The sequence below is a fragment of the Globicephala melas genome, chromosome 15, assembly GCF_963455315.2.
Source record: "Globicephala melas chromosome 15, mGloMel1.2, whole genome shotgun sequence".
NCBI classification, from domain to species: domain Eukaryota; kingdom Metazoa; phylum Chordata; class Mammalia; order Artiodactyla; family Delphinidae; genus Globicephala; species Globicephala melas.
Window position 1 is genome coordinate 49,098,102 of NC_083328.1, and position 72,089 is coordinate 49,170,190.

Here is a 72,089-nt window from a genome sequence, read left to right on the forward strand (position 1 = left end):
AGAATTGGCCAGGTACACTCATGAATTGGACATGAGACTTAGGAGAAAGTGACAAATTAAGGATGATTCCTACATTTCATGCTTGAGGAATTCAGTACACTTCCTAAAATAGAGAAGACTGTGAGAGAAAGAATAGGTACATTGAATTAAGATATCAGATTCGGATTTAGCTCCAGGCAAAAATGGATTAAGTACTTTTGACCCATTTCTACATCCTTGAAAACAACAGGAAGAGCTGAACAAGCTAGTTTCAAATCTATTTAAAGGCATTGGAGAGTTATTTAGAGGGTTCATAATCCATAAAACAGAGGACAGTCCAGAGACATGATCCAGGCATGTGGTTTCCACTTTTCCCCTCAAGGCTTTTGTTCATTTTGAAAGTGGAAGAAGAGGAGCTGAAAAGCTACAGCTTTCAGAGATTTTGCTAGATTTATATTGTTAGGAGGACAAAAACGGGAGTACCTTGCACACCAAGGAAGAAGATCCTTGGTAAACACCCTGTCTTCTGGTTGGTACCTCAAAGACAACACCTAAGGGAGAAGATGAAGTGGAAGTAGCCCAAACCTCACAGAGACTGAATCCAGATTCAAACCATCTCAATTCCTAATTAGATTAAAGTGATATAGGATTGTCCCTATCAAACTACCACTGGCATTTTTCACAGAACAAGAACAAAAAATTAAAAATGTGTATGGAAACACAAAAGACCCCGAAGAGCAAAAGCAATCTTGAGAAAGAAAAACGGAGCTGGAGGAATCAGGCTCCCTGACTTCAGACTATACTACAAAGCTATGGTCATCAAGACAGTAGGGTACTGGCACAAAAACAGAAATATAGATCAATGTAACAGGATAGAAACCCCAGAGATAAACCCAAACACATATGGTCACCTTATCTTTGATACAGGAGGCAAGAATATACACTGGAGAAAAGATAGCCTCTTCAATAAGTGGTGCTGGGAAAACTGGAAAGCTACATGTAAAAGAATGAAATTAGAACACTCCCTAACACCATACACAAAAATAAACTCAAAATGGATTAAAGACCTAAATGTAAGGCCAGACACTATCAAACTCTTAGAGGAAAAAATAGGCAGAACACTCTATGACATAAATCACAGCAAGATCCTTTTTGACTCACCTCCTAGAGAAATGGAAATAAAAACAAGAATAAACAAATGGAACCTAATGAAACTTAAAAGCTTTTGCACAGAAAAGGAAACCATAAACAAGACAAAAAGACAACCCTCAGAATGGGAGAAAATATTTGCAAATGAAGCAACTGACAAAGGATTAATCTCCAAAATTTACAAGCACCTCCTGCAGCTCAATGTCAAAAAAACAAACAATCCAATCCAAAAAATGGGCAGAAGACCTAAATAGATATTTCTCCAAAGAAGATATACAGATTGCCAACAAACACATGAAAGAATGCTCAACATCAATAATCATTAGAGAAATGCAAATCAAAACTACAATGAGATATTATCTCACACTGGTCAGAATGGCCATCATCAAAAAATCTAGAAACAATAAATGCTGGAGAGGGTGTGGAGAAAAGGGGACTCTTTTGCCCTGTTGGTGGGAATGTAAATTGATACAGCCACTATGGAGAACAGTATGGAGATTCCTTAAAAAACTACAAATAGAATGACCATATGACCCAGCAATCCCACTACTGGGCATATATCCTGAGAAAACCATAATTCAAAAAGAAACATGTACCACAATGTTCATTGCAGCACTATTTACAATAGCCAGGATATGGAAGCAACCTAAGTGTCCATCAACAGATGAATGCATAAAGAAGATGTGGCACATATATACAATGGAATATTACTCAGCCATAAAAAGAAACGAAATTTAATTATTTGTAGTGAGGTGGATGGACCTAGATTCTGTCATACAAAGCGAAGTAAATCAGAAAGGGAAAACAAATACCATATGCTAACACATATATATGGAATCTAAAAAAAAAAAAAAAATTGTCATGAAGAACCTAGGGGCAAGATGGGAATAAAGACACAGACCTACTAGAGGATGGACTTGAGGACACGGGGAGGGGGAAAGGTAAGCTGAGACAAAGTGAGAAAGTGGCATGGACATATATACACTACCAAACGTAAAATAGATAGCTAGTGGGAAGCAGCCGCATAGCACAGGGAGATCAGCTTGGTGCTTTGTGACCAGCTAGAGGGGTGGGATAGGGAGGGTGGGAGGGAGGGAGATGCAAGAGGGAAGAGATATGGAGACATATGTATATGTATAACTAATTAACTTTGTTATAAAGCAGAAACTAACACACCATTGTAAAGCAATTATACTCCAGTAAAGATGTTAAAAAAAAAAAAAAGTGATATAGGAATTGTTTGTGACTAATTTAGCTGTGTACCAGAAACAAAGAGAAATCCTCTCTAGAGAAAGACAAAAATCAGCCAGGACGCCAAAACAGCTCTAAAAATTATCAAACACAATATCTTGCATTCAGAAACAAAAACAAAAGCTAAGCAAGGATACCAAAGATAAGATGACCAAAAAAAAAAAAGATGACCAAAAAATGCGAGGAAATAGATAACAGAAACAGACCCACAGGATATCTTGAATCTGAAGATGTCGGACATGAAATTAATTATTAGTGAAATACTCAAGAAATTTTTTTAAAAGACAGGAAGAAAAATTTTGGAATAGAACAGGATATTTTTAAATTAATTAATTTATTTTTTTAACATCTTTATTGGAGTATAACTGCTTTACAATTGTGTGTTACTTTCTGCTTTGTAACAAAGTGAATCAGCTATACATGTACGTATATACACATATCTCCACCCTCTTGCGTCTCCCTCCCACCCTCCCTATCCCACTCCTCTAGGTGGTCACAAAGCACCGAGCTGATCTCCCTGTGCTATGTGGCTGCTTCCCACTAGCTATCTATTTTACATTTGGTAGTGTATATATGTCCATGCCACTCTCTCACTTTGTCCCAGCTTCCCCTTCCCCTTCCCCGTGTCCTCAAATCCATTCTCTACATCTGCGTCTTTATACCTGTCCTGCCCTTAGGCTCTTCAGAACTTTTTTTTTTTTTTTTTTTTAGATTCCATATATATGTGTTAGCATATGGTATTTGTTTTTCTCTTTCTGACTTACTTCACTCTATATGACAATCTCTAGGTCCATCCACCTCACTACAAACAAACTATAGAACTTAAAATATACAATAACAGATATTAAGAACATAATGCTTTTAGTAATATTGTTAAAAGTTGAAGAGAGAATTAATGAAATTGAACATAGATCAGGAAGAAACACACATAATGACACTTGAAAAATTAATGAAATGTAGAGTAAAGAAAGTAAAAATCATATGAGTTATTAAAAGGTTCTAACATACAAGTATTTGGAATCCCAAAAGAAAAGGAGAGAATGTGACAGAACAGTATTTGAAAGATAATAGCTAGGAGTTTTCCAAAGTGACAAAAGACCTCAAGCCATAAATTCAAGAGGCACAAAATACGAGTAAATAAATTCAGAGACACAGTTTTTAAAGAAAGACAAATCATCAATACTAAAATGTAAAGTTAATTTGACATTTAAAAATCAATATATATAATTTACCACATTAATGGAAAAGACGAGAAAGTAATATAACATTTCAATAGATGTACAAATAGTATTTGATGTAAATGGCAGAAGTTTATAATAAAAACTCTTAGTTGACAAGCGGACCAAAAAATTAGAGTGTAGAGAGCACACATATACAACATGATTAGCAAGACTGACCTCACTTTTAGAACACTGCACTCCCAAACTGCATAAATCACATCTTTCTCAAATATTTACAGGCATTTCCAAAATGATATATGTTGGGATATATAAGAAATCTCATCAAATTTCAAAGAATTGAAATAATATAGAGGATATACTCTAATCACGGTGGAATTAAGCTAGAGATCATAAAAAGATAAGTAGAAAGTCTCTATTTTGAAAGTAAGCAGTACACCTCTAAGTAACCCATAGGTCAAAAAGAAACAATGAAAATTAGAAAATATTTTGAAGGGAGGCTCAAGAGGGAAGGGATATGGGAACATGTGCATGCATACGGCTGATTTGCTTTGTTGTGCAACAGAAACTAGCACAGTATTGTGAAGCAATTATACTCCAATAAATATCTATTAAAAAAAGGAAAAGAAAAAGAAAATATTTTGAACTGAATTAAAATGAAAATATTGTATATAAAAACTTATAAGCTGTAACTAAAATTGTGCTTAAAGGGAAATTCATAGCCTTAAATGTATATATTAGAAAAGAAGAATGGCTAGAAGTCAATAATCTAAGTGTCCATGTCAAGAAGTTGGAAGAAAAAACAACATAGTGAACACAAAGAAATTAGAAAAAGGAAATAATAAGCATAAATATATAAATTAATTAAAACAATGGAAATACAGAGCTAAGTGGTGACTCTTTAAAAAGAGTAATAAAATATCCTCCTGAAGAGACTGATGGAGAGAGAGAGAGCAAGAGAGAGAGAACCAGAAAGGGACAGAGGAAAGGAAGGCGAGAAAAGGCAAATAATTTAATTAAAATTAAATTTTAATATCAAATAATTAATGTCAGTAATGAAAAGAGAACTTCACTAAAGATCCTAAGACATTAATAAAATAATAAGGGTATAATAATGTCATGCTAGTAAATTTTTTTTTTTAATTCTTAATATAGCCAATTTTTTTTTTTTTTGGCTGCGTTGGGTCTTTGTTGCTGTGTGGCTTTCTCTGGTCGCGGCGAGCGGGGGCTACTCTTTTTTGCAGTGTGCGGGCATCTCATTGCAGTGGCTTCTGTTGTTGTGGAGTAAGGGCTCTAGGCATGCGGGCTTCAGTAGTTGTGGCTCGCGGCCTCTAGAGTGCAGGCTCAGTAGTTGTGGTGCATGGGCTTAGTTGCTCCGTGGCATGTGGGATCTTTCCAGACCAGGGATCGAACCCGTGTCCCCTGCACTGACAGACAGATTATTAACGACTGCACCACCAGGGAAGTCCCTCATGCTAGTAAATTTTAAAATTGATGGGAAGTGAATATATATCCAGAGGTATACAACTTATTAAAATGAACAAAAGGAAAAATAGAAAATGTTTGTAAATGAATTATTTAGGTTTATAAGAATTTGACCTAGCTTTCCTTAAAGTGTGGTGTTCCTGATCTCCTGATCGCCTACAAACAGGATCCAAGAACCTTCCATGAACTGCAAACTCTGAGTGATTCCACCTAGATCTAATTTGCTGTTGTTTTTGTTTTCCTCAAAATTGCCTCTTCTTTAATCATAGGTGAAAAGCCTTTGAAACCATGACTCTTAAGACTCATGAAAAGATTTGAATGCTAGATTCATTAGCAAATATCAATACTGGGTTCCTAGAACATTCCAGGGGACCTCGCTTAATTTTCAAAATGTGGGATGGACCTATGTATGCCAAGAATTGAGTTCTCTCTCTGCATATAATAGTGAAGTCATCAGAATGGCCTTCAAAGATAACCTCAGAGGTTAATTGTTATCTGGAAACCACCAGAAATTTAGTAACATCTAAACTCTATATAACTCCCAGAATTCCAGTCAATTTTGAGCTATATTTATTTTCCTGACATCTGCAAAGTGCCTGGCACATAGTAGGCCCTCATTAATTTCCCGTTGATTGAATATCACATACCAGTGAATGGGGAATGTAAGCTAAGTAGTTTTATGCTTCAACTTATAATATCATAACATTTTTACCAAGTTGTGAACAAAATACAACTAGTCATATTTTCACTGCCAGGGGTAATAAGTCTTTTGCCCCATAAAGAACTAACTTGTCTTCAATTCATGTCCTGTCACTTCATGAGATTCAGGTTAGCATAGTTTCACTTAAACCGCTGAATACTTAATTTAGCTCAGAATTCTTTCAAACCCCACTTTCCCAGACCCCAGAACACATTTCAGACTCAAGGCTGACTGTCATCGTTTCTTCCTCCACCCAAACTAATGAGCCAATCTTTTCCATAGCAACGAAAAAAAAAAAAAGGGGGAATGGAAAATAGAAAGGAGTAAAAAAAGTCCATAAAAGTTAACACAACTAGATAGATATGTAGACATGAATAAAATTGGCAGTGGGGTGATTAGTATAAATTTTAATACCACAACTTTTGGAGGAATTGCACAACTTTGTCACAGCCTCACCACTTGTGAACGATGTAGTCATTGCTGGTCTGTGGCAGGGAATAAGCTTCATAGCACCCAAACACCATCAGAGGTTCTATATTTACCTTACATCTGCCAAAAACCCATGTTCTCGCATTTTCTGTATAAAAGAGCTCCATGTGGGCCAGATTTAATTTGATGCAGAAATACTATATGTCACTTCCAATAAAAGCAAAAAGGAAAGAGAGATTCACACACTAACTTATCAAGGATGGCAGCTCATGCTGGTGTTTGGAATAGTTTGGAGGTATTGTTTTGTTTACTGAGCTGTCAAGTTCAAAGGAAGGTGCACAAGCCTGATTAGAATGGCCTCCCCAGATCTGTTTTCCAAATAGAAAACATATGCGCCTGTGGAGTGAGCTCTTCATTCCCAGCTCCAAGTGAATTTGAAAACAGTTTGATTCTGGGGAAGGAGAACATAGTGTAGCGTCTTTCCTTGCAAAGTACTGTTCTGAGGTAAGACCAGGGCAAACTTCTGATGGCCAAGGTAAAATGCATACCAAGTCTGACCAAAGGCCTTTACTTAATGTAGAAACCAAGGGGAGCCTTAGGCACTGTTATATTCAATCCCCCGTAGATTCCTTCAGGTGCAGGTACTGACACCTAAAGAGATCACCTGATTAGGCTTAAAACTACACAGCAAATCTGTGGCCAAGTTAGAGTCCCAGTGCTGGTCTCTTGATTTGTTTTTTAACTGAAGTACAGTTGATTTACAGTGTTGTGTTAGTTTCAGGTGTACAACAAAGTGATTCAGTTATACACGTATATATATATATATACTCATTTTCAGATTCTTTTCCATTATAGGTTATTATAAGATATTGAATATAGTTCACTGTGCCATACAGTAGGTCCTTGTTTATCTATTTTATATTTAGTAGTGTTATCTATTAATCCTATTAATTTATCCCTCCCTACCCTTCCCCTTTGGTAACCATAAAATTATTTTCCATGTCTGTGAGTATATTTCAGTTTTGTAAATAAGTTCATTTGTATCATTTTTTTAGATTTCACATACAAGTGATATCATATGATATTTGTCTTTCTCTCTCTGATTTACTTCACTTAATATGATAATTTCTAGTTCCATCCATGTTGATGCAAACGGCATGATTTCATTCATTTTTATGGATGAGTAATATTCCATTGTATATATATACTACATCTTCTTTATCCATTCATCTGTTAAGGGACACTAAGGTTACTTCTATGTCTTGGCTATTATAAATAGTCCTGCTATGAACATTAGGGTGTATGTATCTTTCTAATTAGAATTTTTGTCTTTTATGGATATATGCCCAGGAGTGGGATTGCAGGATCATAAGGTAATTCTATTTGTAGTTTTTTAAGGAACCTCCATACTGCTCTCCATAGTGGCTGCTGGTCTTTTAGTTTATAATTCAGCACTCAGTGTTACATCATGCTGGGCATCAGAATAAATTTTTAAAACTTCACTTAGATTTAAAAAAATATAGGAAAAGTAACTATAATACTTGAAATGGTGATAGGACTGAAAAGATATAGAGATAAGTCATTTAATACAGAGGAAATGCTTACATATAAGTCAAATTAACATTTTTTTCTTTTATTCATATCAGATTCCAGGTGTAAGAAGAATTGTCTCTTATTTTGCAGTACAGCATTTTCATTCTTTTCCATTTAAACATATGGTAAGTTATATTCAAAATTTACTCAATTAATTTGTTCTGGATAAATGAAAGGTTGTCATGTTATATAAATATGTATTATAAAAAAACAAATAAAATAATAATGATAAAATAGCGAGTCATGAGCTCTTTTATGAATGTAATCAACTTACACACATGTAACAAATGTACTCTTGTTTATAAAATGTGATTTCTTTGACTGAAAAACAATGATTTGAAGTTGTTTAAATGCTCCAACTCTGAAAGGAATGCACTTTCCATGGCTGTTTCACGCATCAGAAAAGCAAGTCCATTGTTTACAACCCATCTTTTTGTAAGGCACCTTCAAGCTCTAAGAAATCTGAATTTCTCTCTAGATCTGTAAGTCCATATAGTCTGCTGATAAATATCCTAAGATTTTTTTATTGTATTGTTACATGCACACACACATACACACAAACAAAACAACAACAAGATTTGGAGCAGGGCTTCCCTGGTGGCGCAGTGGTTGGGAATCTGCCTGCTAATGCAGGGGACAAGGGTTTGGGCCCTGGTCTGGGAGGATTCCGCATGCCGCGGAGCGACTGGGCCCGTGAGCCACAACTACTGAGCCCGTGCGTCTGGAGGCTGTGCTCCGCAACGGGAGAGGCCGCGGTGGTGAGAGGCCCGCACACCGCGATGAAGAGTGGCCCCCGCTTGCCACAACAAGAGATAGCCCTCACACAGAAGCGAAGATCCAACACAGCAAAAATAAATAAATTAATTAATAAAACTCTTAAAAAAAAAAAAGATTTGGAGCAAAGTAGACGTAAAATAAAGATTTTTTACTGGAAGACAATCTCTCTCCTAATTCTGAGTAATGTCTGTCCCTATTCCATTCAAAAGCCTACCAAGAAAGTAATAGACAAAGACATGCCAGGTGAAAAACATCATACTCCAAAACCATACCTGAAGAAACCCAGAAATCACTTCATCCAAACATTGACTTATGACAATATGTTGGGCAATGCAATATATTTTATTTCATTAAACTTGTTTTTCTCCATTTAAAATTTACATAGAAGTCCATTAATTTAATAAAGATTTTACTTTCATAAAAATTCTATTTGTTTGGCTTTGGCCATGGAGACATTCTGGGCTTTCTCCAGTTTAGCTCCTGTAGACATGAATGTTGACTCAAAAGTCAACTTTCTTTGTCTCTTGCTCTACTGGATTCAGTCTTTCTCTTTGCCAGTACTCCCCTGGCCTACACTGATGATATCACTCTGAGTCACTAAGAGGCATGCACCCACATGGTCAGACACAATAATGATGTTGCTGATGACAGCACCACTGTTAATAATCTGACCACACAGTGATAGGAAGCATTACCAGGCTCTGCATTTTAACAATTAAAACATTCTTCCTAAGCACAGACCATCTAGGATTAGACCACACCTGCTTTTGCTTTCTTAACCTTATCTCTATCTTTGTTGTACATTCTTGGCCAAGATATAAGAAGGAAACCTGTTGGACATTTCATAGCCTTTGACCTCTTCTGACTAAATGAACATGTCTAGGACAAACATGGCTTACATTTGACACCATTTCCCCTTGAGGTATGAAGTTGTACCTGAATGACAAAAGATAAAAACTAACCTTCACGAGTCTTCTCTTGGAAATGTACCAAATTGTTCTGAAAGTTATGTTTAATTTTGTTTAATATTGATATGGCTACAATATTTTCTTGAGAAGTTTCAGAGGAAAAACTATGCTTTACAGATGTTATTTCTGCATAATTTGTATTCCCATGTATTTCCAAAAGGGAAATAGCACTGGCATTTTCCAAAAGTTCATAGGAGTGAATGCATAAGAGGTACGTGGATGATGACTACATACAGTGTTTGCCAAGATTTTAATGCAAGATTATTGCATCTAATAAATGCAAATATAAGATATTAATCTTAAACTAATATTTAAACATAGGCATCAACTGAAGAGAAGTAAGCATTACAGTGGACTCTACAGACAGCCCCAAGACTTAAGCCAATGGTCATATCAGTTAAGCTAAGAAATCAGTTTGTTGAGTTGTAGAGAGTCAGGGGCTAACACAGGGAAAGTCACAGGCTTGATCCCTTTGAGAATCCCCTGGTTCTGTGTAGGCAAAACTCTGTTGCTTGGCCTCAGATTATGGTCTTCTCTACTGGACAGAGCTAACTATTAATCTACCAAGTATAATTGCAAGTCAATAGATAACGTCTACAATCAATACACTAACACATTTCAGTATATGCATATTTTTAAGAATGTCTACCTAAAAAGCAGAAGGAAAAGTCAAAAGAGTTGAAAATAGGAAAATGACTAAGGAGTGAGGAACTGGTATTTTCTTCATTAAACGTTTAAAAAATGTTTTTATCTGTGTCCATATATTGCTCTGATACAAATATAAATTAAAAAATTAAATTATGAATTGAAAACAAACACGTGCTTACTATTGCCAGCTGAAGGAAGTAGATGGGACACTGCAAAGCATTCAGTATAAGCAATTCCCCAGCACAATTAGATGAGAGAAACCGTTCATTCTTTCATACATTCATCAAACAATCAAGGAGCCATTACTATGTATAACTCATGGACCAGACGCTGTGGGAATATGCAGGTGAGTTTGTCACAGTCTCTCTTCTCAAAGACCTCACAATCAAGTATGAAGAGAAAGATATGCAAATAGCTAATCATAATAAAAAAATGAAAGCTATATGGAGACTTATTCATGAGTATAGAGTACAGAGGGAAGACCCATGGATATTCATTGGTAACATCAAGACAAATGTCACAGAGAAAATAATCATTTGAATTCAGCCTTTAACAATAACAAAACTATCTAATATGTTATAATAATATTTCCTCTTTAACAGGGATTACAGACAGAGTTTAGGTTAGTAGAGAAGAGAGGAAGGTTTTTTTTTTTTTTTTTTTTTTTTTGGCCGTGCTACACAGCTTGTGGGATCTTAGTTCTCTGACCAGGGACTGAAACCATGCCCCGCAGTAAAAGCGCCAAGTCCTAACCATTGGACCACCAGGGAATTCCCGAGGAAAGTATTTCAGATTGGGGGAGAAGCAGGAAGAAAGGTGGGAAGATGTGCAAACTCATAATACTGTGTGTGTGGATGGGATGGGGAGGGAAGACAGAAGAGTTAGGAGGGGAACCAATGGAAGAGGATTTAAATGCCATACACTGATGCTTATTCTTTATTCTTAATGGTTTTTTAAGAAGTGAAATGGCACTTGCAAAGATTAACTCCAGTGACCCTCTGAAGGACAGTTTGGAGAGTGAGAACCAGAGGTATCAAGAAGCTGGTACAATAGGAACTGGGAGCACAAGGACGTGAACCATGGCATTGCCAGTGTCAGTGGAAAGAAAGGAATACAAGAAGAGGCAGTGTGCCAGGGGAGAGATCAACTAAACTTAGCAACCAATTAAATGTGAGAGGTACAAATAATAAGGGATCAAATATGGGAGGTTTTTGGTTTGGACAGTTGAATTAATGATGGTATTAGTAACTGGGACAGAAAACATAGAAAGAGATATAGGCTCATGGAGGGACTATAATTAATTCCATTCAGGACATCTGGGCTTCAGACACTTTCAAAACAAGCCAAGTGAAGGCTGACATTGACAAGTGGTAAATATTCCTGTTTACTTAGAACAAAAACTTGAATCATGGACAGACATTATTAAATTTGTACTAAAGGCAAAGTATTGAAAAAGGTCCTATGAGTGAACAAAGCAGCTTATACTACAGTCTCTGACCATAGGGGCTTGATAATGTGGGTAAAAAGACATCGTAAGGGCGTGGAAATATAAGAGCTATTCCTAGGAAATTTAATGGGAGAGATAGAAAAGAAACCAGGCTTGGAAGATGGATAGAAGTGGAGGAAAGGGGAAGGGAGGGATGAGTTTCCAGTGAAAGCACGGAGGGGATGCTGAGAAAGAGGAACAGCTGGACTGGAGAAAACTTGAGAGAAAGGAGGGGGAAGGGCACGGCTGGGAAGTTGGAGTTAGCTTCTGTGCATTTTTAATATCAAGCAAAGTTGCTTGAATTTGATAGAGATAACAAAATGGAACTTTGTGAAGATTTTCTAACAAGTGAGTAAAATGAACACAATATTGCTGCCTCCCGTTTTGAGATATGCTTGCATTGTTTACTCCTTTCTCCATTCTTTAAACAAATGTTTTTTAACATCTTTATTGGAGTATAATTGCTTTACAATGGTGTGCTAGCTTCTGCTTTATAACAAAGTGAATCAGCTATGAGCAGCTATCACGTATGAGATGCTATGGACGAGGTCAAAACTGGATCAGAACTGAACAATTCTCCCAGGACTTAACCTTTGAACGAGACATAGGGTGTATACTCATGGAAATAGACATGAGTTTGGAGTCAGAACTAGTCTTTCCGTTCAGGCTTTGTCCCTGAATAACTGCATAACTTCGGGCAAGTCGCCAAATGGTCCTAAATGTTTTTCCCGCTGTTTTTCATTTGTTTTTATTTGGATGTTAGGCAGTCTTCTTGAGACTCTTCTTTTTTCTGGTCTCTTTGCCTTTTCCCTTCTCTCTCTCTCTTTCTCTTGCTTACTTATCACCAATTCATAATTTTTATTATTGCTTAACAAAATTGGATCATATTGACAGATTTCTACAACTTGCTTTCCTCCATGGAAAAATTTGTTGAAAGCTCTTCTAATGTACAACTAATTCATATTTTAAGACTTTTCCCCTAATATTGGATATATTTATTCAATATTCTGTTATGTCTTCAACGTGTTTTGGGATTTGGCCTTTGTGACAAAGCTGCAATAAATATCCTTGCCCGTATATTTATATTTCCTAGTACTTCTTTCTATGGGAAAGATCATCAGACTTAGGGGTGCTGGGTATATGTATTTGTAATTTCATTAGGTTTTGTCAACTTGCTTTCCAAAATGCCTGCAACAATTTGTAGGTCTACACAAGAGCCCTGGTTCTCAAAGATTCACGTGCATTATAATCACCTGGAAAGTTTGTTGAAACATGGTTTCTTAGGCCTCCCCTCTAGAGATATGACTACTTGTATTCAGTGATAATGTTATTTTTAACTGCTGGCAGTAGAACAGATATGAAGTACATAATACCTTATTTTACTTGTTTGCACTGTATTGGCTACTAATAAGTGTGAGCATCTTTTCAGACATTTGTAGGCCACTTGGATACACTCTTCCATGTATTGTTTCTAATGTCATTTGTCCGCTTTTTTCTATCAAGTTGCTTGTTTTTTTCCTGAAATAATCTCTCGCAGAGCATCAGCTGTTTCTTCAGTCTCTGCATGTTCTTCCCAGGCTCGATCATTTTGAGGGGCTTAACTGCCTTTCTCCCTTCCTTCTAACCCAACTATTGAGGAAGATGCAGATTCAAAGCTCCTTTCCACGAGGGGAATGAGCAAGCTTCACTTGAAACCAGAAATTCGGCATTCTTAATTAAATATTATGGCTGAGGTATCTTTCCCCATCTGTCTTGTCACCTCCCCAAAGGAAAACAGTAAGCTAAGATCTATCTGTATATCTTCCTTCTTAGATTAAAAATTAAGTGATGAAATAAGTCATTTCTCTATTTACTAGATTCAGTTAAAATATTTGTGACAGGAGAAAACTTATTATAATTTTCCTGAGTCATATGAATAGAAATTCTTTCATAAGGACTCAGAGTTTGAATAGCTCTTATCACAGACTGACTTTTGTCCCTTTGAGAGAAGGAACATATTTTATATGTATTTCCAGTCATTACAGTATCCAGGACAATATTCTGAACTTAGTACATGGCCAATTAATGAATGTATATCATATTATCTATTTATCTTGATAAATTTACTTACATACATAGAGCTTACAACTGAGCCTGAGGAGGGCAAGTCTGTTTTTTATAAAGTGAGGTTTACTATCTGTGTATTTCAGAACTGGACAGTCTTTCCTTCATTTCACACTGTGCATGAAAGACAGTTAGTCATCTCTCTACTCTAAAGGAAATTTCCCTATATCATCATTTCAAACTAAGAGTATTCTGGGAAACAGTCAAAGCCGGGGGTCTGGAAACTGAGTTCCAACCCCCTTAAGTGATTCAGATTGTGTTCTGTCTGCAGGGACATGCAGGGACACAGTGGAGGCTTTCCTTTTTCCAGTCAGAATTCCCACCCCTGAGGCTGACCACCATTGAACTGCAGCTCTCTATTATGACGAGGGCATAACCCAAGTTCAGAAGCTGCCAGAAGCTTCTGGCACAAATGTCTGGTCACCAAGGGCAGAGATCCCCAACCATCTGGGGACTTGTGGTTCAACGGGCAACGTACTTTCCAATACTGCTCTAAAGTGATTTATATTTGAACATCTTGTCGAGCAATGAGTATGCTCCTGCTATAGAGGTAGGAGTGTCCAGTTAGTTTGTTTTGGTTGTTATTTGCTTTGGTTTAAGTCTGGGTATGAATTCAAGGCCATGCAGTCCACAGTTTGCAAGATTACATGCTTACGGGAAGGTTGTACTTGATTGCAAAAATGACCAAAATTACTTTGCAGTCCCTTCCTTGGGGAGATGGAGCCTATTTCCCCACTCTTTGGATCCAAGTTGGTCTGTGACCTGCTTTAGTTAACAGAACACAACAGAAGTGATGTTGGGAGAGTTCCAAACCTAGGCCACAATAGGCCCTGTAGCTTCCGTTTTTGTGGCCTTGGAACCCAGAGGCTGCATGGGAAAAATCTCAAGTGAGCCTGCTGGATGAGGAGCTGTCTCAGAAATATGTACTGCCCCAGGTGACAGCCAGCCAGAAAGAGAGCCACCTTGCTAAATGGCAGTTGACCATAGACGAGTAAGTGAGCCCAGGCGAAACCAACAGAACTAACTGCCCAAATAAGCTCACTAAATGACCGACCCTAGAATATTGAACTAAGTAAACAGTTGTGCTTTTAAGCCGTTACGTTTGGGGGTTTTTGTTACATGACAAAAGCTAACTAATACATAGGTACACATATACAGACAAACAGGGTAATAAAGAATGGTGAGGGCTGTGGTGCTGTGGTAATGCATGTCTATCCAAAGGAATTCAAATATAGATTAAAAAAAAACTTTGCTTGCCATGGGAAACACATCTGGAAGCTGCCTGCTGGCCAAGCGTGCTTTGCCTTTTGATCTAGCCAGATCCCCCCTTCTTACAAATGAGAAAATTGGTCCAGAAAGTGACTCAGTCAGATTGCTATGGCTAGTTGGTGCCAGAACAAAAATAGAGTCTAGGTCTTCTAGTATCTTATGCCGGACCTTTTCTTTAACAACGGCTGGCTTTTTCTATCTGAAACAGGTATGAGTTGAAGATAAGAAATGACAGCATAGAACTAAGATTGCTCAACTCTTTGCGAGGGGATCTTTTAATTTTCTTTTATGGAAATCGTTTCAATGGAAAAGAACAGATCCTGTGATTTAATTTTAAGAAAAAATATTCTAAGAAATGTTTATTGAGCTTAACATTTTCTGTCCAATGAACACATCACTCTCACTCATTAATTATATTTTTGTACGTTCTGGAAACCAGGGAGAATAACAACGTTCTCAAATCTTAAAATGGAGGGAAAAATAGTCTGGTTACATAACTCTTTGAGAAACTAACCCGTTAGGCTATGTAAGGAATGATAAAACCCATATTTCAGGTCCTCTGAACATATAATGCCACCTTTTTGTAGATTGCAAATCACTACCCTTAAAATGAATTTCATCATTGATGATATACATCATATCATAAAGGATAAACAGATGTTTTGACAGGTATCTGGCATTTGACTGCAAAAAAAAGAGTTCCAGAGTCCATTTTCATCCTTTTCCCTTTCTGTGAAGTTAACATAAACCAAATGATTTCTCACAGAGTATGTTTATTTCTGCATGGAGGTTTACTCTTTACCCGTGATAAAAGCCTCTCTTGCACAAAGTCTCCAAATCAGGGTTAGGATATGGAGAAGTTTAATCTAAATTGACCCTTCCCCATCTGGGTTTTGCCCATCCTGACATGGTCATGCTGTTATTCCCAATGCAGCCTAAGAGTCAAAAAATCAAAATTAAATTTTTAAAAATTCAGTGTGGTGTTGGCATCCTTCTATATGTTTTACATCTGTGCATTGCAAAGACCTTTTAAAATGCCATTTGGAACATATATGGAAACAGGTACACCTAAGTTCATGATGGCGACATGGGAAGCACTGTGAAGAAAAATGGGCTGGGAGGCGTGAAACAGAGAAAAAGGGCACAACCCAATTCCCATTACTTAATACAACACATTGTGAGGCCAGAGCCTTGTGGGAGCCAATCACCAGCTGACAAAATTAGATTCTGAATCATGTTTTGTAATTCTTTCGAATGCCAGCCAGGGATGAGAGCCTTCCCTGGGAACGGGTTCCTCCCCGGACCTACCCCCTCCCAGCATTCCTTATCAGCGTCCAGCCAGCTGCCAGTTCTTAAGGTTGTTGGACAGGGAATTTAATTCTCAAGGTTGTGCATTAATATTCAAATTCCTTCTTATCCATAGACTGTGACTTAAGTATGAACTTTTTTTTTTCCATCTCCACCCTCTTTCCTGCATGAATTTCCTTCCATAGATTTACCCAGAAATCTTTGAATTGAATGGATATAGAAAGGAGAGCCATTTACAAACCTTGTACTGACTCAGTTCTTCTGCAGTACAGGCATTACCCCCCAGAGCAATGCTTCTTATTTCCCAATTACAAAAAAAACTAATCTTATTCAATATCCTTTGAAATACGTCCCCACCCCCTGAAGCTGCTTTTCCCCTCCAGCAAGGGTTCAGTTGATGTCTGAAGTTGTTGGCAAGTAAATTGGAATTAGTTACAGTGGAAAATAGAGTTATCAGAATGTAGCCAGATATCTCATATTGCTTAGGGTGGTCCTCGTGTTCACATGGATGCCTTAGAGAATCTGAAGATTAGGCAACACTTCTCAAATGATCTCAAAATCAAAAATATACCTGCAGGATTATTAGGAATCACACAGCAACAAAAAAGAAATATGTACTGTGAAAGACATAAAGGCATGTGCTGTTTTGTGTCAGAAAGCATTTTGGCCTCAACTACCAGACTAACTAAAAGAAAACATGATGGGATTTTAGTTTGGTCTTAATTAATGCAGTGTCAATTACCTGTGCAAAGCATCTTAATGTTCCACTTTACTTTGCATTTGTGGGACAATTCACAGCATAATGTAGGGGAGTCCCCTTCACTGAATGAATAAACATTTGTCAGTGGCAAACTGTACACAAGGCACTTAACAGATACCAGGGGGATGTCTGCTCTCATGAATTGTTTTATTATAAGGAGTCAGATAGATCTTTTCCAAAATCTTGTCTAGACCCTCTACTAATCTTATGACTTTGGGCAAGTTATTTAAACTAAGCTTCGATTTTCTCATCTCTAAAACAATAACCTCAGTTGTTATTGTTAGGCTTAAAAAAACCCAACACATGTACACTAGATTTAAATGTTTTTTATTTACTGTCCAAAACACAGTAAGCAGTAATTAAATGTTATCCTTTTAGCTGTTCTAAGAGAGAAGATAAACTTATCTTTAAATACTAACAATTTTAGGGCTTCCCTGGTGGCGCAGTGGTTGAGAGTCCGCCTGCCGATTCAGGGGACATGGGTTTGTGCCCCGGTCTGGGAAGATCCCACATGCCGCGGAGCAGCTGGGCCCGTGAGCCATGGCCACTGAGCCTGCGCGTCCGGAGCCCGTGCTCTGCAACGGGAGAGGCCACAACAGTAAGAGGCCCGTGTAATGCAAAAAAAAAAAAAAAAAAAAACTAACAATTTTACATCAGAGCATTTTGGGGGTCAATCTTCAGTCACTCTCAACTCCCTACTTTGATCAAAACTCACCTTATATGTGTGTCATAGACTCCAGGCTCCACTTTCTTTCGTGTTAATATGATAAAATAAACCAAGCAAGAATGATGATTAGGTCAAATGGGTTTTGTATAGTCCCTCATGAATAATAGATGAAATTTTAAATATCCTCCAGGAGGTTATGGTTCAATTCTAAGTACAGAATAATGGCAGGAAATTTAGGTACTGATATGATCTCTAAGGTAAGGATTTTAGAATAAGGGAAGGATTGGGTACCCCTAAAACCACACTGAAGGGCAGACCTCCGTTCATTCATTCCACTGTATAATGTAGAACTGACATCTCATTTTAAAAAATAGAAACTAATACAAACCTAAAAGTCAAAAACCAGAATGAATAGAACCATCTCACTTCTCTTAAGCATAATCTTTCCCTAATTTGGGGGGAAATGACAAATAAAGATCACCCTATAGCTAATACAAAATCAAAGCAACATTTGAGAAAATTAACTAACTTTACTTTTATATAATGACATGATAAAATGTGCCTAGATTCAGTCTTCTGATTTCTTAACAATAGTAGTATACAAAAATTTTAATTGAATTTTAATCTTTGATTACAGAAGCTATCAGATTAGACCTCCCTAAGTTCTCATCACTGCAACTCCTCTCCTACCTTCCCATGAGCCCATATAGTCTATTTTCTCTCCTGCTGCAACAGTAAACTGTCATGTATCTAGCTAAGACCAACTCTTTCATTCTCACCCACTAGAGGACATTTCTCCAGCAATTCACCCCTCTTTCTGCTAAATTGAACATCGATTGTTCCTCTTTTATGGATCATTCCTTTCATCCCAGAATCAGGCACTTGATATCTCCCATCATTACAACAACAATAACAATGACAACAAAAACTAATAACCCCACCTTCCCCTCCAGAAAACACCCCATTTGTTTTCTGCCCTTCAGAGCAAATTTTCTTTTAAAAAAGTTATCTGTATGCCCACTGACCAGTTTTTTTTTGTTGCTCCATTCTCTCCTGAACCCACTCTACTCAAGCTCTTATCCCAGCTAGTCTACTAAACATGAAGGTTATCAATGACTTAAAGTTTTCTAAATACAATAGTTAATTCTCATCAAATTCAGTCAGTATCATTTGATAACTTATCTTTCTGAACTACATTGTCTGTTCAGTCAGCTTTACTGGTTCTTCTTCTTTTTTTTTTTTTTTCCGGTACGTGGGCCTCTCACTGTTGTGGCCTCTCCCGTTGCGGAGCACAGGCTCCGGACGCACAGGCTCAGCGGCCATGGCTCATGGGGCCAGCCGCTCTGCGGCATGTGGGATCCTCCCGGACTGGGGCATGAACCCGTGTCCCCTGCATTGGTAGGTGGACTCTCAACCACTGCGCCACCAGGGAAGCCCTACTGGTTCTTCTTAATCGTCCTAAACTCTAATCACTGCAGTGTTTGGCCTAAGCCCTTAAGACTTCTATTATATGCCCTTTTTTTTTGGTGATCTCATCAAGACTCAGAGCTTTAAGTATTTCTAAGCTGGACCTCTCCCAAGAACTCTAGGGTCATATATCAAACATCCTACTAAACTTCTCCACTGGATGTCTAATAGGCATCAGAATTGAATATATCCCCAAATTAAGCATCTACATTTTAATCCACCTAAACCTTCCCTTTTCTCATTCTTCTCCATCTCAGTAAATGTCAGTTTCACCTTTCAGATGAAAGGTGTTATTCACCTTAGTTATTCAGATAATTTTTTTAACTGCAGTCACCCTTGATTTCTCTCTCTCATACCCCATATTTAATCTGTCAGCAAATTCTATCTGCTCTACCTTCAAATTAAGAGAATCCAAACTCTTCTCATCACTGCCACACATCCAGATGTCTTCCATTTTCCCCTCCACCCTTCTCCACCCAACTCTCTAAATCTGCTCTCTTACCTCCTACCTGCCAGTTAGGTTCAATCCTGGGGAAGCATTGACAACAGTTTGAGAGAATGGAGAGAGGCTGAGTTCCAGGGATTATGTTCCTGGCTTCCATCACGCAATCCCCTCAGGCTGGCATGCCTCTATTGAAGGTACCTATTCTTCTCAAGGAGGACCTCCTTGAGTGTACCTCCTTCACACATTTTTCTCCTTCTGGGTTCAGGTTCTTCTGGCCTAGCAGTAACAAATCCTCTGATCATAACAGTAGGTCATCACACTCTCCACTGTAGTTTCCCTATATTCCACCTATACTTCTGTAAATAGTCACTTTGTAAATAAGCCTTCCTTAAATTATCCTAATTTGAATAGGGCACTTGTTTCCTGATTGAGAACCCAAATGACAGTAATTGCTACCAAAAGTAACTCAAGAAATAGATCTTTGAAGTGAGGTTCTGTAATTGCATTGCACATATACCAAAGGAAGAAATGGAACAAGAGATATCTGGAGCAAGTGGTGGCATCATACTTACTTCACTTAGCATGTGCAAGTGTAAGGCAATAGCCTGGTAAATTGGGTGCAATGCTATAGATGGAATATATGCCTTAAATATAAGGGCAATACATATTCCTTCATTTCTGTAACTTATCCTAAATGTATACATCCAGGAACAAAGTGGTAGCATGACCCCTCTCATTATTTTACCAATCAACTACTTGACAAAATATTTTCTTCCCACCTCCACAACTTAAGGTTCACTGTGTTTTGAGGCCCTGGTGTCCACCTCAAATGCTTCCACCAAGAAATAATATCATTGATTCAATGATTGGAAACCAAGACTTCACCCTTGTCATTTTTGTTCCTTGTGCCACTGAGCCAACAGTGAGAGAAGAGGGCCCTTGTTCTAACGAACATAATTCATCTTGATTGACCCTGATCACTAGGGGGAAAATGAGTCACTGCTACATAATGGGGGAAGAGGATTATTTTAGGAACCCATGCATTTGGTGGGGTACCTATTAGTACTCCTTTGGCCAAAAGTCCTTGACCAGTGGAAAAGTGTGGGAAGACCAAAGAAGATAAGCCATCAAGGGCTCATATATCATATGAATGAAGTTTTTTGTCATTCTACCAGGTAAAGAGCCTGATTATATGGTGCTGGCCAAGGAGAGAAAAATATGCAATTGATTTGTAGAAGATAATCATGATTACCAGTTTTGGCTCATGATCAAGTACAGTAGCAAAGACTGTGTAAGCTCTGTTTCATGTCATTTCTTTCTTTCTTCTAGTTTTCTACCACTTTATATGAATAACACAAGTGGTGCTTATCATGATATATGGTAGTTAGGAGGATTACTGAACAGACAACAACCACAGTGTTATGGTATCTGATGGGATTTCATGCTTTCCCTAGTTTGAAGACATAAACTTTTTAGCCAGAAGAAAGGAGAAAAAGCTGAGGGCAAGGGGAGTAGATAGTGGTGGGTAACTTATACTTGTCTCTCCAGATCTACCTTTCATTATGCTCCAGTTTGCTTTCTGCCCCAGGAGTCTGAACTTGTAAGGACATGGATGGTTTCCTTGCCCTCTGGCCCCTGACTGGGTTTAGTCAATGGGGAGCCTTTGAGGAAGATTGGATGGATGGAGGAGAGTGAGATCATGGTATCTATTGCACTGGCTCACTCTGTGAGGTCATTTGGGATGGCCGTGTCTCTGCCCCTCTCAAGAGGACCTCCTCTACACAACTTTCCTCTTTTGTCAGATTCTGGAACTCTTTTCTTCCCATATTCTTTTTGGCCCAGGCACAGTAAGAATTACTCATCCTGGGTTACCACACCATCCCATCTGTTTCCCCTATATGCCACCCACACTTTATAATTAATGCCTTTGGAAAACAAACTAACAAAATTCACTCTTTGAATTATCAAAATTTAAGTGTGCCACCTGTTTCCTCTTTGGGCCGTGACCAGTAACTCTCACTAATCTGATCCACCATCATCTCTACCAGGATTACTGTAGTAGCTTCATAACTGGTCTTGCTTCTTTAGCCTTTGTCTGCCTCTAGTTTATTCTCAACAGAGCAGCCACAGTGATCTTTTTAAAACGTGAGATCAAGACACTTGGCTATTAAAAATCTTCTAATGGCTTCCCAACTCACTCAAAGTCTTGTTGTCGACCCACAGGCCCTACACAATCTGCTCCCTACTTACTGCCTCTTTTTACTCTGCCCTGCCAGCAGGAGCTCTGCCCACAGCTCGTACCATGGACCAGTTGTTTCCACCTGGAATGCTCATCCACCCAGATATCTGCACGGCCCCATCCCTCACTTCCTTTATGCCCTCGCTCAAAGAGCATCTTTTCAGAGTGACTTTCCTGAACCACAATATCTAAAATTGCAATCCTCCTCCAAGAAGAGCTTTTCTCCCTCCCTACTTTATCTTTCTCCTAACCTACTCTTAAGCTTATTTATTTTTTTCCTCTTTCTCTCCCTCTAAGTTGTAAATACCTGGAGTGCAAATATTTTTTGTACAGAACTGTTACCAAACATATGGAAGTGTACCTGTTACATATTAAGTATTTAATCAATATTTAGTGAATTCAGTTATTCATTCATTCTTAGTTCACTCAGAGTAAAAGCCAATGTTTTTTGGCTCACATGCTGACTGAGTTCCTAACCAATCTGAATTAACTTGTCTTAATTCAGTTTGTATCTCAACTTGTGATGCATCTCAGTTTGTGAGCTATGGAAAAACAGAGAGACATTCGCCTCTTTACAAAAAAAAAAAAAAAAATTGCATTTCCCCCATTTGATCATCAGACTTTTCATAATCACCTATTTTCCAAAGGTCAAATCTTCCTTTCAGGAGATGATTTGCTTTACTGTCTAGGCATGATAAAGTGATCATGCCCAAGACAAAATATAATTTTATAAAAGGAAGTCACAATTGTTGTAAATGATGGCCACATTCTTTAAATCTGTATAAAGTTCCTAAACTGACAACTTGAAATGACAATACGAATTTAGAAATGAAATGGAAAAATAAGCTTCATTACTTTACTATCACAGAGTTATAAATATCCAGATCTTATAATTAAATTTGAAGTGGACATCCTTAATTTATGCTTGAACAGAATTTGAAGATTTTGAAGGGAGGGAGCAAATCTTCTACAATCATGAAGCTTTCTCCTGTCCTACAAAAAAAGTTCAAGAAATGCCCACAAAAGTAAACAATTGTCAGAAGGTGTGTAGACTACAAATATCCCAAACTGGGATATTTTAATTTAAAAACACCCTTTTTAGTCTACTTATGTTTTTTCTCATTACCAAAAGTCCTATCATTACTGAGAAATAACTCTGTATCACCTCTGTTTACTAATGGCAACACAGGGTTATGGCACCAGCGTTGCTTAAGTATTTCGAGTTTGGAATTGACTAGGTGCAGAAGGGTGAAGATGCTTCTGTAGAGAGAACTAGATAGTTGGGTAATTGACCCTGATTTCAAGCAAAGGTCACAACTTCTATAAAGTGAAAGCTGAAACTCTACCCATAACTTTCTCCCTCTTTGAGTTCACATCATTGGTAACTTTTTTTAATTAAAAAAAGAGTAACTTTTATTTATACTTACCAAAAAAAACAAAAAACAAAAAAAGAAGTGAAATATATTAGTTCACCAAACGCTTCCTGGAAATGTAATACATCAAGAATAATGAGTATTTTAAATACTGACCTCATGACATTTACTCTATTATGTAGGCCATATCCTTTTGCTATTTAGTGTTTTCCCTACCTTATCAGAGAGTTATGTGTATTTTCAATGGCCTTTTCAACTAAATAGCTTTATTTACAAGGTGACATTTAGAATAGGGAAATGACCACACTGTATATTGAACTATTCACATGTCACAGACACTCAGTGAGCCTGGGAGACGCCAGAGTTCTCTTTGGGCTCCAAGGATGGATTTCAATCCAACAAGTGAAATGTATTTTCCAAAATCCATCACAGCACGTACTAGGAATTTCATCAGTATAATATGGGAAGTACAAATGTCTGAGATATATATAATATTGTGTGTGTGTGTGTGTGTGTGTGTGTGTGTGTATATATAATTTAATTATAAATAATAGCAAATTGCTAGTTTAAAAATGTACCAGTAACCCATGAAGTATTTGTTAATAGGGGAAAATTTTGATTTTGTGATTCAGAACTAATAAGATGATTTTATGTGGAGTGAATTGTGTAAGTCCCTGATGCATTAGTTCAATACTTTCAACACAACATCCCTATTACCAAGGCATACATTTCTGATATACCTACAAAGAGGAAATAGACATATGAAAGGGCTCCATTGATGAAGGAACATTGGATTTGCAAGTTGATATAATAGTGTGATTATCGTAGACTTTAGAGTTCGTTATACTATTTGCCAAGTGTAACACTATGGAATGATGGATCAGGTACTAGAAGTCTTTCAATTTCCATTGAAACGTCCTACTAGTTGAACCACACATCACTAGTCATTATTGGAGCCACTCTAATGACAAAGTTTATGGGCAAACACTTTGGAAATCTGTGCTACCTTAGAAACATAAAATATTTCTCTGCTTTTTGCATCTTCTTCCTCAATGATAATGTGAATGCACAGATTTTGGATTTCCCTTTTTGGGTAATTTTTTCTGATACCTGACCCACCCCTTTATGTCTATCTCCTGGTGGTGGGTTAGGCTTTAGGTAGGAGGGCTAGGAGGTCTGGGGAGAGGTATGACTTCTCAAAAGATCCTATTGTGGAATTCAGCCAAAAAAAGGTGGGGAAAAGGAAGAAATGCTTTCTTTGAAAAACTAAAGATAAGAAAAGAAACTTAATGTTGTGACTGGGCAGAGCTCTGTTTTAAAATATCTACTGTCGATACTTTATACAAAGATGAAACAATACTTAGGCGTTCTCAGGAAGCTGGATGAAGGGGTTTTCCCTGCTCCTCCCCCATGTCCCCACCCTGTGTTTATATGTTAGCAATACCTTGGTCTCCAAGATCCAAACTACAGCCTTTAATGCTTTATTTACTATCAATCTTTGGTTCAAAGGTCTTTTTAACTTTCTCATAAAAAAATTAAAATTCTCAAAGGATTTCACGGCCATTAAATAATTCTTTAAAATGGTAATTTTACTAGTTTATTGTGAAGAAATCAGAAAGAGATGAATTAATTTTGCTTCAAAATATATTTGGTTTAAAAGTACCTAAAGAAAAAATAATACATTTGGTCAAATGTGTTGAAGTTTTGCTAAAAGGCTTATATTTGAGACATAGTTGAAGGTGTTAGCCAATCTGAAAATCCAGTGTATTTCTATAGCAGATAATTTCCCCCCATGAAATATAAGTTTTAATGGAAAATAAAGAGAATGTTGATCTATAGCAAAGAATAAAAATATGATTTTAAATCAAATATATCCGCCACATGTTGTACAGTAAATATTGGCACCTATCCATGGTGAACACAGGTTTAAGGAACATCCTAATACAGCATTGTAAATCGACTATACTTCAATTAAAATATGTATATATACATATGTGTGTGTGTGTATATGTATGCGATAAGAACAGTGCTACTCATTAGAATATCAATATGGCCAGAACTCAATCTTATCTTTAAGGCAATTTTTTTTTTTTTAACTGCGTTGGGTCTTCGTTGCTGCACATGAGCTTTCTCTAGTTGTGGCGAGCGGGGACTACCTTTCGTTGCAGTTTGTGGGCTTCTCATTCCGGTGGCTTCTGTTGTTGCAGAGCACAGGTTCCAGGTGCGCGGGCTTCAGTAGTTGCAGCACGTGGGCTCTAGAGTGCAGGCTCGGTAGTTGTGGCACACGGGCTTAGTTGCTCCACGGCATGTGGGATCTTCCTGGACCTGTGTCCCCTGCATTGGCAGGCGATTCTTAACCACTGTGCCACCAAGGAAGCCCAAAGCAATTTTAATTTAAAGGATTTTTAAAATACAGAACCATGTCCAAATGGTATACATCTTTCAACAGCTATTCATCAGAACAACGGTAAGCCAGTTGCTCCAAAATGTTGATCTGATCATGAATGTTAATTATTTCAAACTGGAAAAAACACTAGAATTATACTCTGGGCAGCTACTGCTGTGGGGAGGTAAAGAATGGATGCCCTCTCCAGATAACTTAGTCCAAGAATTAGCTCTCTGTGCAAATATGGTTGTCTCTGCTTGAGTGTGTCTGGGTCTTAAGTGATTTGAATACTAGCTTCACTAGTGCAACTCCAGGTGTGTATAAGAATAAAAGATAAATTAAAATCGAGAAGCATCTGGAGCAGTGGTTCTCAAACTTCAGTGTGGAATAGACCCACCGGAAGAACTAATACAGGACACCGAGGCCCAGGCTCCTTGAAGTCGGATGGGAGCTGGGACTTAGTCTGAGAATCACTGATCTAGAGTTGCTCTCTATTCTTAGCTTGAAATTGGGTTAGGATATTTTATATTTATATCCACATCTCTACTGATGTACATATAAGAATTGAATAAGGGAGACCTGACTTGAGAGAATTAATTTGAAGACAATCTGAGGATTTAACTGATCCTAAAATTACCAGGAGGTAATACCGGGGTGCTTCTGCTCAGAAGAAGTCATAATGTGGGGGGCTGCTTCATCAAATGTGTGTGTCAGAACTTAATATCTGATAAAGGAAGAAAATCGTTACTCGGAGTTAAGGATAGAACAATCAACAACCTTGAGGAAACTGACTTATGGGGGAAGAACATATCACCTGAGAGCCATTCAACCCAGTATTCGCTGAAATAAACTCTGACATATTTTTCAAAATGTAAAATGGAAGAAAGAAAATCATGTTAAGGTAATAGAAAATATGGAAATATATGTGAATAAGTTTGCAATGTAAAGTAATCACAAAATTCAAAAGATTTGACTATTTAAAAACTTAAAACTCTGGTGAATTTATAAAAAAAAGTCATTGGGAAAAGTAAAAGCTATTAATAAGTGAAATACATGATGGATTATTATGCTTCCTTAATCCTACCTACCTCCTCTCCAAAAACACCATCTTTTTTCTTTTCCCTCTTTTTTTTCCAACAAACTTCTAAAAAGGCAGTTTATTTTTCTGCCCTTACTTCTTTCTACCTCCAAGCCACAAAAAGCCTTCTTTCCTAGGCACACTCCAGCAGCGATTCTCAAACTTCAGCTTGCAACAGAATCCCCGGACTGATGGGTCCTCTTCCTTGAGTTTCTGATTCAGTAAGTGTGGATCAGGCTCTAGATTCTGCATATCTAACAAATTTCTAAATGATGTTGATGCTACTGATGCTACACTTTGAAAACCACTGTCTTACAGAATATTCTCTTACTGTTGTAGCAGAGCTTTAGTAACTGAAATCCAGTGGTCTAATTTCAGTCCTCATGCTACTTAATCGCTCATACTTTGCCACTCCTACCTTTTTGAAAGTCTCTTCTCCCTGGGTTTCCATGACATGGATTTTGAATTCTGTTGTTTGCAACTCAGAACTTTCATTTATATACCTGGCATAACATAAATGTCTTCTTTAATCTAAGCCTTATTTATCATATAACTTTAGTTGTATTACTTTCCCTCCCCCATCCATTCTGCACCCACACTGGCTCTTCCCTTCAAGCCTCGACAATGAATGTCGTATTAGACTTCTGTGCATTTTCATAGGTTTTTTCCTCCCCCTTTTTTCCCTGACAAATTCCCTATTTACATTTCAAGATTCAGCCCAAATGACTTATGCTTTGAGAAGGATTCTGCCAGATGGAGTTATGTTTCATGGACTTTTCTCAGCATTTTATAGATAACTTATTATAGTTCCTAAGGTATTTAAGCCTAACTATTTGTTTATAAATTAATCCCATTAAAATATGAACTCATCACAGGACTGTTTGTTATGCAAGAGCCTCACACAGTGTTGATTCAAGGAGGCTGCCAGTGTTTCATGAATGAATCAATGGGCCCAAATCACCAAGCAGTAGTGGCAAGCACTGTTTGATCCAATGTTTAGGTCAGAACTGTTTTCAAACCCATCCTGTTTCCAGGCTGCAGAACACATTTCTATCAGCTGATTACAGGATCTGATCAGGCCATGAATAATTAACTTATTTTGCCAAGTACCTGGCACAGCAGTACCCACAAGAAGGTATTTAATAAATTCATATGAGATGAGAATGATAAAACAGATAATCTTTTCCTCTTAACTTGTTAGAGTATACACACTATTAATTTCGTATCAATGTTGACTTCTAGTAGACCAAAATGAGAAAGTAGGAGGGTAAAATTGAGATATTTGTAATTCAGATATATTGCACATTTTGAAAATATATATTAATCTGAGGAATTTCCCACAGGAGCAATACAAGTTAATTTTATGAAAGGTTCAAACAGTTTTTCCACAACCTTGGGAGCACTTAAACACACTTCATCATTCTGCAGAAGTATATATTAACAAAATAAATCTCAAAAGTTTCCATCATTGTTCTGTCTTAAAACAAACAAACAAGCAAAAGTTTCTGGAAGTATCTGATTAAAATACATGATACTTATTAATAAGAGATTGGTTAATATCCAAACTATACCAAGTACTCATACAACTCAGGATCAAAAAAACAAACAACCTGATTAAAAAATGGGCAGAGGACCTGAATAGACATTTTTCCAAAGAAGACGTACAGACAGCAAACAGACACATGAAAAGATGCTCAATATCATTAATCATCAGGGAAAAGCACTCAAAACCACAGTGAGATATCACTTCACACCTGTCAGAATTGCTATTATCAAAAAGACAACAAATAACAAGTGTTGTCAAGGATGTGGAGAAAAGGGAACCCTTGCGCACTTTGGGTGGGAAAATAAATTGGTGTAACCACTAAGGAAAACAGTATGAAGATTCCTCATAAAATTAAAAATAGAACTACGATGTAATCCAGCAATTCCACTTATGGGTATTTTCCAAAGAAAACAAAAACACTAATTTGAAAAGATATATGCACCCCTACATTCACTGCAGCATTATTCACAATAGCCAAGATATGGAAGCAACCTAAGTGCCCATTGATGGATGAATGGATAAAGAAGATGTGTAATGTTAGTCATAAAAGAGAATGAAATCTTGCCATTTGGACAACATGGATGGATCTAGAAGGTATTATGTTAAGTGAAATAAATCAGACAGGGAAAGACAAATACCATATGGTTTCAATTATATGTGGCATCTAAAAAACAAAACAAATGAACAAACATACCAAAACAGAAACAGTCTTAGATACAGAGAACAAACAGGTAGTTGCCAGAGTGGAGGAGGGTGGTGAGATGAATGAAATAGATGAGGGAAATTAAGAGGTACAAACTTCCAGTTACAAAATAAATGACTCATGGGAATGAAATGTACAGCATGGGGGATACAGTCAGTAATAATGTAACATCTTTGTATGGTGACAAATGGTAACTAGACTTATCATGGGGATCATTTTGAAATGTATAAAAATATCAAACCACTATGTTGTGCATCAAGAACTGACATAATGTTGTAGGTCAATCATACTTCAAACAAGCAAACAAACAAATGCCTAGAAAAAATGATCAGATTTGTGGCTACCAGCGGCAGGGGTGGGAGGAGGGGGAATTTGATGAAGGAAGTTAAAAGGTACCAACTCCAGTTATAAGATAAATACGCATGAGGAACGTAATGTACAACATGATTAATATAATGAACACTGCTGTATGTTATATATGAAGGTTGTTAAGAGAATAAATCTTGAATCCTCATCACAAGAAAAAAAATGGGCTTTTTTCTTTTATTTTATATCTATGTGAGGTGATGGATGATCACAAAACTTAGTGTGGTCATCATTTCATGAAATATGTAAGTCAAATTATTTTGCTGTGTACCTTAAACCATACAGCGCTGTATGTTAATTATATCTCAATAAAACTGGAAGAAAAATACATGACACTTATTAAGAGAAATTAATGATAAGTGCCACAATAAAAAGAAATCACAGTTTACCAAAAAAAAAAAAAAAGACAGAATTTTGTTATTCTGCACACATAAAAAATGAATGATTATTTGTTTTTTGATATGTGGAGAAAAAATATTTTCAAATTTTAGTTAGAAAGACATTATCAGAAATTATCATTATTTAAAATACTTTTATGTTTACTGTGTTTTTTAATGACTTCCTATACATATTAAGTTAAAATGTTAATTTAAAAGTTCTTGTCTACACTGACAGAATGCCACTATATATAAAGTAGACAATAAGGATTTATTGTATAGCACAGAGAACTATATTCAATATCTTGTAGTAACCTATAATGAAAAAGAATCCAAAAAATACATATATATTATATATGTATAATTGAATCACTTTGCTGTATCAACTATATATCAATTAAAAAATACATTAAAAATTTAAAAAATAAAAGTTCTTGTCCAAAGCTGTGTTAGTTATGATTGAATACATAGTATTTTTTTCTTTTGACATCCATTATTTATGAGATTTAAAAAGTTTTCAGCATAGATGAGTAAGAAAATACTTTCAGACAAATATGCATGTATGTAAGGGCACAGTTTGCTTGGGGGACTTCTGCTATTCATATTTTCACAGGAGCATATTCCTGCATGCAGAACAAGGATTTGAAAGAAATCCATCAGATAACATGCAAAGGATTCTTACACATGACAAAGGACATAACGGCAATAACTGTTTACTTTTCTAAGTAGCCGGGCATCTTCAATGTTTAATTCAAATATTTTGAGTAGCAAGCCCCACATTGACTTTTCATACTATGCATGAAATATTTTGCTGTGGTTACTTGGGTATAAATTGGGAATTCTTTAGTCTCTGTTCTAAATTCTTCATTTCAACTTTGACAATCTTAATGAACTTCTTGATCAAAACTGACTTTTCCCCCTTTCCCATTTGTGTTCCAGCATGCAGTGAACTGAAGTGTGCTTCCTAATGTTTTGTCATCCATGTTTGTGGATACATGAGTCACTTAGACACCATAACCCCAATTTTCCCTTTGCTCTTTAATTCTTTTTTTACATCTTTATTGAGGTACAATTGATATGCAAAAAGGCTGCACTCATTCAATGTCCACAATTTGATGAGTTTGGCCATATGCAGACACCGATGATACCATCAAAACAGTCAAGGTACTTTAACTCTTTATTTAGTGTTGACTTTATTTCCTTCCATTTTCTTCCTACTTTTTTCTTCAGTTCTGATTATTGATTATCTTTCTTGATGGCTTCATTGTTCTTACTAACTCACCTTCCTCCCCTCTACATCACTTCTACATTCCCCCTACATCACTTCTGGGTATTTATTTGGTTAGCATCTCACAAAGGACCAACCAATAAAGAAAGAAAACTGAACTCTCGTGGTTTCATTTCTTTGCTGCTATCTCGTAAATATGCTCTCTTAGAGAAAATCAACTTTTTCCATTGGCTCCTGCTTTCCTAAGCAGGAAATTAAATAAGGGTTCAGAGGATTACACCCCCCCACCTCCCCTTGCCCAGCCATGGCTACACACATGTTGCCCTGTCTACACTCCAGAATCATCTGCACTGACTTTGATTACTGAGTCACTCTTTAGCACTGTCTCTTGCCATTCTCAGCAACTATTCCATGGTAAATTAATAAACACATTTTCCTTATCTATTTCAAGTTATGAGTGCAAATTTCAGGTAGTGTTACTTCATTTTCTCCATGTCAATTTTAAATGGCCAGACTTCTAGAGCCTTCTTTCATCCCATCCTCTAACCCTCTGCTATGCATCATGTGGTCCAAAGGACAGCAGCATCAGTATCACCTGGGAGCTTGAAAGAAATTCAGAGTCTCCTGCCTCACAACAGACTCTAAGTCAAAATCTACATTGTAGCAGGATCACTGGGTGGCTTATGTGCACATTATATTTGAAAGACACTGCTCTGAATGTCTGTAGATGCCTTTTTTAAATCCATTAATGCTGCCTAGATACTTTGCTGGAAGTGCTTTCAAACTTATACTTCTCAAAGTGTTTTTTCACTGATTTTAATACATCTTACTGGCTTTCAAATATTCTACAATGTCTTCTCTTTCTCCTGGGGTCTTAGCAGTGCTTCTTAAACTGTTGTTCCAAATTAATACATATTTAAGGTGTTATTGCTCATGAAGCATTCTCCAGGGTAGATCAAATCTTGGGTCATAAATCAAGCCTTGGTAAATTTAAGAAAATTGAAATCATATCAAGTATCCTTTCCTACCACACTCTATGGGACTAGATATCAATTACAGGAAAAATAAAACTATAAAAAATACAAACAGATGGAAGCTAAACAATATGCTATTAAATAACCAAGAGATTACAGAAGAAATCGAAGAGGAAATCAAAAAATACCTGAAAACACGATGACCTAAAACCTATGCGATGCAACAAAAGCAGTTCTAAGAGGGAAGTTCATAGCAATACAATTCTACTTCAAGAAACAAGAAAAATCACAAATAAACAACCTAAACTTACACCTAAAGCAGTTAGAGAAAGAAGAAGAAAAAAAAACCCAAAGTTAGCAGAAAGAAAGAAATCATAAAGATCAGATCAGAAATAAATGAAAAAAAAAGAAGGAAACAATAGCAAAGGTCAATAAAACTAAACGCTAGCTCTTGAAAAGATAAACAAGATTGATAAACCATTAGCTAGACTCATCAAGAAAAAAAGGGAGAAGACTCAAATCAACAGAATTATAAATGAAAACAGAAAAGTAACAACTGACACTGCAGAAATACAAAGGATCATGAGAGACTACTACAAGCAACTACATGCCAATAAAATGGACAACCTGGAAGAAATGGACAAATTCTTAGGAAAGTATAACCTTCCAAAACTGAATCAGGAAGAAAGAGAAAATAAGAACAGACCAATCACAAGAACTGAAATTGAAACTGAGATTAAAAATCTTCCAACAAACAAAAGCCCAGGACCAGATGGCTTCACAGGTGAATTCTATCAAACATTTAGAGAAGAGCTAACACCTATCCTTCTCAAACTCTTCCAAAATATAACAGAGGAAGGAACACTCCCAAACACATTCTAAGAGGCTACCATCACCCTGATACCAAAACCAGAAAAACATGTCACAAAAAAAGAAAACTACAGGCCAATATCACTGATGAACATAGATGCAAAAATCCTCAATAGAATACTAGCAATCAGAATCCAACAACACATTAAAAGGATCATACACCATGATCAAGTGGGGTTTATCCCAGGAGTTCAAGGATTCTTCAATATACACAAATAAATCAATGTGATACACCACATTAACAAAGTGAAGGATAAAACTATATGCTAATCTCAGTAGATGGAGAAAAAGCTTTTGACAAAATTCAACACGAATTTATGATAAAAAAACTCTCTAGAAAGTGGACATAGAAGGAACCTACCTCAACATGATAAAGGCCATAGATGACAAACCCACAGCCAACATTGTTCTCAATGGTGAAAAACTGAAACCATTTCCTCTAAGATCAGGAACTAGTAGACAAGGTTGCCCACTCTCACCACTATTATTCAACATAGTTTTGGAAGTTTTAGCCACAGCAATCAGAGGAGAAAAAGAAATTAAAGGAATCCAAATTGGAAAAGAAGAAGTAAAACTGTCACTGTTTGTAGATGACATGATAATATACATAGAGAATCCTAAAGATGCTACCAGAAAACCACTAGAGCTAATCAATGAATTTGATAAAGTAGCAGGGTACAAAATTAATGCACAGAAATCTCTTGCATTCCTATACACTAACAACAGAAAATCTGAAGAGAAATAAAGGAAACACTCCCATTTACCATTGCAACAAAAAGAATACAATACCTAGGAATAAACCTGCCTAAGGAGACAAAAGAGCTGTTTGCAGAAAACTATAAGACACCGATGACAGAAATTAAAGATGATACAAACAGATGGAGAGATATACCATGTTCTTGGATTGGAAGAATCAACATTGTGAAAATGACTCTACTACCCAAAGCAGTCTACAGATTCAATGCAAACCCTATCAAATTACCAATGGCATTTTCCACAGAACTAGAACAAAAAATTTCACAATTTGTATGGAAACACAAAAGACCCCAAATAGCAAAAGCAATCTTGAGAAAGTAAAACGGATCTGGAGGAATCAGGCTCCCTGACTTCAGACTATACTACAAAACTACTGCAATCAAGATAGTATCGTACTGGCACAAAAACAGAATTATAGATCAATGTAACAGGATAGAAAGCCCAGAGATAAACCCAAACACATATGGTCACCTTATCTTTGATAAAGGAGGCAAGAATAAACAATGGAGAAAAGACAACCTCTTCAATAAGTGGTGCTGGGAAAACTGGAGAGCTACATGTAAAGAATGAAATTAGAACACTCCCTAATACCATATACAAAAATAAACTCAAAATGGATTAAAGACCTAAATGTAAGGCCAGACACTATAAGACTCTTAGAGGAAAATACAGGCAGAACACTCTATGACATAAGTCACAGCAATATCCTTTTTGACCCACCTCCTAGAGTAATGGAAATAAAAATAAACAAATGGGACCTAATGAAACTTAAAAGCTTTTGCACAGCAAAGGAAACCCTAAAACAGATGAAAAGACAACCCTCAGAATGGGAGAAACTATTTGCAAATGAAGCAACTGACAAAGGACTAATCTCCAAAATATACAAGCAGCTCATGCAGGTCAATATCATAAAAGCAAACAACCCAATCCAAAAATGGGCAGAAGACTTAAATAGACATTTCTCCAAAGAAGACATACAGACTGCCAACAAACACATGAAAGGATGCTGAACATCACTAATCATTAGAGAAATGCAAATCAAAACCACAATGAGGTATCACCTCTCACCAGTCAGAATGGCCACCATCAAAAAATCTACAAACAATAAATGCTGGAGAGGGTGTGGAGAAAAGGGGACCCTTTTGCACTGTTGGTGGGAATGTAAATTTATACAGCCACTAGGGAGAACAGTATGGAGGTTCCTTAAAAAAACTGAAAATAGGAATACCATATGACCCAGCAATCCCACTATTGAGCATATACCCTGAGAAAACCATAATTCAAAAAGAGACATGTACCACAATGTTCATTGCAGCACTATTCACAATAGCCAGACATGGAAGCAACCTAACTGTCCATCAACAGATGAATGGATAAAGAAGATGTGGCACGTATATACAATGGAATATTACTCAGCCATAAAAGGAAATGAAATTAAGTTATTTGTAGTGAGGTGGATGGACCTAAAGTCTGTCATACAGAGTGAAGTAAGTCAGAAAGAGAAAAACAAATATCGTATGCTAACACATATGTATGGAATCTAAAAAAAAAAAAAATGGTTCTGATGAACCTAGGGGCAGGACAGGAATAAAGACACAGATGTAGAGAATGGAGTTGAGGACACGGGGGAGGGAAGGGTAAGCTGAGACGAAGTGAGAGAGTAGCATTGACATATATACACTACCAAAGGTAAATTGATAGCCAGTGGGAAGAAGCTGCATAGCACAGGGAGATCAGCTCTGTTTGTGACCACCTAGAGGGGTGGGATAGGGAGGGTGGGAAGGAGACGCAAGAGGGAGGGGATATGGGGATATATGTATACATATAGCTGATATATAGCTGATTCACTTTGTTATAAAGCGGTAACTAACACAACATTGTAAAGCTGTTATACTCCAATAAAGATATTTAAAAAAATTAACACGACATTGTAAATCAACTATACTTCAATATTTTTCAAAATATTCTACTTTCTAGAAGATTTGCTCAACTTGCTTTTTAATTCCTTACATTGAACATTTTTATTAATAAAATAATAAAATGCATAGACCCCGGCCCACTCCAGTGAGCTGGATTTAGAATCTCTTGGGATAAGGCTGAGGAATCTGCATTTTAACAAACAGAGCAGATGAATCTTATATACATTAATATTTGCTGAAAACTACCTTCAGAAAATCAAGAGACAGCCTGTCAGGAATTGGCTTTCTTGGGCAGTTAGCATTCTCTTCCTCTCTGATTCTTCCATCCTTTCTCTTTTCCCCTTCAATTCAAGGGAAAAAAACAAACAAACAAACTCAGAAGTATCTTTCAAATTTAAATAAATAAAAGGTTCCATGCTTGGCTCATTTTCTTCAATGCATCACTCATCTGTTCCTACTTCTTCTTGCTTCTATTTCTCAAATTTTACTACTCTGTCCCATACATTCGTGTATCCACTTTCTCCTCATCATTTCCTGTGAATTTCTCTCTGACCTCCCAGGTACACTGGGCTCAGTGTTTGACCCACAAAAGTCCAAGGCAGCTGGTGATGATCGCCTCATTCCACAGCAAGAGAAAGTGGATTCAGCAAAATGAATTGCCCCAAACCAAGCAACTGGGCTTTTATCCAGACAAAATCTGACTGCATGAATGTCTCATTTTGCCTCTTTTATATCCCATAAACCCATGAACTAGAAGCACCAGTATGCCCTGGGAGCAGAATGTCGGGACCGAACCCAGACCCACCAAATCAGAACCTGAATTTTAGTAAGATCCCCACATAATTTTTGCACATATTAAACTTCAAGAAGGGCTTATACTGTCCATAGCACTGTCAAAGTTAACAGAAGAATTAAATCATCTATTTGTGAACCCATCAACAAAATTTAAACAGTGGTAAAATATTTTTCATTTGTATCAGGCTCCAATATTTAGAGGAAGATGCATTTATCTTTATAGGCTCTAGATGAAGCTGATATTTTTTTTCAATGTAGCAGGTTGAAACATTCTCTAAGTATGTTGAAATATGTAGGGAAAATATTTTCATTTGAGAAATGATAGTAGCCATCTTGATGGGTGTTCTTTCCAGGCCTAACTTCTAGACCGGCTGAATCTATAATGAAAAGCAAAGGTCATTTAGAGTTAGGATTTTAGATTATTCAATTTGAAAAGGATCTTAAGTCACAGAAACCCGGATCCACCATTTTAAAAATGTGGAAACTCTCCCTTGGATTCCAGACCCCTCTATCTACCTCTCTAGTAGCCATCTACCCCTAGACATCCCTCCGACATGTCACACTGAAGATGCTCAGACTGAGCCCATTACACCATCACCCTCTCTCTTCCTTCTGTTCTTCCTGGCCTTTATCAGCCAAGTAACTTGAGGCAAAATCAGGGGATCAGGCGATGCTTTCTTCTTTCACTCTCCAATGTCAAATCAGCCACCGAGATCTTTACACTTCAAGCAACACACCTCTAGACTTTGCCCCTCGGATCCACTCTTCACTTGGATTATCACATCTTCCTAATGGGTCTTCCCCTCTCCTATCTTCCTATTTCTCCAAAACACCCACCATCACACTGGTGTCCAAGGGACCTCTCTAAACCCCAATTCTGAATACCTCAATCTATCATACATCTCCTCCATGGGATGCCCTTCACCTAGAACACTGATCTTCAAATATTTATGGTGGAGATTATAACTGATGCTACTGATGCCTTGCCTTACAGCCACTTGGCCCAACTCTGTTTCTACCTGTGACTTGGGACACAGTACCCAGCATGCTGACATGACTGCCCGCACAGGCACTGTGTCCTCTGCTCGCTGCATGGGAGCTTTCCCCTAGTCCTTCCATCCTTGGATAGAGGGATCTCACAGCCTCATGGAGGGGCAGCTTGGAAAATCCAGTGATTAAATGCCTCCATGTGTAAAACTCAAAAAATGAGGGCTGTGAATCAGGGGAAATTACCCCAACAATCCTAGCTCTCAGTAAGCAATTCTGGGGTGCATTCGGGTGGTCCTTTAGATGGTCCCCAGCAAGACTGAGCACAAGCTGTCCACCATACTCACACCCTTTATTGGCATTTCTCTCTTCCCTGTGTCACTTCCTTACCCTCTTATGTGTCCTTCCTGAAATCACCTCCCAAGCAAACTACCTACCCTGGTCCTTGTTTCAGAGTCTGATAATGAGGGGAGAGAATTTTAGCATTTATCAATAACACATACATATTTTTATATGTGTGTATGCAAACACATATGTATATGTATTTGTTTATAAATTATATACGTATACTGTACTAATATATAATTTGTATGGTAAAACAAAGTCAAGAAACAGAAATATGAAAAGGAATATGAAATAGTATGCTATTTCCAAAAAGCTTACTAAAATTATTTTACATTATGAACAGCTATCATCTCAAGAAACAGTATCCTCTTGAGGTATGGCCTGAACTACATTTTCAGTAATAGTGGCTTTAATCCATCCTTCAAATAGTCTTCTTAATCATTTCTATTTTTCTGCTTTTTTGGGGGGGGACTTACTTATTAGTTCATTATTTGTAATCTCATGACAGGATGGATGAAGCAATCGCTCTAAGAGTAGGATAAAAGTCAATGCTGCTGGCATTGCTGTTTTCTTATCATTGCTTAACTGGTATTATCTTCAAGGTGACAGTTCTTTTCAGGAATCTTTTTTAATGCCCTTGTCCATTTTGTAAGAAGACGTTCAATGAAAACTCCTTAATTAAGTCCATAAATCCACCCAACCAGCTGCACTTAACCAACGACACATTGCAACAGGCTATGAGAACAAACAAGAGAGGGTGTCCCTACCACCACACTGCTCTGGGGTGCTGCTACCCTTTCTACAAGCGTCCTCCCACATCGTGCTTGGCATTTTCTGTGTTACTGGGACTGAATTCCAGGGCTGAAGCCCAGCCATGCATTACATAGTTGTCAAGTTCAATTTTTTTCCCTTTTTAGGATAAAATATACATAAATAAGAAACACCACTTTGGACACTATTGACCTAGACTCTGGGCTCTAAAAATATAAAACTCAAACTCCATAGAATGACTCTTGTTTTCATAATTTGTCTTCTGCTTAGAATACCCAACTTGACTTGACTTGACTCACCATTTTATATCCAACATCAGAGACTTCCTTAAATTTCTAAAAGCAGCCTTGCTCTTTTAGACCATCGAGCCTTTGTAAATGCTCTTCTCCATGTCTGTTTGGCTTTTTATTCTTTTATCAACCTAAAGAGTCCTAGTTTCCATCACGTTCTGTAGCAAATGCCTCTGTGACTCTATCCCTCAGCTCAGCACCAATGGCAGCTGAGTCTGTCCTGGAGACTTCCAAGTGCGTCCGGATCTACCTCACTACACGTGGCTCCACCTCAAGCATCCCAGCAGGCATCTTTTAGTTCTCTGCCCCACGAACTTCCCTATGCTGACTCCCATAAGCACACACAGTCCCTGGAGGAAACTCTCCTTCAGTGGGGACAGGAGCCAGTGGATAAGTGTTCCAGTTTCCTGTCTTTCACGTGGACAATTTTGGAAGGGATTGTGTTTGTTTCTCAGGAAGTCCTGGTGGAACCAAGCCCCACTGCCCACAGGGGATCCTTGATAAGACACCCTTACAGTAGCTTTCCCTCTTCCCTGCCTCTCTAATGCTTCCTGGGACGTGCTCCCAAATAAAGCAGTGTGCACCCAGATCCTTACCTCAGGTTCTGCTCCCAGGAGAGGACAAACTGAAACACCTTCTTCTGTAAAACCATCCCTGGAAGCCTGGTGCATCCTCCCACCCCTCAAGTAGACTGAGGTACTTCTGTTCTCTTTGCTGCTTTCCAACCTTGTATATATCTTGGCTGTTTCATTCATCGCAAACAGACACAATGGTTGGTTATCACACATATTCTCTGGCCTTTCCTCTAGCGCCCTGCAAGGGGATCATCCAACCGGGTAGAATGTCACATGTGCTCACACATCCCTGTCCACCCTGGCTCCTCTGCTCATCTGATGTAGTATTCTGGGGTCCTTAGTGTCACTGTGCCTCATGGGCACGTGGCTTCCCCCTTGACCCAAGTCTACCCCTCCAGGCACAGCTGCCCTTACCAGGCTCAGCTCTCCTTCCCGTTGCCCCACCAGGCAGAGCAGCCAGGCTGGTACCCATGGTTGGCCCTTCATCCTCCCTGCTCAAACCTTGGACCTCAAGGCTGCTGCAGCTCTAAGGTGCCTATGGGGGATTGCTTAAGCCCTTGAGTTTTCCCACTCACTGAAACAGTTGTTCAGTTTAAATTCTCTAAGACACCATCATTCCTTCAAAAGTTTAGGCAAGGGATGACTTCAATCAATAGCTATCATTCTCCACTTAAAATGACTACTCTCCTTAAATGACTAATACTTTCTCACTAAGGTAAATTCAGTATTCTCTCCCCCACTCCTACCGCCAATAACTTGTGTTCCTTAATCACGTTATTTAATTCTCCAGGCCTCAGAGTTTTTGTTTGTAAACTGGGAATAACAGTTACTTGCCTACTGAAAGCGGACACAACGAGATTGTCTCCTGAGTTTTCTTAGAGCCCTAGGCTAAGGCTTATGATTTTCAACACCTAACTATATGATCTCAAGTTATTATTCTAGTTTCAATCAAACACACACATCCCCCCGCAGTGTCCCCCTCCAGCCTGATGCCTTTATCCTTTGAAGGACATTTTGGGTATACACCTGAAATGGATGCATAAATATAATTGCTGACATCGATTTATCCCCCCCACGCCCGCAAAACCTATCACAATGGTGCAAGTGTGTAGTTCTCAATAAAGGATGTGACAATTACGGATATAAAGTCAAGTTTTGGCATGCAAGAGTTCCAGCATCCTCATATTTAGACATCAAACAAGACTTCCGTGTTGTACAAAGAAAAGGAACAGGAAAACGTAGACCACTCAGCATGACTGCACTGGCTCCAGCGGGTCAGGAGGCTGCTTCTTCAGAGGATGAAAATACTCCATGCTTCCTGTGTTTCAGGAAGAAACTGGGTCCATCTTGGCGACATAAAACTCTGTGGTGCTTAAAAACAAGTGTGCTTCATATCCACACTGTCAGTTCTGAGATTGGGGGTGGGGAAAAAAGGCTTTGGATTCCACTGCGGAGGAAAAAGACATCAAGAGAATTAAATCATTAACTGTTAAAACAGTAAAAAGTTAGGAGCAGGAATAAGGATGAGTTTTTCATTTACTCATCCTGGTTCATTTACTCATGCCTGTGTTGGGATACTTTTGCTCTGAAATCATGAGGAAAAGAAAGGTTTCATCTAACCACGAGCTCAGGGCAAAAATATCCATTTGGCAGAATGGTTGTGTATGTAAAATATATTGTGAAGGAGACCATCAGCATACAACCATGTCATATAAAACACAAGGAAAATTTTTTAAAATTTCAAGGGATGAGGTATGGCAGAATGGTCATTAGTTATTTATTTAAAACATTTTTACCGTGAACATTTCAAATACACAGACACACACACATACATACACATACACACAAACATATAATAAACGTCCATGCCCCACGTCCCCACAGCTTCAGCAATTATCAGCCTGGTATGGACATTTTTAGAGTTACAGATATTTAGGCCATACAAAGCTTAGCCAAGCCTGACAGTAGTGCATTTGGCATTCTTTAGCACATGATTCTTCTTTTCTTCCCCTGCCGTTTGTAGCCACTATAAATCTACCAAAGGGAAAATGGGCCAAAGCTATGTGAGTGTGTGGGTGTTTTCCCATGCACTCTTTGTTTATTCACATAGTCCAGTCCTCAGGGAATTAAAAAAAAAAAAAGCTAGTTTCACTCTACAAGATCCAAAGAACTCAGCATTTTACAAGCTCTGGGTCATTAAACATTATAGTTACTGCCCTATGACGTCTGTAAGTGGGAAGTGTTATTATCCCCATTTCGCAGATGAAGAAACTGAGGGCTTTTATAATTATATGTATCAACCAAAGCCAAACTGTGCTGGCAAGAGAATCAAGGACTTCCAATAAAGCACATTTATTTAACTTCTAGACAGCACTGTCCAATAGAAATATAATGTGAGTGATGTGTGTGGTTTAACATCTTCCAGTAGCCACATTAAAAAAAGTAACAAAAAACAGATGAAATTATGTTTGATATTATAGTTGATTTAGCCAATATGTCTAAAATATTATCATTCTAACAAGTCATTTTAAAAATTATTAATGCGATAGTTTACATTCTTGTTTTCATACTAAATCTTCAAAATAGATGTGCATTTAACAATGAAAGCACATCTCAGTTTGGACCCACTGCATTTCAAGTGCTCATTTGCCATGGGGTGGCTGGTGGCCCCTGTACAGGACAGCAGAGCCCTTGACCATAGTTCTTCTCTCACAAGGCCATACTTCCTCTCATTAGACAGCTTATCCAAGACATGCCCTACCTTTTTTTGACTGTTTGGGATACCTTCAGTTTGGAAAGTAACATGAAGTCCAACTCTAAGAGGAAAGGTGAGAAACCGCCCACAAATTTAGAAAGTAGATTTATTGTATACTGAATTCAAGTTCTTATAGTTGAAGTGTTTAATAAAATTAGGAATGAGCCTGTGATGGGCAAGCAAATAAATTGCTCATTGTAGTATAAGAGCTGTGAAGCTATGATTTTTGAAGTTAATACACAAATATTTTAAACATTTTTTTCTGTTGACAACTCAATAAATTCCACAAATTACAATAGTGACATAGTTACTGAATAGTATGATTTTAGGGGAAAAAAATAAACCCCATTTAGCTCAGTCCTTAACGGTATTCACACAGACAGAGAGCGCTTTACCTCTTCTTCTAATTAGAGTGTACTTGCATTTCCCATGGTAGGGGGTTGCCCTTTGAACACTGACCTTTATATACCACACAAAACCACAAGCAGATTCATCTGAATCTCTCATTTATTTCACTGGAGGTCCCTGAATGTGGTGGTAACATCAAACAAAAAGTCTGAAATCTCAAAGTATTTCACAAAGTCAAAAATCCATGACAACCTAAGGGGAACTTAGCATTTAGGTCAAAGGGAGACAATGCAACGTTTCCATAGGCAAAAAAATGTAACTATAACCTCTATCCCACAAGTGTGTGTCACTGTGATGAATGAGAACCTAAAGTGAAACAAATCGTTTGCAATCATCTAAAACACCTGACTTATTAGTGAGTGACTCTAGGGTTAAGGAAACCATTACACAAGAAATTAAAGTCTTGTAAGGTAATGCCAATCACAGGTTTAGAACTATTGGCTATGGCTAATCATCAAAGTATCTAAATATGAGGATATACATTGAATCTTCAGTTATTTCAGAGAATTATTTGAGGTAGACAGTTTATGAGTTGCCCCTATAAATGTTCAGTAATGAAAACCAATAATTTCACTGTATTTATATGTCTATCTATATATCTTTCCATCCATCATCTATCTATCTATGGATTTACCTATGCATGTTCATTCCCAAACATATAATCATAAAACTATACTAGAGGGCATATGAATAGATTAGAAAAAAATATTAATATACATATACATGAGTAAAATAGAAAAAAATACACCCCGTTTGCTGCATAAAGATCTATTTGTTGGATAAAGAAAATGTGGTAGATGATAGATAGATTGATAGATAGATAATTATTCCTCATTGAAAAAGAAAGAAATCCTACCATTAGCAATAACATGGATGAATCTTGAGGGCATTATGCTAAATGAAATGTCAGACAGACATTTATACTTCATCATCTCATTTATATGTGGAATACTTCATCATCTCATTTATATGTGGAATATTTAAAAGCCCAACTCATAGAAAGTGGTTACAAACTTCCACTTTGAAGATAAATAAGTTCTGTAATGACTATAGTTAACAATACTGTATTGTATGCTTGAAAGTTGCTAAGAGAGTAGATTTTAAATGTTATCCCCAGAACAACAAAAACAAATGGTAATTATGTGTTAACTAACTTTATTGTGATAATCATTTAGCAATATATATATGTGTGTATCAAATCATCACATTGTGCACCTTAAACTTACTCAATGTTATATGTCAATTTATCTCAATAAAGCTGGGAGGTGGGGGGAAGATCCATTTGAGAGACACATTTTCTAAATAGACTTCTTTTGAGCAAGGTTGTTTTTTAAATTCTTCAAATAATTCTTTTATTCAAATCACTTCAAGAAAAACAGCTCCAGAATTCACATCCATTTGGAAGGTCTAGTGATGCATTATGTAACTACACACTTATTTGAAAGTTCACATTAAAGGCTAACCAAGCAAGGATTTTGCCTTTTTGTTCACAGGATTCAATCCAACACTGTTGCTTTAGCTCTGATTCCCCAGACTTCTGCCAGAACACTACTATCTAGTTGAAGACATTCTTATTCCAAACAGCTTCATTTTATAAGAATGCCAGCATGAAGTGAAATACATGCACCCACAAGAAACATGCAACACACACGCATCTGCACATGTCACACACCAACCTGGATAATCACCAATCCCAGTGGTGAAGCTGATGTAAACCTTACCTTTCCTGGGAGGCCAGTGAGACAAGGAATAGCCGATCTTGCCCATATATTTCCTGCTTTCTTCCCAGAGGATCAGATCATCAAAGCTCTAGAATTGCCTCTTTGGGGATTTTCCTGATTCCCACTTGGACAAACTCTGGCCTCTCAGAGACTGTCTGAGAAGTCACCCTGATAAATCAATAGCTAAACAATTAGAAATTGCTCCTTCCTAGATAAACACGCTAGAAATTGTGGCAAATTACCACATCATCAGATCATTGACTTAATGTGTTGCTCTTACGTTTGTGCCTTGTAAGAAAGAAAGAGAGAGAGAGGGAGGGAGGGAGGAAGGAAGGAAGGAAGGAAGAAAAAGAAAGCCTTTATTTCCTCTTTCTCTTGGATGATAATGTAATATTTATTTTGTATTTTGTCAAGCAACTCATCATTTTCTTTGAGCACACATATTACCATAAAACTGCATATTTTAAAGCATTGTGCATTTAGTAAGTTTATGGAGTCTGACAATGGCAAATAAAAGATCCCTAAATCCTAAGGAAATTTTCCACCAATAAAAATTTTGCTTTCACGGGAGCTGCCTTTTCTCCCACAGACATTTCATAATCTGAGGATAGGAAATCAAGGGGCCATTTGATGAGGCTGGATATCAAACAGATAGGCTGTCCCCCCCTCAGGCAGTTTACTTGGTGGCCCCACCTCACATCTGGATTGCAAATCTCCCTCCAGCCTGGCCCTTATATTCAGGCCACCAGGTTTACACAAAGAGACCGCCCAGCTGCTAGCTGGTAAAAGGCTCCCGGAGTCTCACGTGGTCCTTGACAGCTGCGTAATTCAGTGCAGAAGCCGTCCATGCAATTACATGTCCCTGTAGATTACAGTGTAATTACATGGAGGAGACGGAAAAATAATTGCTTGTAACTTACACTGTGGTTGAGAAGGCATAAATAATCACGTGTGCACTATGTAATGATGTGTGATCACTTTGCCACGACTTGTCACCGCTGCCACATATTTAGATGATCAGCAGTGAGTGACTTCAGAAGAAAAAAAAAAACAAAACACAAAGTTTTTTGTAAACTGAAATGTAAAGAACTGAAGCCCTGACAGCTACACCTTGCCTTTTCAGAGCATTGCCTCCGGAAAATTTTTATAAGCCCTCCCCAGCTCCAAACTGTAGGCACAATGGGAGTAAAAGCGAGTAGTGTGATAAAGTGTTGCTTGATATGCACATTTCAATTTGGCTGGTGCCCTCTGCCCCCAATTTCCCAGACCCTGACTTTTGATCTCTAGAAAGGTATAGATAAAACTATCCAAGTTTTTAAAAATTCAACCTAATGCAGAAATGATAAATGAAAGTTTTTAAAAATTCAACCTAATGCAGACCCTGACTTTTGATCTCTAGAAAGGTATAGATAAAACTATCCAAGTTTTTAAAAATTCAACCTAATGCAGAAATAATATTTAAAATTTAACTTTTAAATTGTTTTACATGTTTAATTCATAACATCCTGGATATGATTTGCTAAGATTAAATCCTAATTCCCTTCAGCAACAATTCCTCAGTCTCATTCATTGTTTTAAATAAAAAAATAGAAACATTCTATGTCCAAACAACAACATGTAGTTTTAAGGAACTCTGCTGTATATGGGTAATTTATGCATAATTCACAATCAGCCACAAATTACTTAATCTACTTAGGGATAAAGTGGGGGAAAATGTGTATATCTTTGCATGTTTTCTTCCAGATTTAAGAGTAGTGTTGTTTGACCTCTTTGTTTTAATAGCTCTTGTCTCAATAATTGGTGAAGCATGAGAATAACTCCAGTATTAAATTAGAAGCTTTGGAATCCCATTTTAAGGTCCATTTTGATAAGATATTAAATTTATTCTTAAAAAATAATGATTTTTCCATTGGCGAATACAGCATTCTAATTATTTTAGAAGAGCAATAAAAATTCCTACAAGAAACTCAAGCTTAATCTCTCTTTCTAAAGGAGGCTGACATAGAAAATCAATGTTAGTGAGCATGGTAGCTGGAATTGCAATGAAAACATTGTTAAAACTAGTTTCAAAGCTACATAGTTGAAAAGAAATAAAGATTAACTTCTAAACAAAACCAAAACATTTGAAGCTGTTATTTAGTACAGGGGTTCAGAATCCTTTTTGTGCCCTGAGTCTTGGCAATCTGAGGAAGGCTATGGACTCTTTTCAAAAAAAAATTTTTTTTAATACATCTTTACTGGAGTATAATTGCTTCACAATACTGTGTTAGTATATACCCTGAGAAAACCATAATTCAAAAAGAGACATGCACCACAATGTTCATTGCAGCTCTATTTACAATAGTCAGGACATGGAACCAACCTAAATGTCCATTGACAGATGAATGGATAAAGAAGATGCGGCACATATATATAATGGAATATTACTCAGCCACAAAAAGAAACAAAATTCAAAATGTTTTTTAAAACATAAGATAAAATACATACAAATACAAAGGAAACCAATTTTATGAATGCAATTAAACAAAAAGATTTGTGATATAGTAAAACACATAGTTTTTAAAAATTAATGAATTAATATGTGACTATTAAGTTAAATGAGTCTATTAGCTACTGCATTTCCAAAGTGGTGAGAAACATATATGAGATTTTAAGATACTGTAACCACTGTCACAAAACATGAAAATATCTATATTCTGGTACTGTGAGGTGTTGCTCACATTTATTACTGAAAGTAATGCTCTATTCTAGATAGAACTCAGTGACAATAAAAAAGTAACTTCCCCCATCCTAATTCACAGATCCCCTGAATTCTACGTGTAGACCCTCTCTGGTTCTGCACTTACTAGGTTGAAGGCACCTGATTTTATACTAGTTCCTAAAACAGATGAAGCACATAAATGTTTTAGTGACAACATTTCATTCTCACAATCCCTGAGATTAAAAGAAAGAGCAGAACTATTTGTTTGTTTTACTAAGTTATTGGGAATAGAAAAACATTTAATGAAGGATCCACCACCTGTTATCCAAGGCAAGAGGGTATAAAGCCTACTTTTCACAAGTATAAATTGTAAGCAGGATGATAAAACAGTATAGGGAATGATTTTATTTCCTCACACCTTTATTCCTTTACTTACAAAATAAAGCAATTGGAATGGATGACCCTCATCTGATATGCTAATTTTAATCTGTACTAAACTGAAATTGAGACCAGAAGGAAGCTATTTACCCATTCCTTTCTTTCCTCCACCACCAGGCTGCTTATTTAACCACTTCAGTGTTTCCCTTACATTTTAGTACAACTTGACATTTTATATACTGCAGGTACATAACTATAATGCCAACATTTGAACTTTCCAAACTCACTGAAAGATGTGAAATGCTATCTGCTTATATAGTCAGTCATGTTGGCAGGTGAGGGAAAATTCCTTTTCCCATATATAAATACCCCCTTCCACAGGATATTTTCTCCTGAAACTTCTAAGTGCCCATCTCTTGATTATTATGCCATTATTATTTATTGAGCTGTGAGAAGTGGTTTTCAGTACACACAGCAGAGAACAGATTTGCAATTTTAACAAGGCCCACAGATAATAAAAACATAAAGTTTCTTCTTCTAAAGCCAGGACAGAATGACTTTTTAGCCTGCAATATGAATGACTAAATGCTTTCATGTCTGAATTTATACATGGCTGTAAAATATATTCTGACTTTTTTTTTAGTCAACCCTTTCATTTGTCTTAATTTCCCCAGGCAAAAATTAAACATCCCACATCATGTTCCACTAAAAATGGGAAGTTCAATCAGGCTGTAGCTCCATCTATTTCTTTTTTGACATCTGTCCTGAACACCATGTTCATAGTCACTTATCTGCTCATGAAAAAATAAAACCAAACTACATCTTAGAATAGCTCCATGTATTTCTGCAATCCTTCCTCCAAATAAGGCAGGCCCATGTCCCTGTGAGGTAAGCAAGGGTGAGAATGACTAATTTCATTTTATAGATTCAGTCTTGTAGTCAATATATTTCTGGAGTTCTTACAATGATCAGTTCGTTTAGGAACATAAAATATGCACAGCACATGCCTTTTCTCAAAGAAGACACATCTAGTTTGGAGCATAACACAAAGAGATGAGTGCAATGCAAGGGACTCTTAAAAGTTAAGAACTGATATTAAGGAAGTTCTAGAAGAAGGCATGGGAAAAGAGAAACAATTTCAGCTTTGAGGCATCAGAAAAACTCATTGGCAGTAATTAAATTTGAAAAAGGCTTTGAAAATTAGGAGATATTCATCAGGCAGAGAATGGAAATGAGCATTGCAAAAAGAGAGAACAGCATAAGCGAGGCTGGTGAGGGGAAGAGACAATATGTATCTAAAGAACTTAAAACTGTTATTATTGAGGGATAAGTTTAGGCTTATTATTCTTTAGGGGCATTTGGGAACATGCGGTTAGATCATGGAGGAATTTAAGTGCTAGAGTTAGGAGTTTGAAATTTAGTTGCTAAGTCATAAAGAATCATGGATATCTTAGGATCTAGGGAATGTCATGCCAGAGTGGGTTTGGGTGAGACTTCTGAAAGCAGGAGGTCAGTTAGGAACTGACCTAACCCTAACCCTAAGCCTAAGGAGGAGATAAGGACTTGAACCAAGATGGTATTGGGAATAGAAAGGAATAAATACCAGAAAGATACGTAAGGTACAAGAAAAAGGAGTGCAAGAGATGTTAAAGGACATGGTCAAGATAATATAGAGTTAGGAGGTGTGGGCGTATCTGTGATTGACCCAGGAAATACAGGTGGAATCCATGAGCAGTGATTTCCATTAACATACTCTTAGTGGTCCATTTCCCTGTACAAAGAATCAAGATGACTACAGAATATCTAAGATGTAGATTTCATTTAGAGGCTGCATTTTCAACTAATGTAAATGACAATCCACAGGAAGCTTTGAACTACTGTAAACATTAGAGTGGAAAAAAAAAAATAAGTAGCACAAGAGGTGAAAAAACAAAGTTATTCAAGAGCATTATGATACAGTGACTACCTGAGGAAATACAAAATATAATTTTAAAAACTAGTGCTATGTCCAAGTAAAATCATCTAGTGTTAATCATAATCAATACACAGATTTATCATACTAACCGTGAAGACACTTATCTTTTCCCAAGATTTATGCCTTGGTGGTGTCATAGTGGACATGCTCCATGGAGAAGACAGGTTTTAACTTCAGCCTTCAAAGAGGTTGGGTGACAGGGAGTATAGTTTTCTCAATGAGAAAACAAAGGCAGGCAACAACTATAAGACAAAAAGCAAGGAAATATTGGTCTAAATATAAAAGCTAACTAAAATTTGTTCATGAAGAAGCATAGATTGGAGCACCCAATTGAGCATAAAAAGCAGTGACTGTTTTATCTCTTGGCACTAGAAACACTCTCCAAATAGTAATTCCAAATGATTTTAAGACCTTGTACTAATAGAGGAGCAATTGTAATTATAACTCACTCTTTGGTTCTATCATGAACAAGAATTACTTTATAATTATGTGTTTTCACCTGTGAGACTCAACATATTGAATACATAAAAAATTAAAGAAAACTTAACTATAGTTTCATAATATAATATAAATGTTATCAACCTTGACAACTGTCTCTCAGAAAATAGGAAGTAGAAGTGGTGGAAGAAGGTGGTAGAAAAAGTAAGGACAAAAAGTGTATCTTACATAGAATCAAAGAAATATTCATAATTAGGGAAAAATAAAAAATGTTTAAGTATATAAATTAAAGATGTATGTAGTTAGCCAATGGAATTAAATAAGAATTAAATAGCTACCAAAATCAAAAAGAAGTGGAGTGGAGAGTAGGGTGATATGTAAGAGCTATATCCTTATCTTTCATTTAACAAAAGAATTAGAGAGTTTAAAGTTAATAATTCAAGAATAGCAGTATGACCTCATTATTTAAAGTTATGAAACTAAACACTGGATACACTTGAACAGAAATTTTAAAAGAGATTGCCTCTGGGAAATGAAACTAGGAGAGGGGTTAATTGTGAGGGAAGGGGCAGTTTCTTTTCATGATAACCCTTCGATTTGAGTGTTACTATGTAATATGACAAAATTAATTATAAATTAGTAAAAATGACACCTTAAAATTATAGAATGGAGAGGGATGTTTTTCTCTCTCCAAAGAGAGAAAAACATCTATTTAGCTTTTAAATCACAGGGGATCTTTTGGGAAAGGAGTAGAGGAAAGAAATACAAAAAAGACCAGACAATTTTCTGCCAATGCAATTGCCTTTTCTACTGAGGAAAAAGAAATAAAGTGAAGTAGGTAATGAGTTGGTGGAAGGGAGAAGTATAATGGAAGTATTCTGAGTATGAACCTGAGAGAAAGTACTTGAAATTGCAAGGTATGTGTGTCTAAAATTATTTGGTCTAAGACAGAAACCTATTTCTGATGACAGCACATGAATAAAAACTCAAAACATGATGCTTGAAGAGGGTCTCAGAAGATTGGTAGATTGCTACATAGATCTCCTAATAAGCACCTATCCTATTCTTTAAAGTCTTTAAAACATATTAACCTGTAAATAGAGTGCAATACCTATTAAATCAGGAATCTCTTCCCTATTTTTAAGCCAAGCCCTATGGAAACCTAAACAGAAAAGATAATCTCTTCTCAGAAGTGGATTGTTGGGTTAAGGAGAACAGGCATTTGTAATTTAGATAGCTGTTGCCAAATGCCTTCCATAGGGATTGCATCAATTTACAATCCCTCTTGCAAGGCATAAAAAAAAAAGAAAAAAAAAAAACTTGTTTATCAGCTTTATCAATATAGATTTTGATTTTTGGAAGTTATTCATTGCAACATTGTTTACCATTGAGAAATATTGGAGGCATTCTAAATGTCCACTAATAGAGAAATTATAAAAATTATAATATAATGCACTATAAAAATATATAATGCACTATAAAGAATGAAAAATATTTTAATCTATTGAGATGGAATGATCTTTAAGATATATTACTAATGAAAATATAAAGTGCAGAAAATGTGTGTCCTATTCTATCTATTGTATAAACAGGGGAGGGAAGAATAAGAGCCTTTATTCATAGTTATCTGTACATGCATGTATACTCTGCAAGGACATACAAAAACTAAAAGACTGCTTTGGTGGCTACCTGTGGAAAGGTGACAGGTAAGGGCTGAGTCGATGGGTACAGAAGAGGAAATGAGACTTTCCCTATATACCTTTAATGTTTTTTCTTTATGAACCTCATAAATGTTCATAAATTACTGAGTCAGGAAATAACACAATACCACTAGGTAGGTCTCTGGACTTGCTGTGGACACTGTGGGCCAGCTCAGAAACTAAAAGTTAATTGGTAATGAATTAATTGAAGATACAAACACTATTCTAGAAATTGGTTATGAATCACTCAAATTAGGGACATTAAGAGGCAAGTACATTATGGTATTCTGGGTATTTTGCTTCCTTTTTCACTTGTTTTTATTATTTGGGTTGATATATTTATTTCCAATATTATTGGATTTTTTCTCAATTCTTTATAACTTTTTAATGAAACTAATCCATCAGGTTATAATTCAATTTGGGAAATAAATAGACAATAAAATATTTTTGACACACACAGAATAACACAAAAAGAAAAATACAAGAGGGCAATAATACATTTTATTAAGCTGCATATATTTTATACAGTAAAAAATCTATTTAGTGTTTCTGTTCATAAAATAATCAATAAAAAAAGGCTATTACAACTTAATAAAAATGTCATCCAAAATAACTTGGTACAGATTTTTCAAACACACACAAACTTTCAAAAGTCAAATACTATGAGTGAATATATATGTTTATATACTAAGTGTAGATTTTTTAAGTGACTAATTTTAATAAATTTATAATTGTCTTCATAGTAATAGTTCTAAAAATGAAAAAAACTACTAAAAATTTACCAAAATACAAAACGCTTCTGATAAAAACAATCAACACAATAGTAATAGACAATTTCCTAACCTAAAAAAAATATATTATTTCAGTCCAGAAGCCAGCACCATACTTAACAGGGAATCACTAGAGACATTCCCAGAAATGTCAGGAAAAATACAATGCTGTCCATTATCACCACTAGTGTTTAACATTCTACTGAATGTACTCATTATAATTGTATACATGGTTAGACAAGAAAAAAAATTAGCATAAAAATTGAAAAAAGGAAGAGGAGGGAAAATCATCACAATTTTCAGATGAATTGACTAAGTAGCAGATGAAACTCAAGGATTCAACTGAAAAAGTTATTGAATAAAGTAGTATTATTTCATGGAAATTAATACTTTCATATTCACAAATAGCGAACATTTAGAAATTCTATTGGAAAGAGCCTATGAACAATGGCAATAGAAAAGGTATATTAGCTAAGAAAAAAGAAATGTGCACGATCTTTTATGAGGACTCAGTTTTTGCATCCATTTTTACAATTCATTAGGCTTTATCATTTGTTTACAAATCAGAAGCAATCATATTCATATGAAGATGAAAAATAAAATCAATACACAGATGAGAATTATTACATGGGTGTAGCGGATACTCTGATATTAAAAGAATGAAAAAATAGATCCTGATTGAATGGCCTTATTTAAAAAAGCAAAAATCATTTAAAATCAATAGGGAGAAGCAAGAAAGAATCCTGAAATTTGAATGGCAGGGCTGCAAAGTAGAAAGAACACAACCTACCTTAACAATGAAACTTCAAACTGTTTTGGTGAACTTTGCCATCTCTGTCTGGTCAACATCTTAAGAGTTTGTTAACTGTGACTAGATTGAACTGATGGACATAAATATTAAAAGCTACTATCATTTATTAATACATTGCTATGTATCGAGGCCTTGGGCTCCTAAAGATTTTACATATGTTTCTTCATAAAATACTTACAATACCCAACATAAATACCAAGAAACCATTATTCTCATTTTGCAGATAAGACGCATGAGGCTCAGACAGATAAATCTCTTGGCCAAGGTCATACACAGGATACAAGCAGAGCCTGATCTCCAGTTTGGGTCTCTGCCTGACACAGCACACCTGTGTTCTTTCCATGTAGTACACTGCTTTCTATTTTAGTCAACTTCCAATCATTCCTTCACACATCTTTTTTTTTTTTAACCCAGAAGTTCAAAACTAAGAAAAGCAGATTCAAGATTCCTCCCCTAGCCTTCCAGGCAACAAGAAGGATAGGAGACATCAAAGGTATAAAAGACCTAGAAACTCTACAACCTTGAGAGTGGGTTGTAGAGTTACCTAGAAAAAACATTTCCTGCATCTTCCCACAATAACAATACAAACAGAGGAAATGATACACTGACAGCTTTAATCTCAAAAAAAAAATTAGAACCCTTTAGCCTCTACTAGCCTATACTAGATCTATCTCTGTTGACAGTCTCCTTTTTTTGTATAATTATTTGTTCTTAGGGCAATGCTATTTATATTGGAAGTATTATTGTTTATTCTAAATATAAGAAGTGATCACTATATTTTTCCTGTTGTAAAAGACAGAATCCCCATTATATCAATAGCATGACAAGCATATCTTAAGTCAGAGGGAGCATTTTTGGATTGGAGCCAAAAGCACCTTCCCAAGAAAAATGCTTTGATGAATTAGGAAATGATCATTTGTGCCTTTATATTTTTCTTGTACTGAATTGTCTTTGATGGAGCTGAACTCTGTAAAGCATTTACAGACTATGTTTATAGGTAGTGGGTTTAATATACAATAATATTTGATTTGATTTTTATTCTCCTCAGCCCCTTTAACCTCTAGACTGTAATGACTTCCATATGGCTAGCCAAGTCTATTTTTAGCCTGTTAATTATCCATCGCTATTTTTAGGCCTCTTCTTCCTTTTGGTTGCTGATTATTATAAGACTTAAAAGTGCCTTCTCAAATTTTAACGATGTTGTTTTTCTGCCATATTAGAAGCCAATTCTGTCATTGAATACTCACTCCTCTTTCCCTTCCCAATACCAATCTCCTCCACTTTAATTTTGCTCCCAGCAAATCAGCCAGGACAATATGGTTCAATATATTTGTCAAGGAGCTCTAAGTTATGTAATATGTTAGATAAATATCAAATAAGATGCATATTTTCAAAGAGATTCTGCCCATGTGGCTATCATTAAGTTGGAGAATAGTAAAACTGCCCGTTACAAAACTTTGTAAAATTTGGGTTGAAAAATCAAGTTTTGCACATGTGAAGCAACCTATTTAGAATTCTTATTCCTTGCCCTAGACAGATTTTTCTTATTTTAGAATACAAATATGAAACAAAAGTTGCCTTAGAGATCAATGAGATGGTCCAACTTCAGTCTTTAGAGACTCTGGCTCTTGCCTTTGAAAATTCCCAAGTATAATAACATCCCAGATTAGTCAGTCTTAATCTGTTCTTCCTCATGTGAAATTGTCAGGTTGTTTTTTTTCCTCTTCTTGCTGCTTGTGTGAGTGTGTATATATATGTATGTGTGTTTAAAGAATGACGTAGACTAAGAGCACTTGGGATTTTTGCAAATAGCTAAGGTTGAAATCCAGAATCTCTTCTTTCATGTGCTTATTACCTACAGTAAATTAAAAGACATCAATATGTTGTGCTAAGAGTCATGCTGTACTCTAATCAAGTGGTTTTTAGAAATTAGTCTATATCCAAATAGGAAAACAGCAAGGAATGGGCTCTACTCTAAACCCACCCTATGTTACTTTGCAACCTTAACTCTCTTGTCAAAGCTGAATCCAACTGTCCATGTAATGTTTATCTGCCCTGTTTGTGGGGGAGGGAGGGTTGGGTGTTTTCATTGGGAATAACTGTGAAAGTGGGGAATTAGGCACCACTGTAGTTTATAAAACACATTTACTGACTGCCTTTGTCATTGCATTTGATGGGATTTTTGTAAATTTTAATTTTATTGGAGCACAGTTGATTTACAATGTTGTGTTAGTTTCAGGTGTACAGCAAAGTGATTCAGTTATACATATACATATATTCATTCTTTTTTAGATTCTTTTCTCATATAGGTTATCACAGAATGTTGAGTAGAGTTCCCTGTGCTGTACAGCAGGTACTTGTTGGTTATCTACCTTGGACCTAGAGATTATCATACTAAGTGAAGTAAGTCAGACAGAGAAAGACAAATATCATATGATATCATTCATATGTGGAATCTAATTTTAAAAAGATACAAATGATCTTATTTACAAAACAGAATCAGACTTACAAATATTGAAAACAAACTTATGGTTACCAAAGGGGAAATGTGGGGAGGAGGAATAAATCAGGAGCTTGGGAAAACCCATGCATTTGATGTTTTTCATTAAATACAATATCCCCTGAAACGTGAAGGAACTCTTCAACAAGGATGAAGTGTATGAAAATGCATCATAAACTCGAAAAGAACTCACAAATAGGAGGAATTACTTTTATTCCCTTTAGGGCTGCAAGAATTCAAAATTTCAATACATTGACAAAGGGCATTTCAACATGAGGACACAGTCATGGCAAAATTTTGAAACAAGGATATGTTTGCTTCTGCAGTTGGCTAATTCATCCTTGGTCTTTTAGAGAAATGTGCTTCAGTGGAACAAAATAACCACATGTCTCTGTGTACTTTTTATAAAATATTCATCCCATAGGAGGATACCCCTTTAAGAAAGGTATTGAGTGATCACATGACCTATGTGCCTTACATGGTCCACTTCAGGTGGTGTGGACTATAATATAAATCTTAAGTGTTTCTTTTAAAAAATTCCTCACCTAAGTCTTCATATGAAAGAGTACATAACACACAACACTATAAAAAGTGACCTGTCAACTGGCTAAACAATCTTTCCAGGACTGATCTGAATTAAAATCTGATAAGGCATTAATCCAAAAAAAGAAGGAAAATAAAAGGGGAGTTGGGAATTCTATCTTTGTTTGACTTCACTATGGGAAAAACAGTCCTCATTTTGTAAATTTAAGATTTCTAGTAAGGAATGTTTTAGAATAAAATACCTTATTACAATATCTTACTTTAAATGAAAATTTAAATCTGTCCCTTGACAAAAACCCAAGGAGATGATACAGACACCAAAGAGAAAATTTTAACATTTTATTTCCAACCTACCTGTCCATTAAAAAACATAATAGGGCTTCCCTGGTGGTGCAGAGGTTGAGAGTCCGCCTGCCGATTCAGGGGACACGGGTTCGTGCCCCGGTCCGGGAAGATCCCACATGCCGCGGAGCAGCTAGGCCCGTGAGCCATGGCCGCTGAGCCTGCGCGTCCGGAGCCTGTGCTCCGCGACGGGAGAGGCCACAGCAGTGAGAGGCCCGCGTACCGCAAAAATAATAACAATAATAATAATAAACATAAAAAAGAGTGAGTTTAGGTCTAAATTTAATCTGTAAGAACAAAATGCGTGACTAATAACTTTCTTAGATTTTAACTTCTCTGTTTATACAGCAAGGGTAAAATAGACCAATTTTCATTTTGACTGCACAGAGCATGATTTATTGCACAATTCAGCTTTGCTGTCACATATTTTCTGTCAGTGGTCCACTGGGTGAAATCCCCAATTACAGGAATATTAATTTATGCATCCATTTATCTAGCAAATATTTAGTAATGCTCTAAATCCAAAAATCAGCACAAGGAATCATTGGAGAAATTCAGGCAATTTCAGAAAAAGATTGAGGAAGCTTCTGGAGCAGTATACTGCCCCTAAGAAGAAATGGAGGCATACTGTAGAATCTCAATGATAATTATGCCAGTTGCGATTACTTAAGAAGCTTCTATGTCGTTTATAATTTATCAGTATTTCTAATGCTCACAATAACCCGGTGAGATATGTATTATTATTCCCTTCTTTACAGTAATAACTAATAACTAATGCATAGGATTTGGTAAACCAAATAAAGGACAGTGACAGATTTCAAACTTAGGTCTGTCCTCAAGTCTGTGCCTTTTCCACTATACAATACTATTACTGTAAAAATAAATATGTTATGTCTTACTGGTCACATACTCTATAATAGACACTCTACTAAGTGCTTTAATTATTTTATCTCATCTAATCCTTCCAACAAGGCTGTGAATTAGGCACCATTATCATCATGTCCATATTTATTATAGGTGATGAAACAGAAACATGGAGACATGGGCCAAGGTCACACAGGACGAAGGGAAGTTGGAATGTGAACATACGTATCTGGCTACAAAATCCTGTGTTATACTGCCTTCCCAACAATGGACATGATAGATGTAACTGCATGATGATAACGCCAGTATGAAGTTGGAAGTGTGATTCTGGTGCGCTAAATTATTTTGCAATGAACCATATTTCTTTCCTCCAGGACAGAGACAGTAGCGTCTGATTACTTGACATATCAAATCCAAACACATCTATGACATGTGTGAGGTTCACTGCCATACTCACCCCATCCCAGATCCCATCAACTTTATTTCTCAGCACTGCTCCCTTCCAGAATTTCCCAAGATCCACTCTATGGAATATCAATGTGACTCAAGATGACTGAACAGTGTCCTAGTGGCAAAAGATTTCGTAGTCACAGAAGTTTGGGAAATGCTCAGCTCCACACCTTGTTTTTGGGGGATTGTTTTATTTAATTTTTATAAATAGCAGTACTTCTCGGGGATCTTTAATCTAATGTAGGCTATGAACTTCTGAATTCTGAAAATAATACGCAAATTTCTCAAAGTTATTTAATCTCCAAACTTTATCTACTTATCTACTGTTCATAGGATGCTAATTTCTGCAGGACCACAGTCAAGTATGTGTTCGTCTATGTGTCCACACTTATTTATGCTCTTGAGCCCTGAGCTCTCTCTCTCTCTCTCTCTCTCCCTATTCTCTATCCATGAAATGCCTTTGTCATTTTCCTCTGTCAACCTAGGTCTTTCACCTCTTGTTAAATCTCACTCAAAATCTCTCCTGGAGAAAACCATCCCCGATGCATTTTACCTCTTGGCTTCCTGTTTGATTCTCACAACACCCATACTTTTTCTGTAAAAGGTTATTTACAGTGTCCTGTGACTAAGGTAGGTATACGCATCTTTAACAAAAGGAGTGTTCTATATGAATTTAAGAAACATCATTCGGCTTTTTTTAAAAGTAATATGCTGTGCCTCTATTGTGAAATATCCCAAGAGGATAAACTCTGGACTGTAGGTTCCTTTCCAGGAGAGGTGTCTTCTCTTTCGATGTTGTACCCCCAGACCCTGGCAAAGAGCTTGCCATAAAACAGGGGCTCACCATATTTGCCCCAACTTTAAAAAGCAAATTTTTTTCTTAGGAGAGATAGAACTATATCTAAATAACCATGATATGAGGCAGCAAGTCATGTTAGAAGGACGATCTCTGGGGTTTTTGTTTTGTTTTGCATTGTGTTGTGCTGTTTTATGGGAGGCTGGGTTCCCCTAGAAAGCAGAGGCTGAGACAAGAACCTGTGTGCAAATAGTTTATTTGGGGAAATGATACCAAGAATGGGAGGAGAAAACTGGGAAATTTTGGTCCATAGTGCATTGATCACTGCTCTGACCACCTGGGGCTCAACCCCACTGGCAAAATTTGAAGAGCCTGAGAATGGGCTTCAGAATGGTCTGCTAAAGAGATGCACTAGCTTTTGTCCCCTATTGGCTAAGGGCTGCCCCACAGGGTGTAATCATCTGGCCCTTCCAGGCAATGCACATTTTGAGTACTTTGAGGTTCTTGTCTCAGGGCAGAAAGCAAGAAATATGTGATGTCGCTGAGGTGGACACCATCAAATTAAGCCTGCCCAAAGCCAGATGCATCAGAAATGATTAGAGATGAAGGTGGACTGAGGGTATGAGAGAGTGCCCAAGAGATGGCTGGCTTTATGTCGCATCTGCTTTCAGTCAACAAAGCACTGCCCCTTTGCAAGCCCTGCCTGGTGAATGGCATGGGCAGCTGAAAGAGTCTTACCTAGGCCAACAGCAGTAGAAGAGCATGGGATGAAAACCTCTGAGAAAGAGAAACAGTATTTCAGAATGACATTTAGCAAACAATTGCAGCAAACAAGTTGGCGGATGCAAGTACTTCTGTATCACTGATTCTGTTTTGTGTTAACAGCCAAATACTTTTATGAAAAAGTGCATGATCTTATAAGGACCTGCTATTTGATAGTCAAGAAAAGTCCTAAAAGCAAAGGCAGCCCTCATGCATTTCTGTAAAATTATAGACATCATTTAATTTTTTCAAAAGGCAGAAAAATATAAGTTTATGTACCAAAGTACCCAAGCAGATGGAGAAATTACCATGAACTCAATTACATAACGGAGATTCTACTGACTTTAGCAAAGAGGGAAATAGTAGAGACAACTGTCTTGTTTTGATTTTCTCTAGATGTCACAGAACATCTGGTAGATAAGAGTTTTGATTGGAATACCAATTTTTGAAATTTAAATGGAATTAAATGAGAAATCGTCACCCAGTCTATGTCTCCAAGGTGGAAAGACAGAGGTAACATGAACATTTTTTCATGTAAAAGTCAGGAGAGAATAAGAGAGAGAAATCCTCCAGAAGGGAAGAAACATCAGAGAAACACATGAGAGCCTGCAAGGACCCAAAAGTGAGAGAGAGAATAAAAAAACAACAACAAAAAACTTGCTGCTTATCCTTAATCACAAGTGACTTATTTAAATAGACAAAATGACAGGTTGACCTCTATCTATTTTAACTGCCAAATCCTATCAGCAGGGTGTGATTATCTCCCAAGACCACCTTCTGCGGGGGGTAGGGGGGGGTCTCAAGCCTGCCCTGAGAATCCCTGGCATTTCTTCCTCCATCCAGAAATCCGGAATCCTTCTAAGGAAACATTTGTGGCCATTAAACCAATTGGAGTTGAACCCATGTACTAAAGGTTGACAGGACAATTTATTAATGTGCTATATAACCAAGTCTGGATTAAAAAAGAAAGTCTGGCACAGATTTTTTTTCTTCTTCCTTTTTTTTTTTTTTTTAACTTTTACAAGATGTTAGTACCTTTGAGATCTCTATCTAAAGGAAGACAAATAGCAGTTTCTGGCCTAGAAATTCCTGTTCTTAATTTAAAGAAATTCATCTTTTATTTCAAAAACAAAATTAGAAGTAATTAAGCCCCTGGAAAATTTAACTAAAATTGTCTCATGAGTTAAAAAGAAAGAGAGCCAGGAACATTATAAAATAGGAGATATACGTTTTGCAACCACATAACCAAAAAGAGCTAAAGTTGTTCCTTCAAATTAAAAAAAAAGCCACAGTCTTATGAGCCAGCCTTTTACAGACAGATAAGTAAATAATTAAACTTTTCAGTGTGTGTTTGCTTGCTTAATGGAACAATTTTCCAGGTAAAATGAACTAAGTGTGTGTGTGTGTTTCTTATCTGGGAGAATAGAATATGTTGTAATGGCTTTTTATTTTCCAAAAAATTAAATTGGGAGGGCAGATATAAATATCTGTGAAGAATTAAGAAGTAAATAAACCTGCTATTTACTGAATATGTAAAAATTTTGTTCTATGCATTCAGCCTCAGCAATTTCCAGGATAAAATCCAAACCAAGGCAAATGACTTTATGTATTAATTCAAACCTTTAAAGATGTGTACCTTTTCACATCAATCAAAGAGGTGTCTTGAGTTAAATTCCCAAGAAGATTGCTCTGCAAATCAGAAATTCATTTTCTGAATCATCCAAACATAAATGTTTAAAATCTTTTGTGAATAAGATTATAGGATTCCCAGGCATTAATTGGATAATTGAAATCTCTTAAATCAGTGATTCAGGCTACCTTTTGGTTTCAAATGGTCTCCAGAGCAAGGAAAATCCCTTAGACTATGATATAATGCCATCCTATTGCTCTGGCCTTGCCTAAAATATATTATCCGTGGACCATCATAATTTTTCCCTTAAGTATACAATTTAGCATTCCAGGCATTAATCTCTGTTGGATTAACAAAGAAAACACTTCATATTAAAGCAATGAAAAGTTGTTTATGTTGAAAATGATGAAAAGGAAATTTTCCAATATTTTAACTTTTCAAGTCCCTGGTCTATAAAGAAAACATCCCAAGATAAAATGACATTTCACTTATCCTAAGTAAAAGGAGGGAACACACACACACACACACACACACACACACACACACACACACACACACACACACACACACACACACACACACACACACACACACACACACACACACACACACACACACACACACACACACGGGAAAGCACAATATATCCTATGTGGACTTCAGGGTGTTTTCTTTGTTCTTTTTAGTTCAAGATGAAACAGCTGTTCGGTGTTTAAAATAGCATCTCACATTTAGATCTTTTTTCGCGTCAAAAGGAAGCTATCTTATCCTTCCAGTTTGCCAATGAGGAGTAAACACTCATTTCCTACATACATTATTCATAATGCAGACTTGTGAACTTTTGCATCCAGAGTCGGACTCACCTCTGTCCTACTCGGTTTTGAACCTTCCTTCCCCTGACCTCATCAATGACCAGAGTAACCTGAAGGTCATCTTTTCCTTTAATTCATTTTTTAAACACTCATTTCCTTATTACAATCCAGCAGCTCTGACTAATCCAAGGGTTGCTCCTATAAAAGGTGGAGATGACAGTTATTTTATGACATTTTATCAGTGGGCTGATATGAGTGTCTCAAAAGAAACTTCTTAATGGCAGTGAAATATTTACAAGGGTCTCATGTTTCCACTCCTTCATTCAGAGCGATGGTTCTGTAAGTACCTGCCAATTTGATTTGAAAATCACATCTTCTTTCTTGGGAAAAAAAACCCCCAAAAAACACTTTTATAACTAGCAGATCTCAAGCTGATAAATCTAAGTAGCTTGAAACAAGCTCAAAGACCCTGAAGGCACAAAGGCAGAAAGATGTATCTCTTTCAAAGGTGTCCTTTGAAATAAATTCTCTGCCCTTAATTTTGGGAAGATTTTGAAACCTGTCACACTAAAACTGAACGGCCCACTTAGGTTCAATGCAAGCTCCACCCTGCCCAATTCTCAGCTCCATTACTGATTTAAAAAAATAAAAAGTAAGTGCCTATTAAATTAAAATATCCCCCCAGAAGAAAACAGCTCCTAGAATATAGGAATACAAGAAGAAACCAGGAATTTTTCTTCTCTCACATATTCAGGTGGCACTGCAGAGAGATCATAATGGGGTTGTTATATTTTGTTTTTCTAGAAATACAAATAGTTTCAAGACCTGTATTCAAATTATAAACCTCTTTATTGAAATGTTAAAGCTGGGAAACAGTCATACAGTCCAAAGAACAAACTTTGGAAATTAACTAGTTGTAATCCATCAAGTTATAGATAAAGTCACTGAGGCCCAGAGAGATTAAAGGTCTGATCCATTGTAAATCAGTAAGATTTTGCTATTTGTTGAATGAATTATGTGATCGCTCTGTCACTCTCTTGAATAAGAGAGAGCCTGGGACACTGGAAATAAGCCAGAATAATCAGAATTGTCAATTCAATTTTTTAAAAATTTTAACATTGAGATAATTGTTTATTCATCCTAGACTAGTTAAAACTGAAAAAGCTAAAGGATGAGGGTTTTTTCGTTTTTGTTTTCCAATGAGTTATTTTGCTTCATGTATGATGCCCTCAAACTTTATACAGTTCTACTAAGGAAAAGATCTTGTCCATTATTCCATATTTCCTGCCTACTTTTGAATATTTGTTCATTCAAATATAGCTTTCATATCCTCTAAGCTCCTCTATGAAGCCATTTCTTTTCACAACAAATGATCTGAATTTTATCTCCAGACATTTTAGGAGTTTGTAAAACATGAATATGACAATAGTCAAAAGAGAACGGGAATTCATTTCACAATGATGTGTAACCTTTCCCTTTTCCCATCTTTAAATACCACTGTTTTCTTCTGGCTACCAGTGCTGAGCTTTTATTCCCTATTTCTCATTTTGCCCACTAAGAAAATGGGGCAGAATCTAAAAGAATGGGCCATGTCTGAGATCTGGCTGGTTCCCACCCTATGGAGACCCTGTCTCGCCCACGCAAGTGGCACTCCATAACCTCATTTCCACTGACATTTTTTTTTTTTGCATCTTAGAAAAACTGGACACTAGGAAGTATGTATACCCCCAGGATCTTGAATTTATCCAATCAGGCCTTACTCAGCAGCTCAATGTCTTAACGACCCTGGCAAAATGACATGGGTCATATTTTCACATGGATGAACTGTTCTCAGACAATTTCTCCAGTGTATGAGGCACAAACAGGCTTTTCTTCAACATCAGGCATGCATGTCTTCCCCGCCTCTTGCTTTATAACAAACATATGTATTGTGGCCAGTGCAAGAGAAATTCTATTCCCCATTAATGTTTGAGTTTCTCTCCTACTCAACCCCTTTCTTTACCCCCTTCAGATGTCTCTCTCTCTTGACATTTCAAGATATCAAAAAAGTGAAGGACCTCTGTCCTGATTTTTTTTTCTTTTTTTTTTGCCTGTGGAGATAGATAACAATGTGTAGCCAATTCATTTTCCCCTGCACTCTTTCTACATAGGAATCTGAGGCAAGAAGGAGTATCAGTTACCATAGTCATCTCGGCACTTAAAAATCTGCACCTCCTTCCTCCATGGAAGAGAGCACTGCTGTTTGGAGCCACTCCATTTCATGAGATGCCAAGTTTGGGGCATTGTTACAAATTAAAATTCTAGATATAACTATACCATAATTGCTGCTAGTTCTGCTTTCAAAGAAGAATGACATCCCTCAATAATCCCCAAATGTATCACCATTTGACATCTAAATAATACCACATCCTATACTGCACTATTGTACATAGTAGATAATCCATAAGTATTGTTGAATAAATGAATAAGTGAAGAGGAATCAGACAAGCAGGAATTTCTTGTTTGTTTTTCAGTGATACCACATGATCATTTCTTATAAATTTAAGCAACTCTAAAACATTCCTTCTTGGAAAAAGAAAAGTTTAGTTCTTTAGGGGAAAAGATAGCGTAAAATATGTCACAGGGAATCAGACTGTTTACTCCCAAAAGTAACGAAAAAGAAGATTTTCCCATGACGTCATGCAGACAATGTGTTTCAAAAGATCATCCATCAGGAGCTGACTGAGTGCATGTACTTGATGGTTCGACTTGGCTGTCATTCAGTACCCTTGTTCACAAACTCTTTCTTTCATTTCAGTTTCCTTCTAATGTCAGCATGATTAATAATAGGAAACTGGTCCACAGAATCATTGATCTGAAGGGGAAAGGAAAGACAGTTGTCAGCTTTATAAGAAGTTATCGATTTCTTCTCCAAAAGATAATTTGTTATGAAAAGATTGAAGGATCATGCAAGACCGTCTCTCAAAAAGAAATTATGAAGTATGAAATCCAAGTGATGATACTGGAAAAAGAGTCTCAAGATCCTTTGTGGCTATACTACACTTATCAGTGTGTTCTGTTTGAATTGTGTCTGGAGTTTATTTTCTGGATATAGGCATTTGCATCTGTTTTGAAATAATCCCCTGATAGGTTTCCCATCATCAGTTTAATGACCCAAATTTTATGACCCTCTGGGGGCCTGGAACACTGGGAGGTGCTTTAATATCAGTTGTGAAAAAGAAAAAGAAAAAGATCACATTTCTGTCTGCTCGAAACAGAGAAATGCCTTAATGGCATATCCTGTTTTCTCAATACCCACCCTACCCATGAGGAACTTTTGACCTTTCTAGGAAAAAGTGTGAGTACAATCTAATTCTTTCCCAATGATAAAAAGAAAATGATTGTTGGAAGCCAAGATAATTACTGGAGAATTCAAGAAGCCAATGAATTCTTCACCACATTTTTTAGAACAAAGGTATACAGTCTATCTGGGGAACGACGTGAAATAATCTGAACACCTTTAAGATAACAGTCCTGAAATATGTAAATCAAGGAGGAAGTCCATTTTCAATGTTCATTTCAGTTCTAGTAGTTCATTAATGTTTCTTTTTAATAATACCATGAATGTGGGGTTCAAGCGCACTCATCCAGGTAGTTATAAATTATCACAGGAGTTCAAGAGTGGTGTGATGGTAACAATTGCTTGTCCATATCTCTGAACTAGACATGTCTCAGCCGACATGGCCAGAAGGTGGAAATTGAATCCATGAAGGATTGCTGCAGTAGTTTTATAAGTGCAACAAAAGATACAAACAATAAATGCTGGAGAGGGTGTGGAGAAAAGGGAACCCTCTTGCACTGTTGGTGGGAATGTAAATTGATACAACCACTATGGAGAACAGTATGGAGGTTCCTTAAAAAACTAAAAATAGAACTACCATATGACCCAGCAATCCCACTACTGGGCATATACCCTGAAAAAACCATAATTCAAAAAGAGACATGTACCACAATGTTCATTGCAGCTCTATTTACAATAGCCAGGACATGGAAGCAACCTAAGTGTCCATCGACAGATGAATGGATAAAGAAGATGTGTCACATATATACAATGGAATATTACTCAGCCATAAAAAGAAACGAAATTAGTTATTTGTAATGAGGTGAATGGACCTAGAGTCTGTCATACAAAGTGAAATAAATCAGAAAGGGAAAAACAAATACCGTATGCTAACACGTATATATGGAATCTAAAAAAAGAAAAAATTGGTTCTGAAGAACCTAGGAGCAGGACAGGAATAAAGATGCAGACTGCAGATGTAGAGAATGGACTTGAGGACACGGGGAGGGGGAAGGGTAAGCTGGGATGAAGGGAGAGAGTGGCATGGACATATATACACTACCAAATGTAAAATAGATGGCTAGTGGGAAGCAGCCACATAGCACAGAGAGATCAGCTTGCTGCTCTGTGATGACCTAGAGGTGTGCGATAGGGGGGGTGGGAGGGAGGCTCAAGAGGGAGGGAATATGGGGATATATGTATACCTATAGCTGATTCAGTTTGTTACAAAGCAGAAACTAACACACCATTGTAAAGCAATTATACTCCAATAAAGATGTTAAAAAAAAAAAGATACTAAAGAATGGTAACACAGATACCTTGTGTTACCCTGAAACTCCCCCATATTAACTTCAAAATGTCCCCAGAGTACTCTTTGTCAAGTGAGAGGGAAACTGCTCACTGCCTGAGATCCCCACCTTCCAGGTCTCCAACACAGCCAGACAGAACATCATGCAATTACTATCCAGAGTTGTAAGTTGTGGCTGGCAAAATGGCCAGCGCCTACAGAAGTGATTTCTTCAGAGAGCTCACAGTAAGGAGAACAGGGCAAACAAGTGCTTGGGCCCTTCTTCTATAACACCTGCAGCTAAGCACACACTGGGAAGTCAGAATAACTCTGAGCCCTTCTTCAGAAAGTCACTCTGTGGTCCTGTTTCCTCCCCTATAAAGCAATGATCAGACCACTAGAGTAGTGTACGTGTAGAGTCACCAGCAACAGGGATTTGTGTCCCACACAGTTTGATTCCCTCTCAAAAGTCATGAAAAAGTGTATATCAAGCAAATCTGGAAAGTTATCTGGCTGAATTCTTTAAAACATTGACTACGTTAAATATTTTTCAAGTCTTGTTTATTAAAGTCATCACCCTCAGAGATTCCAGCACAGTATGTCTGTTGATACAAAAACTTGGGAATTCCTTTTCAGGGGTCAGATAGTTTTTTCAATATTCTGCACATTGGTCAGTCTTCAAATGTGAACCTCGTTTTTGTAAGTGAACAGGCATCATTAAGTATCAATTGTGTAAATAAAGTGGGTGATGAAAGTGGGCAAAACTACAAATTTGGATCAAACATGAAGTACGACTATAAATATAACACAACTGATTTTCCTCTGCTGATCTCCAGCCAAGCCTGAGGGCAATTCCAAGGTTGAAGCTATGGATGAGAGGGTGATCTGACAGGGACAGCTGTCATCCATCAGCCCGTTGACCTTCAGGGTTAATTCACCTGATCTGGCTGGATGACTAAGGGTCATCTCCACTCGCCCTCACTACCCCATGGGCATCTCTTTTGAAACTCCTTGAATGATAATAAAAAGAAAAGGAGAAGAGAGCCCTTCTTTCATCAGGAATGGCTATTCATTCTTTCAACAAATGTTTATTGGGTTTCTTCTATATATCCAACATTGTCTAGTATGTGCTGGGGAACAAGACAGATTAGACTCCTACGCTCAGAGTAAGGACTCAGAGCATAAAAAGGAAGCAAAATTAGCAAAAGTTGTAAATGGCAATACATGTAATGAAGAAAAATATGGGGACATCAGATAAAGAAAGCCATTACATTAGGAGGGTAGACAGAGCAGGCCTGTCTCTGAGAAGGTACCATTTCTGCTAAGATCTCAATGATAAAAAGGTACCATAGAAAATCACGAGGAGGATTTTCAGGCTGAGGGAATGGCAAGTCTAGAAGTTCTAAGATAGGATGAGCCGGGTGGGTTTTTTTGAACTTAGTAGTCAAGTACCACATGTCAGAGTATAATGAACAAGTCCTATTATACACAGAAGTAGCTGTATTCTCCTGCCACAAGCATTCTGGAAAGTCACTGGCATTCTCAAAATGTTTTGACAAAAATCAACATCTGAGCAATTAAGTATGAATCTTCACAAGGTAACCACTTGGAAAGGGACAATACTCCCATGAATAGAAATATTCTCTAGTGTTAGAATGAAAATGAGAGATTCCATCAGAGTCATATCAGTAGAAGTTTAAAACGTTTTAAAGAAGACGATAGTGGCCAGGATTTAATTTGGGATTTTTTTTCTAGGCCTACACATTACTTCCTGCTCAGGCAAGCTTGAGAAGATGGGATCAAGGGAGTTTTGTGGTCCAGTGAGCAAAGGATGGGAAAATCAGAAAGATTCTGAGTTATAATCCCAGTTGAGCTACCAGGTGACCTTTAGGCAAGTCATTCGACCTCCCTATGCCTCATGCTCCCAGCTGGAAAATTGGATAAGACCAGCAGGATATCACTGAAAACCAGATGCTACACCAAACCCAAGCTTTCCCAGCTAAATAAATTACCACGAAAGAGACAGGGGGGCGGGGAGGGAGGGGCAGTGTCCAATCTATCAGCCTATGTGAAATGTACAGTTAATGACATTTGGCCATTCTTTATATTTAAAAGTTATTAATCTCTCCCATATTCATCAAATCAGATTAATAAAATGAGTAGTTCAAACAAGAGTACTATTTCCTGAAATACTTAGAGATGTCATTCTAGCTGGAATCTACTTTGCCACAGCAGATTTGCAGGTTAATAATTGTTACAATTCCAGTCTTGCCTCGTTACACCTTCCCATGACAAGTCATGCCAGTGTCAATGACACACAGCTAGAACAACAAAGAGAAGTCCGAAACAGGAGTTTATTTCCCCATTTTTCAAACAAAGTAAACTTGCAGTTTCTATGTGAAACTGAACAATGATGTTTTGTGTCTGGGTATTAATACGATATTTAAATGGAGAGCAAAAATCCCATCACTCATTAGAATGTTTCATCTATATCAATAATGAGAAATTTTTGTTTACGAAGACCAATTTTAGAAATGCAAACATTTTTTAAAGTGGGATTTTTTTTTCAGTTTAAATTAAAACACCTTTATTAAGTCTTATGGGAAAAAAATATATATTCGTTCAGTTAAATTATCTACTGAGTAAAAGAATGTTGCTCAAGAAACTGACACTGCTTTATCTTGATGATAAAGTTAATATTTGAGTATATTTTAAAAACTAACAATGTTTTAATTCTACATGAAATTGGACCATCATCTGCATGTAGACCTGCTCAACACAGGTGTATATCATTGAAACCATCTGCATGTTTAGGAATATCCAGGTGCCTGGCTTAATTTTTAAATTTCCACTTGGATATTTTTGATGTCATGTGAACATTCATAGAAAGGAGATTAATTAAGCAAGCCGAAGGTACTGAAAATACTGCTCTGCGTGCCAGCATATGCCTAACATTACTCCAAAGGATTATACACATAGAGTGTATGTGGAATGAAAAATCATTTATTAAAACTTCATTAAGTGGGGACTTGGGGGGAAAGCAATGACATCATCTAGGATTGGGCTGTCTCGGAATATGACAGCTTTTGTGTGGTTGCTTTCCTTTGAGCTCAGCCAAGTGATACTCCAGGCAGATGCTAAGGTTGCTTTGTTTTGTTTTTAAATTAAATGTTGCTGCTGCTTCTTTGATCTTAATCCTGATAAAAGTATTTTTTTCACCTTAGAGCAAGTTTTTGTTTCTTTAAAAAATCCATGGACAATATCGATGATGGGATGAGTGGCTGAAGTTTATGCAACTAAGTGACCTTAGTAAGGTCACCTAATAGCTCAGAGACACATTCTCACTCATTTATAAAATGAAGGTAATAAAATGTTCTCAACAGACTTTAATAAGGATCACCAAAATAAAAATGGTTTTCCAATTATACCATGTTATAGAGATGTTGCTTCTTATTGTTGTAGACTGTGGTTTCACTTCATGAGTTTGCCTTGAGGGGGTTACGCAACTGGGTAGCTCTTCTTCCCCCTCTACGTACAACCAAGTAGGTGACTGACTGGACCTGAATCAGTAGCTCTAGAAGAAACAGACAGGCATCTTCTGAGATGCCCGAATCTCGGAGAGCCAGCTCAGGGACCACAGGGACCACAAGGAGTCTGTGCATACACATCCTATCACCTCAACCTGTAATTATTAGCTATAGCCCTGCTTTCAGGAAACAGCAACAGTAAATAACCAGCATTATTTAATATGTACACAATCAAGTCCTGTATACTTTTCCCCTGATCATTTTCAGTGGGTCATTATCTGTTTTGTTCTTAAACACAGATAAAGATTTGGAACAAATCTTGCCAAAGAAAAAATGGTGATAATAATAACTGAGAGGGAGACAGAGAGGAAGAGAGAGAGAGAGGGGGAGAGTTTGAAAGGAAGAGCAAGGTAATTTTTGGAAGAGGGAAGGGTAGGGAAAGGGAAGAGCGAATCCCTGCAAAATCATGAGTGGGTACACCAAGTGTACCTTTGGAGCTTGTATAGAAATTTATAAATCAATAGCAGTCATCTTCAGAAATCAAAGTACTCATCACTAATTATCATATAATACTATTGAGGTGCTTTAGGATAGAGAAGTGTTTTGTTGTAACCAACACTCCTATAGAAAGAAAAATTTTAAAGATCTTTTGAATGGAGGTTCGAAACACTTAATATGTCCAAGTTTTTAATAGCCAAAACAATTAGGTAAGGCTTGGAGGAAAAAAATGAGTATGTTCTATTTTAGCATGTAGCTGGATGATCTCTTATGGCCATTTTTCTTCTCCCATACTAAGGCATTATCTTTTTAAGAATTTTTCATATCTCTCTCTATTTTCTTGGCTCTAAACCCATTACCACTGCAGCAGTTATATATGGCAGCTTGGCTCAGAGCTATGGTAAATAATGCTAACGCATAATTCATTTTCAATGAAGAGTTGTTAAAATAAGTGGAATATGCGTATGTCATCATAATGGAAATTTCTGTGTAACACATGGACTTTAAAATCTCAGCATGGCAACATTTGATAAGACATAGAGTCACTCAAAAGAGTGAAAAGACATGGAAATTTCTTTGAAAAAAGTGAGTGTTGGATGTGAACATACAAAATGTATTTTTTCAGGTATTACGTTCAGATGCTACCAAAACAACTCATTTAAAATCTCTACTGGTTAAATCAACTACTTAACATCACTTGGAGAATGAATTCAGTATTTTATTTCCCTTTTATAACTTATAATTATTGGAACTAGTTTTCAGATATGGACAACCTTAGTCATAAGGTTACCCATAAAAAGATATGATACAGACTCTTTTTGAATTATGGTTTTCTCAGGGTATATGTCCAGTAGTCATGTACCAAAATGTTCATTGCAGATCTGTTTACAATAGCCAGGACATGGAAGCAACCTAAGTGTCCATCAACGGATGAATGGATAAAGAAGATGTGGCACATATATACAATGGAATATTACTCAGCCATAAAAAGGAATGAAACTGAGTCATTTGTAGTGAGGTGGATGGGCCTAGAGACTGTCATACAGAATGAAGTAAGTCAGAAAGAGAAAAACAAATACCGTATGCTAACACATATGTATGGAATCTAAAAAAAAAAAAAATTGGTCATGAAGAACCTAGGGGCAAGATGGGAATAAAGATGCAGACCTGCTAGAGAATGGACTTGAGGACACGGGGAGGGGGAAGGGTAAGCTGGGACAAAGTGAGAGAGTGGCATGGACATATATACACTACCAAATGTAAAATAGATAGCTAGTAGGAAGCAGCCACATAGCACAGGGAGATCAGGTCTGTGCTTTGTGACCAGCTAGAGGGATGGGATAGGGAGGGTGGGAGGGAGGGAGATGCAAGAGGGAAGAGATATGGGGACATATGTATATATATAATTGATTCATTTTGTTGTAAAGCAGAAACTAACACACCATTGTAAAGCAATTATACTCCAATAAAGATGTTTAAAAAATAAATAAAAATTTTAAAAAAATAAATAAAAATATAAAGCAATAGTGTAAAAAAAAAAAAGATATAATAGAACTTGGGAAATGCCCATCATGTGTTGTTCAGTTAGTATCAAGAATCTTGAAGAGTTCCCCCATCCTCAACCCCTTAGCAGTGTTAGTAAAAAATAATGTTTTCCTGGGGACATATGTGTATGTATAACTTATTCACTTTGTTATAAAGCAGAAACTAACACACTATTGTAAATCAATTATACTCCAATAAAGATGTTTAAAAAAAAAAAAGGATATCATGGAGATAAGTAATAAAAAAAAAAAATAATGTTTTCCAGTTGGCATGTCTGCAAACTTCTGGCATTTTGCTAAGAGCAAATTACATTTTT